The sequence below is a fragment of the Triticum aestivum genome, chromosome 7B (genome assembly GCF_018294505.1).
Source record: "Triticum aestivum cultivar Chinese Spring chromosome 7B, IWGSC CS RefSeq v2.1, whole genome shotgun sequence".
NCBI lineage: Eukaryota > Viridiplantae > Streptophyta > Magnoliopsida > Poales > Poaceae > Triticum > Triticum aestivum.
The window spans coordinates 699032001-699104089 of record NC_057813.1 but is presented as its reverse complement, the minus strand read 5'-3'; the positions used below and the strand labels follow the sequence as shown (position 1 = coordinate 699104089).

The 72089-nt window shown below is 46.4% G+C and overlaps 1 pseudogene; it reads right to left on the bottom strand.

Moving 5' to 3' along the window:
• Positions 1-37718: 37718 nt before the first annotated feature.
• Positions 37719-54470, bottom strand: LOC123158509 (two-component response regulator ORR24-like; annotated as a pseudogene).
• Positions 54471-72089: the final 17619 nt, after the last annotated feature.

Sequence of the window (72089 nt, the reverse complement as noted above, 5' to 3'; positions counted from 1 at the left end):
GAGCCACGAGGACTCAGCAATCCCATTACCATGGGTATCAAGACTAGCAAAGCTTAAAGGGAAAGGAAGGGGTAAAGTGGTGGGGTTGCAGCAGCGACTAAGCATATATGGTGGCTAACATACGCAAATAAGTGCGAGCACTACTACAAAAAGGGCTATAGATGGAATGGCCACTAACGGCGCACCTGTGATGTGGTGCGCCATTACTATATTCTAATGGCGCACCATGTCTCGGTGCGCCATTAGTAATATATTACTAATGGCGCACCTGGTGTGTGGTGCGCCATTAGTAGTTTTGAAAAAAAACATAAAAAAAATTTGTTACTAATGGCGCACCGTTGTATAGTGCGCCATTACTAATTGACATAGTAATGGCGCACCACATCCGTCGTGCGCCATTAGTAGTTTTGAAAAAAAGTAAAAAATAAATAAAAAAATTTGTTACTAATGGCGCACCATGTCTCGGTGCGCCATTACTAGTTTGACTAGTAATGGCGCACCACCCCATGGTGCGCCATTACTAACTTGCCCCAACATCGAATGCACCCCCCTAGTGGATCGCCTTTTCAGTTTTTAAAAAATAAGAGAAAATGATGGAAATGTCAAAAAAATAAAAAAAAAGTTTCTCATGTGATATGTGCTCTAGTTGTTGGGAAAATTTACAAATATGAATTTCGACTTTATTTGCAAAATCTCTCTGGAAATTTGTAAAATGGGCATAACTTTTGCATACGAACTCGGATGAAAAAGTTTTTTATATGAAAAATCATCTACTCGAAAAGTTACATCCAAACTTAACTGGGGGAACCCCGTTAAACATTTTCAAAATCCCCAAAAAAACTAACAGCAAAAAAGTTACGGGGCTTTCAAGATTTAGAGGCAAAAAAATTCAAAAAAATTCAAACTTACTAGTGGCGCACCGTGGATGTGGTGCGCCACTAGTAACAGAAAAAAATTGGTTTTGAATTTTTTTTTTGAATTTTTTTTCAAAAAATGATACCTAATATGACTGGGAAGTTTGAAATATTTTTCAAAATTTCATCATAGTCATGAACATGAACAAAGTCCTAGACATCAACAAGGTATAACAGGATTGATATGCTAGATATATCAACAAGTGCCTGTGAAGTGAGATGTTGCTGGGATTGGATAGAACTCTGAAGTTAAGCGTGCTTGGGCTGGAGTAGTGTGAGGATGGGTGACCTTTCAGGAAGTTTGACCACGGAGTGCAATTTGACCTGATATTAAGCATATTGACCCGAGATTAAGCCATAGTGAACTGAGATTAAGAAAAAAACGAAAAAAAAATTTGAAAAAAAATTAAAAAAATATTGAAAAAATATTGTTACTAATGGCGCACTTCTATGTGGTGCGCCATTAGTATACCAGATACTAATGGCACACCGTGGGCTATTCTAATGGCACACCGCTGGTGCCATTAGTATACCAGATACTAATGGCGCACCGGTAGTGCGCCATTAATAGGCAAAACCGGTGCGCCATTAGTAGGCATTTTCCTAGTAGTGGAGAAGAGAGCAAACGGAACGGTCGTGAAGCACGGAGTGCAATTTGACCTGATATTAAGCATATTGACCCGAGATTAAGCCATAGTGAACTGAGATTAAGAAAAAAACGAAAAAAAAATTTGAAAAAAAATTAAAAAAATATTGAAAAAATATTGTTACTAATGGCGCACTTCTATGTGGTGCGCCATTAGTATACCAGATACTAATGGCACACCGTGGGCTATTCTAATGGCACACCGCTGGTGCCATTAGTATACCAGATACTAATGGCGCACCGGTAGTGCGCCATTAATAGGCAAAACCGGTGCGCCATTAGTAGGCATTTTCCTAGTAGTGGAGAAGAGAGCAAACGGAACGGTCGTGAAGCTATCAATGATCAAGAAGTGATCCTGAACTCCTACTTACGTCAAACATAACCCAAAACCGTGTTCACTTCCCGGACTCCGCCGAAAAGAGACCATCACGGCTACACACGTGATTCATGCGTTTTAATTCGGATCGGGTGTCAAGTTATCTGGAACCGGACATTAACAAATTCCCATCTGCCGCATAACCGCGGGCACAGCTTTTGAAAGTTTATACCCTGCAGGGGTGTCCCAACTTAGCCCATGATAAGCTCTCGCGATCAACGAAGGATATTCCTTCTCCAGGGAAGACCCAATCAGTCTCGGAATCCCGGTTTACAAGACATTTCGATAATGGTAAAACAAGACCAGCAAGACCACCCGTTGTGCCGACAAATCCCGATAGGAGCTGCACATATCTCGTTCTCAGGGCACACCGGATGAGCAAGACGTCGGGTTGGCATAGACCCTGGTTGCCCAGGGGGCGCCGGACATCGCTCGGTTTGGACCAACACTTAGACAATCATTGGCCCAGGGGGGCTAAAATAAAGATGACCCTCGGGTTAATTACTCCCAAGGGAAAGGTATAGGTGGTAGGCAAATGGTAAAACCAAGGTTGGGCCTTGCTGGAGGAGTTTTATTCAAAGCGAACTGTCAAGGGGGTCCCATAAATCACCCAACCGCGTTAGGGACGCAAAATCCGGGAACATAATACCGATATGATGGAAACTAGGGCGGCAAGAATGGAACAAAACACCAGGCATAAGGCCGAGTCTTCCATCCTTTACCAAGTATATAGATGCATTAATTAAATAAGAGATATTGTGATATCCCAACATAATCCTGTCCATCATGGAGCAATCTTCAACTTCACCTGCAACTAGCAACGCTATAAGAGGGGTTGAGCAAAGTGGTACCATAGCCAAGCAACGGTTTGGTAGGAAGGGAAAAAAAAGGTTAGAGGCTGACATGGAAAATTGGGAGGCTTGAAGAGCAAAAGATAGGTAGCGCAGCAAAGCGATAGAATGAAGCAACTAGCATAGCAATGATAGTAATGAGATCCAAGGTGATGGTCATCTTGCCTGAAATCCCACTAGGAAGAAGAACGAGTCCATGAAGAAGATGAACGGATGAAGCCGAACCAAGCATAGACGAACGAATCCTCACGATCGCAACGAAACGGGAACTATCGAGAAAAAGCACACAACATGGTAAACACACTACACATATACATCACATGATGCTCAACCAAGTATGATGCATGTCAAAGCTAGAAGAGGCTACTCATGGCAAGAGATAATGCAAACAAGAACAACACAACAAGGCAAGTTTAAATGAGGCCGGAAACAACATATAACAAATCCGGTAAGTCCTCATATTCAAATTTAGAAGTTGGTACAGATATGAATAAACCTTATGTTCAAGTTGTTAAACAGAAAGTTAGGATGCACCAAGATGATCTACACGAGATTCTAGTCAAGTAACATATAAAGTTCAATTAATTCGGAGCTACAGCCTAGAAGATATAAGCAAAACAAGTTAAACATGGCATTGATGCAAAATGCATACAAACATCAAGCAAACACTCTCCAGATATGGATGCAACAAGGTAATATGAAACTACATGCAATTCTAAGCAAGTTTCATATAGAGCACACTCAAAACGGAGCAATGGTTCAACACATACACTATACAAGTTTAAAGGACAAGCTGTCCAAAACAGCAACTAGGCATCCAGCAAGCATCAAAACAATATGTTACAGCATCCCAACGTGCAAACAAAAGGCATTTACATGATGTACAGGTAAAGCATAACAAAACATGAACACTGAGATATCTCGAGAAAATACATGAACATGCTCAAAAAGACATGGCAAGATTGCAAATAATAACAGTTTTAGGCTTAACAGAAATAACATCAGGTTGCAATTTTTAGAGCTATCAAACAACATGCTACAAGAACTTATCATAGCAAAATAAGGCATGGCATGAATCTACCAAAAGCATAGAACAAAAGTCCTTGACTGACCATGAGCCAAAAAGGACCAGAAGATATGATGGCACCCATGTAAACATAGAAAGTTTCATTAACAGATTCAGCCATCAGGGCATGGCAGGAACAACGAGAAGTAGGCAAGTTGGTGAGCTTGTACCACTCACTACAGAGCATTTCATGGCATGACAAGGTGACCAACAGTAATATGACATATTTATAAAGCCAAGCATGGCAAGAGCAAGTTCATAGGATGCATGTATCACTAGAAAAACACATGGCAAAACTGAACTTCATGTTAACAGGCTGACAGCAACATTATTTAGCAAATTTGGAGCAAGACTACAACAAGCTGCAGCAGGCTATATATGCAACCGGGGGCATGGATGGATAGAGCATGACATGTATAACAAAACATGCTTAGTGAACATCTCCAGATTATGCATAGAATGACTTGTAGCAGCAGGTTTGCATAGCATCACGAAAAAACAGATTCAGCCTAGCAAAACAGCAATAGCAAGTACCCTACTTAACAAGCTCGATGCACTCACTACAAGAATCACAAAAATACATAGATTACACCTCTGTAAATATGGCATGATGTAGTTCAAAGCACATGTAGAGCTCATGCTCATAGGATGCACACATCAAATGCAACAAAAATGACAAATCACCAAGTTATAACAGTTTCAGCAGGTTAACGTCATATAGCACTCTTGCAACGATGATTAGGGCATCAAGATGAACTCAAACAAGCATGACACAATGGAATGAAATGTAGAGCATCTCATGATGAAAATTTTGATATATAGGACGCAGAAACAGGAGCAGTATGCAAAGAGTTATGATGCGATGAACAGGGGACCAAAATGCAAATATTACGGGGACTTGGGGAAAATCGGGGTCAACCTCAGATCTGCATGTATTTCGAGGCGAGGCGGATCTCGCCGGAGAGCTCGCCGGAGAAGAGGAGGAAGATGGGGCCGACGAGGTCTTGGAGGGGCGGGACGAGGCGGATCCGGTCGGATCTCGCCGGATCCGGCCGAGTTCCGGCGAAGGAAACGCGGGGCCGGGCGCGGGCGGCAGCCGGGGCCGGCGACCGGCGTGGAGAGGCGGAGGCTGGCGGCAGGGGAGGCGCATGGCGGCGGGGACGGCGCACCAGAGTTGGGGACGAGGCGTCCGGGCGGCGACGACGAGCTCCGCGGACGGCGGGGCGGCGCGCCAAGGCGGGAAGGCGAGGCGACGGCGGGGATGCGTGCCGGCGAGGAGGCGGCCGATGGCGGAGTTGATTCGGCGGCGGGGTCGGCGGTTCCGGCGGGGAGCGGGCGGTCAGGCGCGGCGGCGAGCGACGGGCGCGGGCGGCGGCCGGCCGGGCCTGCGCGGGCCCGCAATGAGCTCGGGCGGGCCGCGGTGGCCGTGGCGGGGGACGGCGGCGCGGGACACGTGGCTCGGTGGGATTGGACGGGCAGCGGCGCTGGACATGTCCGGCGCGGGACGGACGTGTCCGGCGGAGCTAGGGTTAGGGTGAAATTCATCCGCGAATTTCGGGGGGAGGGGCTAATTTATAGATAGAGGGAGCTAGGAGACTCCAAATGGAGTGCAGTTTTCAGCCACGCGATCGTGATCGAACAACCGAGAGCATGAGGGGGATTTGTATGGGTTATTGGGCCACTTTGGAGGGGTGTTGGGCTGCAACATAAAGAGGCTTTTGCGGCTACCCGGTTAATCGTTGGAGCAACAAACGGACTCCAAATGGCACGAAACTTGACAGGCGGTCTACCGGTGGTGTACCAAGGCCGCTTCGCAAACATGGGTCCATTCCGAGAATGTTTAACACCCTCTCACGAAAAGAGACAAGAAGGGGAAGCCGGGTGACATAGGAGTGCCGTATTGCAAAACGGACAACGGGGAAAATGCTCAGATGCATGAGACGAACACGTATGCAATGCAATGCAATGCACATGATGACACAATGCAAATGATGACATGGCAAAATGCAACACGCAAGCAAATGACATGGCAACGATGGTGAATAAATGGCAGACATCTGGCGCATCGAATCCGGGGTGTTACAACACTCCTCCACTAACAAGAGATCTCGTCCCGAGATCTTAGGACCGAGACGGGGGGAAAGAGGATGAGGTGAAGTAAGACCAGAAGAGAGAGGGCGAACAAAGTCGAGAACACTCGAGTAGGAAAAGAAACGACGAATATGACGAGAATCAAAGCTCCAAAACAAAAATGAATCTGAAACCACTCCGGTTAGAACAAGATAGAAGTAGAATAAGGATGACAGAATTTAGGCAGAACTCCAGCTGAACAAAGAAAGATTAGAACATGAACTTGAGAAGATGGAACGATACTTTACTTGCGGAACAACACAAAACCCCCGAAGAGTTGAAATAGTGGAATGAAAAGAACTTAGAAGGAAGGATTGAATGGAGTTGTTGAGAAAATCAACAACGAAAAGAATAAGCTTGTTGTGGACTTATCCAAAAACAACTCAAAACTTGAGGTGCAATTATGCCACAACCAAATGCTTGAATATCTGGGAATAATGAAGAAAAGCAAAACCTCACTTCAAAAGAATACAGAGATTTAATTGCACTTTGAAAAACAAGAAGGAAAGATACTTGAGCTCCTTCGATAAGAATCTTGATGAACACTTGAAGAATGAATTAATTCATCAAGAACCACCATGAAGAACTCCGGTGTCGAAAGGATGAAGAGATAGAATAAAGGATGAAAGAGTAAGATTAAAGCTTGTGGTGACTTAGATGGAGGTTCCGACGAGATAAGCGAGATTAGCTTGGAACTCCCAAAAGAAAGATGGAATCACTTGGGATTAGAGTATATTCATCATGAACAACTCTGAAGGAAGGGATTGGATAACTTGATGGGGAAGAATAAGAATTATGTTATGCCTATCCTCCATTAATTAAATTGATGAGATACCATGGATTTGCATACCACTTATTCGCGTTGGAAAAGATTTAGGGGGGATATAGGCAAAACTTGAGAAAGTCTTCATGAACCACCGGTAGGATTCGAAAGAACGAATGGATTAAAATGATAATCAAGGAAAAAGAATCATGAACGAACCACTGTAAGAACTCAAAAATGACTAATGAAAGAGCATGAATCACCGTGAAGGATTGGAAGAACAATATGCTAGAGGGAATTTAGATGCAAAAAAGAACGAAGAGATCACGAGCTGATTAAAGAACACTTGATAGATGCGCTGGGGTAATTTGATAACGGTAGCTGAAATGTGAGGACGAAGAATTCTTCTGAAACGATGGCCTTCGGTGAAAATAAATGGAAAAAGAACTCCTGACATACTCCGAATGGGTAAGAAAGAATATCTGACAAACGGAATAATTCGAGAGGATAACAAGAAGCTAGAACCACGAATCTTCGAGAGAACGGGCAAGATTTAGAGGAAAAATTCTTCTTCGGTCTTCAAATGACGACGAGAAACACCACCAAAATTACTGAGATACTCCGGGAGAATGAAAAAGCGAAGAGGTTGAGCCAACAATGAAAGAACTTGAAAACGATGTTGGAGAAGGCATATGACTAATGGGATCCATTCTTATGTCACACTTGAAAAGGATTTGAGAATAGCTCCGGGAAATTAGAAGAGTCAGGTAAGATCCTGGGAAAAGACCTGTGGGTTAGGGCCCACTGAAGATAAAAACACCGTTGGAAAGGGATGTTGAAGAGATAGATGATGCACCGGAACAATTAAAATATTTGAATGAGGTGACAACCTCAAATTAATTCGAACACAGATGAATCTTCTGGGATGTCTTGAACACTCCGGAAGGATAAACTGGCAAGAGGCGAACGAGCAAGGAAAACACTTGAGCCGAGGGAAAGAATATAATCACTACCGAAAATTAGAATTGAATCCATCGGAGAAGAAAAGAGATGGAGAATGACGAACGAGACGAGAATTTGCCGATTGAATTAATTGACAAAGACTGAAGAGGCTCCACACGAATGAAATTGATGGTCGAAACAGACTCGGAGTCCAGGAAGAAGAGGGTGGGAGGGCGGGAAAACAAAGGCAACTTGGAAGGGGGAAGCTACGAATATCTTGAAGAGAAAACACCGGTTGAAATCATTGAGGAAAGAAAGCAAAGATTTCGCACGAGTAGGATGGATACTCGATTACGGACTCCGGCTCCGAGAAGGAAAAGGGGTGGGCGGGTGTGGAAAGAAGACAACTGCAGGCAGAGAAACAACTTCGTTGAGAGCGGACTGTGGATTGAACTTCGCAAAGATGAAGAGTCTCGAGTCAACTTGTCGAGAAATGCACCGGATCAAAAGAGCTGAGAACCAATGATCGGAAAATCAACTGCATGATTCTAAAGAAAAAATTGAAGGGGAAGAGGAGTGATTCAAAACACCTACATCAAGATTCCTTACCAGAGCGACAAAGGGGCTGAGGAGTAAAAAGAATTCCTACTCTCTGATATAACTAGACACACAAGAAGGTTTCTTCTAGACTCGACAGCGGCCAAACTACACGATCAATCAAGGGGGGCTCCTAAGGTCGGTCGAGGCTCTGATACCGACTTGTCACGCCCAATATGCGACCCTATCCAAGAGGATCTCGAAGGTCCCACCAAGGATAGACCCGCATATTGAAACACTTTTGCAAGGTGGATATCATTACATCAACATTACATAATAGATGGGGATACATACAAGGCATACAAATGCCGCACGAATACATCAATACATCATACACAAGAGCAACATCCGACTACGGATGAAACACAAATAGAAACTCAAACGACATCCACCCTGCTAGCCCAGGCTGCCGACCTGGAACCTATCCCATGATCGAAGAAGAAGCGGAAGAAGAACTCTGAAACAAGAAACATCACTCTCGCGTCATGATCATCGCATAACTTGTACCTGCAACTATTGTTGTAGTAATCTGTGAGCCACGAGGACTCAGCAATCCCATTACCATGGGTATCAAGACTAGCAAAGCTTAAAGGGAAAGGAAGTGGTAAAGTGGTGGGGTTGCAGCAGCGACTAAGCATATATGGTGGCTAACATATGCAAATAAGAGCGAGAAGAGGGCAAACGGAATGGTCGTGAAGCTAGCAATGATCAAGAAGTGATCCTGAACTCCTACTTACGTTAAACATAACCCAAAACCGTGTTCATTTCCCGGACTCTGCCGAAAAAAGACCATCACGGTGACACACGCGGTTGATGCATTTTAATTCGGATCGGGTGTCAAGTTATCTACAACCAGACATTAACAAATTCCCATCTGCCGCATAACCGCGGGCACGGCTTTCGAAAGTTTATACCCTGCAGGGGTGTCCCAACTTAGCACATGATAAGCTGTCGCGATCAACGAAGGATATTCCTTCTACCGGGAAGACTCGGTCAGTCTCGGAATCCATGTTTACAAGACATTTCGACAATGGTAAAACAAGACCAGCAAGACCGCCCGTTGTGCCGACAAATCCCGATAGGAGCTGCACATATCTCGTTCTCAGGGCACACCGGATGAGCAAGACGTCGGGTTGGCATAGACCCTGGTTGCCTAGGGAGGCACCGGACATCGCTCGGTTTGTACCAACACTTAGACAAGCATTGGCCCGAGGGGGCTAAAATAAAGATGACCCTCGGGTTAATTACTCCCAAGGGAAATGTATAGGTGGTAGGCAAATGGTAAAACCAAGGTTGGGCCTTGCTGGAGGGGTTTTATTCAAAGCAAATTTTCAAGGGGGTCCCATAAATCACCCAACCGCGTTAGGGACGCAAAATCTAGGAACATAATACCGATATGACGGAAACTAGGGCGGCAAGAGTGGAACAAAACACCAGGCATAAGGCCGAGTCTTCCACCCTTTACCAAGTATATAGATGCATTAATTAAGTAAGAGATATTGTGGTATCCCAACATAATCTTGTCCATCATGGAGCAATCTTCAACTTCACCTGCAACTAGCAACGCTATAAGAGGGGCTGAGCAAAGCGGTAACATAGCCAAGCAACGGTTTGCTAGGAAGGGCGAAAAAAGGTTAGAGGCTGGCATGGCAAATTGGGAGGCTTGAAGAGCAAAAGATAGGTAGCGCAGCAAAGCGATAGAACGAAGCAACTAGCATAGCAATGATAGTAATGAGATCCAAGGTGACGGTCATCTTGCCTGAAATCCTGCTAGGAAGAAGAACGAGTCCATGAAGAAGATGAACGGATGAAGTCGAACCAAGCGTAGACGAACGAATCCTCACGATCACAACGAAACGGGAACTATCAAGAAGAAGCACACAACATGGTAAACACACCACACATATACATGACATGATGCTCAACAAGGTATGATGCATGTCAAAGCTAGAAGAGGCTACTCATGGCAAGAGATGATGCAAACAAGAACAACACAACAAGGCAAGTTTAAATGAGGCCGGAAACAACATATAACAAATCCGGTAAGTCCTCATATTCAAATTTAGAAGTTGGTCCAGATCTGAATAAACCTTATGTTCAAGTTGTTAAACAGCAATTTAGGATGCACCAAGACGATCTACACGAGATTCTAGTGAAGTTACATATAAAGTTCATTTAATTCGGAGCTACGGCCTAGAAGATATGAGCAAAACAAGTTAAACATGGCGTTGATGCAAAATGCATACAAACATCAAGCAAACACTCTCCAAACATGGATGCAACAAGGTAATATGAAACTACATGCAATTATAAGCAAGTTTCATATAGAGCACACTCAAAACGGAGCAACGGTTCAACACATACATTATACAAGTTTAAAGGACAAGCGGTCCAAAACAGCAACTAGGCATCTAGCAAGCATCAAAACAATATGCTGCAGCAACCCAACATGCAAACAAAAGGCATGAACATGATGTACAGGTAAAGCATAACAAAACATGAACACTGAGGTATCTCCATAAAATACTAGAACATGCTCAAAAAGACATGGCAAGATTGCAAATAATAATAGTTTCAGGCTTAACAGAAATAACATCAAGTTGCAATGTTTAGAGCTATCAAAAAACATGCTACAGGAACTTATCATAGAAAACTAAGGCATGGCATGAATCTACCAAAATCATAGAACAAAAGTCCTTTACTGACCATGAGCCAGAAAGGACCAGAAGATAAGATGACACCCATGTAAACATAGAAAGTTCCGTTAACAGATTCAGCAAACAGGGCATGGCAGGAACAACGATAAGTAGGCAAGTTGGTGAGCTTGTACCACTCACTACAGAGCATTTCATGGCATCACAAGGTGACCAATAGTAAGACGACATACTTATGACGCTAAGAATGGAAAGAGCAAGTTCATAGGATGCATGGATCACTAGCAAAACACATGGCAAAACTAAACTTCATGTTAACAGGCTGACAACAACATTATTTAGCAACTTTGGAGCAAGACTAAAATAAGCTAAAGCTGGCTATAAACTCAACCAGGGGCATGGATGTATAGAGAATGACATGTATAACAAAACATCCTTAGTGAACATCTCCAGATTATGCATAGAATGACTTGTAGCAGCAGGTTTGCATAGCATCACGAAAAAACAGATTCAGCCTAGCAAAACAGCAACAGCAAGTACCCTACTTAACAAGCTCGATGCACTCACTAAAATAATCACAAAAATACATGGATTGCACCTCTGTAAATATGGCATGATGTAGTTCAAAACACATGTAGAGCTCATGCTCATAGGATGCACACATCAAATGCAACAAAAATGACAAATCACCAAGTTATAACAGTTTCAGCAGGTTAACATCATATAGCACCCTTGCAACGATGATTAGGGCATCAAGATGAACTCAAACAAGCATGACACAATGGAATGAAATGTAGAGCATCTCATGATTGACATTTTGATATATAGCACGCACAAAAAGGAGCAGTATGCAAAGAGTTATGATGCGATGAACAGGGGACTAAAATGCAAATATTACGGGGACTTAGGGAAAATCGGGGTCAACCTCAGATCTGCATGGATTTCGAGGCGAGGTGGATGAGCTCGCCGGAGAAGAGGAGGAAGATGGGGCCGGCGAGGTCTTGCAGGGGCGGGACGAGGTGGATCCGGCTGGATCTCGCCGGATCCGGCCGAGTTCCAGCGAAGGCAACGCGGGGCCGGGCGCGGGCAGCTGCCGAGGGCGGCGACCGGCGTGGCGAGGCGGAGGAGGCGCATGGCGGCGGGGACGGCGCACCAGAGTTGGGGACGAGGCGTCCGGGCGGCGGCGACGAGCTCCGCGGCCAGCAGGGCGGCGCGCGAAGGCGGGAAGGCGAGGCGGCGGCGGGGTTGCGCGCCGGCGAGGAGGCAGCCGGTGGCGGAGGAGATCCGGCGGCGGGGTCGGCGGTTCCGGCGGGGAGCGGGCGGTCCGGCGCGGCGGCGGGCGGCGGCCGGCCGGGCCTGCGCGGGCTCGCGATGGGCTCGGGCGGGCCACGGTGGCCGCGGGCGGGGGACGGCGGTGCGGGACACGTGGCGCAGTGGGATTCGATGGGCGGCGGCGCTGGACATGTCCGGCGTGGGACGGACGTGTCTGGCGGCGCAGAGGAGGGTGGAGCTAGGGTTAGGGTGAAATTCATCCATGAATTTCGGGGTGAGGGGCTAATTTATAGATAGAGGGAGCTAGGAGACTCCAAATGGAGTGTGGTTTTCGGCCACGCGATCGTGATCAAACGACCGAGAGCATGGGGGGATTTGGATGGTTTATAGGGCCACTTTGGAGGGGTGTTGGGCTGCAACATAAAGAGGCTTTTGCGGGTACCCGGTTAACCGTTGGAGCAACAAACGGACTCCAAATGGCACGCAACTTGGCAGGCGGTCTACCGGTGGTGTACCAAGGCTGCTTGGCAAACCTCTTGGCAAACACCCACTCACGAAAAGAGACAAGAAGGGGATGTCGGGTGACATAGGAGTGCTGGATTGCAAAACGGACAACGGGGATAATGCTCGGATGCATGAGACTAACACGTGTGCAATGCAATGCAATGCACATGATGACACAATGCAAATGATGACATGGAAAAATGCAACACACAAGCAAATGACATGGCAACGACGGCGAATAAATAGCAGACACCTGCGCATCGAATCCGGGGCGTTACATTAGTCCTCACTAAGGATATTCTTGACCGTTGTCCAGTGATCTACTCTTAGATCAAAATTGTATTCTTTTGCCAAACTCAGAGCAAGGTATACAATAGGTCTGGTACACAGCATAGCATACTTTATAGAACCTATGAGTGAGGCATAGGGAATGACTTTTCATTCTCTTTCTATTTTCTGCCATGGTCGGGTTTTGAGTCTTACTCAACTTCACACCTTTGCATCACATGCAAGAACTCTTTCTTTGACCGTTCCATTTTGAACTACTTCAAAATCTTGTCAAGGTATGTACTCATTGGAAAATCTTATCAAGCGTCTTGATCTATCTCTATAGATCTTTATGCTCAATGTGTAAGCAGCTTCACCGAGGTCTTTCTTTGAAAAACTCCTTTCAAACACTTCTTTATGCTTTCCTGAAAATTCTACATCATTTCCAATCAACAATATGGCATTCACATATACTTATCAAAAAGGTTGTAGTGCTCCCACTCACTTTCTTGCAAATACAGGCCTTTCCAAAAGTCTGTATAAAACCATATGCTTTGATCAACTCATCAAAGCATATATTCCAACTCTGAGATGCTTGCACCAGTCCATTGATGGATCGCTGGAGCTTGGACATTTTGTTAGCACCTTTCGGATCGACAAAACCTTCGGGTTGCATCATATACAACTCTTCTTCCAGAAATCCATTCAGGAACACAGTTTTGATATTCATTTGCCAGATTTCATAAAATGTGGCTATTGCTAACATGATTCGGACAGACTTAAGCATCGTTACGAGTGAGAAAATCTCATCATATTCAACACCTTGAACTTGTCGCAAACCTTTCGCAACAAGTCGAGCTTTGTAGATAGTAACACTACTATCAGTGTCCGTCTTCCTCTTGAAGATCCATTTATTTAACATGGCTTTCTGATCATCGAGCAAGTCAACCAAAGTCCATACTTTGTTCTCATACATGGATCCTATCTCAGATTTTATGGCCTCAAGCCATTTCGCGGAATCTGGGCTCATCATCGCTTCCTCATAGTTCGTAGGTTCATCATGGTCTAGTAACATGACTTCCAGAACAGGATTTCCGTACCACTCTGGTGCGGATCTTTCTCTGGAAGACCTGCGAGGTTCGGTAGTAACTTGATCTGAAGTTTCATGATCATCATCATTAGCTTCCTCACTAATTGGTGTAGGAATCACTCGAACCGATTGCTGTGATTAACTACTTTCCAATTCCGGAGAAGGTACAATTACCTTATCAAGCTCTACTTTCCTCCCACTCACTTCTTTCGAGAGAAACTCCTTATCTAGAAAGGATCCATTTTAGCAACAAATATCTTGCCTCTGGATCTATGATAGAAGGTGTACCCAACAGTTTCCTTTGGGTATTCTATGAAGACGCAGTTCTCCGATTTAGGTTCGAGCTTATCAGGTTGAAACTTTTTCACATCAGCATCGCAGCCCCAAACTTTAACAAACGACAACTTTGGTTTCTTGCCAAACCATAGTTCATAAGCCGTTGTCTCAACGGATTTCGATGGTGCCCTATTTAAAGTGAATGCAACTGTCTCTAATGCATAACCCCAAAACGATAGTGGTAAACCGATAAGAGACATCATAGGTCGCACAATATCCAATAAAGTGCGGTTATGATGTTCGGACATACTGTTACGCTGTGGTGTTCCAGGTGGCATGAGTTTGTGAAACTATTCCACATTATTTTAAGTGAAGGCCAAACTCTTAACTCAAATATTCATCTCCACGATCAGATCGCAGAAACTTTATTTTCTTGTTACGATGATTTTCCACTTCACTCTGAAATCGTTTGAACCTTTCAACTATTTTAGAGTTATGTTTCATCAAGTAGATATACCCATATCTGCTCAAATCATCTGTGAAGGTTAGAAAATAACGATACCCGCCACGAGAACAACACTCATTGGACCGCATGCATCGGTATGTATTATTTCCAATAAGTCAGTAGCTCGTTTCATTGTTCCGAAGAACAGAGTTTTAGTTATCTTGCCCAAAAGGCACGGTTCGCAAGCATCAAATGTTTCATAACCAAGTGATTCCGAAAATCCATCTTTATGGAGTTTCTTCATGCTCTTTACACCGATATGACCCAAACGGCAGTGCCACAAATAAGTTGCACTATCATTATTAACTTTGCATCTTTTGGCATCAATATTATGCATACGTGTATCACTACGATCGAGATCCAACAAACTATTTTCATTGGGTGTATGACCATTGAAGGTTTTATTCATGTAAACAGAACAACAATTATTCTCTGACTTTTAAATGAATAACCTTATTGCAATAAACATGATCAAATCATATTCATGCTCAACGCAAACGCCAAATAACATTTATTTAGGTTCAACACTAATCTCGAAAATATAGGGAGTGTACGATGATGATCGTATCAATCTTGGAACCACTTCCAACATACATCGTTACTTCACTCTCAACTAGTCTCTGTTTATTCTGTAACTCCTATTTCGAGTTACTAATCTTAGCAACCAAACAAGTATCAAATACTCATGGGCTACTATAAACACTAGTAAGGTACACATCAATAACTTGTATATCAAATATACCCTTGTTCACTTTTCCATCCTTCTTATCCACCAAATATTCAGGGAATTTCCGCCTCCAGTGACCATTTCCTTTGCAATATAAGCACTTAGTTTCAGGCTTTGGTCCAGCTTTGGGTTTCTTCACGGGAGTGACAACTTGCTTGCCATTCTACTCGAAGTTTCCTTTCTTTTCTTTTGCCCTTTTCTTGAAACTAGTGGTCTTATCAATCATCAACACTTGATGCTCTTTTCTTGATTTCTACCTTCGTCGATTTCAGTATCACGAAGAGCTCGGGAATCATTTTTGTCATCCCTTGCATTATAGTTCATCACGAAGTTCCAGTAACTTGGTGATGGTGACTAGAGAACTCTGCCAATCACTATCTTATCTGGAAGATTAACTCCCACTTGATTCAAGCGATTGTAGTACTTAGACAATCTAAGCACTTGCTCACTAGTTGAGAAATTCTCCTCCATCTTTTAGCTATAGAACTTGTTGGAGACTTCATATCTCTCAACTCAGGTATTTTCTTGAAATATTAACTTCAACTCCTGGAACATCTCATATGGTCCATGACGTTCAAAACGTCTTTGAAGTCCCGATTCTAAGCCGTAAAGCATGGTGCACTAAACTATCAAGTAGTCATCATATTGAGCTAGCCAAATGTTCATAACGTATGTATCTGCTCCTGCAATAGGTCTGTCACCTAGCGGTGCATCAAGGACATAATTCTTCTGTGCAACAATGAGAATAAACCTCAGATCACGGACCAAGTCCCCATCATTGAAACTAACATCTTTCAACTTAGTTTTCTTCAGGAACACATATAAAACATAGGGAAACAACAACGCGAGCTATTGATCTACAACATAATTTGCAAAATACTACCAGGATTAAGTTCATGATAAATTAAAGTTCAATTAATCATATTACTTAAGAACTCCCACTTAGATAGACATCTCTCTAATCATCTAAGTGATCACGTGATCCAAATCAACTAAACCATAACCGATCATCACGTGAAATGGAGTAGTTTTCAATGGTGAACATCACTATGTTGATCATATCTACTATATGATTCACGCTCGACCTTCTGGTCTCAGTGTTCCGAGGCCATATCTGCACATGCTAGCCTCGTCAAGTTTAACCTGGGTATTCCGCGTGTGCAAAACTGGCTTGCACCCGTTGTAGATGGACGTAGAGCTTATCACACCCGATCATCACATGGTGTCTGGGCACGACGAACTTTGGCAACGGTGCATACTCAGGGAGAACACTTTTATCTTGAAATTTAGTGAGAGATCATCTTATAATGCTACCGTCAATCAAAACAAAATAAGATGTATAAAAGATAAACATCATATGCAATCAAAAATATGTGACATGATATGGCCATCATCATCTTGTGCCTTTGATCTCCATCTCCAAAGCATCGTCATGATCTCCATCATCACCGGCATGACACCATGATATCCATCATCTTGATCTATATAAATGTGTCGTCACATGGTCGTCTCGCCAACTATTGCTCTTGCAACTATTTCTATCGCATAGCAATAAAGTAAAGCAATTATTTGGCACTTGCATCTTATGCAATAAAGAGACAACCATAAGGCTTCTGCTAGTTGCCGATAACTTCAACAAAACATGATCATCTCATACAACAACTTATATCTCATCAGGTCTTGACCATATCACATCACAACATGCCCTGCAAAAACAAGTTAGACGTCCTCTACTTTGTTGTTGCAAGTTTTTACGTGGCTGCTACGGGCTGAGCAAGAACCATTCTTACCTACGCATCAAAACCACAACAATAGTTCGTCAAGTTAGTGCTGTTTTAACCTTCTCAAGGACCGGGCGTAGCCACACTCGGTTCAACTAAAGTTGGAGAAACCGACACCCGCCAGCCACCTGTGTGCAAAGCACGTCGGTAGAACCAGTCTCGCGTAAGCGTACGCGTAATGTCGGTCCGGGACGCTTCATCCAACAATACCGCTGAACCAAAGTATGACATGCTGGTAAGCAGTATGACTTGTATCGCCCACAACTCACTTGTGTTCTACTCGTGCATATAACATCAACGCATAAAACCTGGCTCGGATGCCACTGTTGGGGAACGTAGTAATTTCAAAAAAGTTCCTACACACACGCAAGATCAAGGTGATGCATAGCAACGAGAGGGGAGAGTGTTGTCTACGTACCCTCGTAGACCGGCAACGGAAGCGTTGAGACAACATAGAGGAAGTAGTCGTACGTCTTTCCGATCCGACCGATCCAAGTACCGAACGTACGGCACCTCCGAGTTCTGCACACGTTCAACTCGGTGACGTCCCTCGAGCTCCGATCCAGCTAAGTGTTGAGGGAGAGTTTCGTTAGCACGACGGTGTGCTGACGGTGATGATGTTCTACCGACGCAGGGCTTCACCTAAGAACCGCTACGATATGACCGAGGTGGAATATGGTGGAGGGGGGCACCGCACACGGCTAAGGAATGATCACGAAGATCAACTTGTGTGTTCTGGGGTGCCCCCCTGCCCCCATATATAAAGGAGGGAGGGGGGAGGTGCGGCCGGCCCCTAGGGGTGCGCCTGGAGGAGTCCTACTCCCACCGGGAGTAGGACTCCCCCCTCTTGCCTTGTTGGAGACGGAAAGGGGAAGGGGGAAAGAGGAAAGCGGGCCGCCGCACCCCCCCCTTCCTTGTCCTATTCGGACTAGGGGGGAAGGGGGCATGCGGCCTGCCCTGGCCGGCCCTCCTCTTCTCCCTTAGGGCCCATGTAGGCCCATTAACCCCGGGGGGGGGGGTCCGGTAACCCCCCGGTACTCCAGTAAAATCCCGATTTCACCCGGAACGATTCCGATATCCAAATATAGGCCTCCAATATATCAATTTTTATGTCTCGACCATTTCGAGACTCCTCGTCATGTCCATGATCACATCCGGGACTCCGAACAACCTTCGGTAATTCAAAACACAAAAACCCTAATTACGATCGTCACCGAACTTTAAGCGTGCGGACCCTACGGGTTCGAGAACTATGTAGACATGACCGAGACACATCTCCGGTCAATAACCAATAGCGGAACCTGGATGCTCATATTGGTTCCTACATATTCTACGAAGATCTTTATCAGTCAAACCGCATAACAACATACATTGTTCCCTCCGTCATCGGTATGTTACTTGCCCGAGATTCGATCGTCGGTATCTCCATACCTAGTTCAATATCGTTACCGGCACGTCTCTTTACTCATTCCGTAATACATCATCCCGCAACTAACTCATAAGTTGCAATGCTTGCAAGGCTTAAGTGATGTGCATTACCGAGTGGGCCCAGAGATACCTCTCCGACAATCGGAGTGACAAATCCTAATCTCGAAATACGCCAACCCAACAAGTACCTTCGGAGACACCTGTAGAGCACCTTTATAATCACCCAGTTACATTGTGACGTTTGGTAGCACACAAAGTGTTCCTCTGGTAAACGGGAGTTGCATAATCTCATAGTCATAGGAACATGTATAAGTCATGGAGAAAGCAATAGCAGAATACTAAACGATCAAGTGCTAAGCTAACGAAATGGGTCAAGTCAATCACATCATTCGCCTAATGATGTGATCCCGTTAATCAAATGACAACTCTTTGTCCATGGCTAGGAAACATAACCATCTTTGATTAATGAGCTAGTCAAGTAGAGGCATACTAGTGACACTCTGTTTGTCTATGTATTCACACATGTATTATGTTCCCGGTTAATACAATTCTAGCATGAATAATAAACATTTATCATGATATAAGGAAAAAAATAATAACTTTATTATTGCCTCTAGGGCATATTTCCTTCACGTGATACGGTAAGTAAACAGACTCCGAAAAATCCGCAAAAATATTTTTTGTCAATTTTGTAATATTTAGAAAATTAGGAAAATAAGAAACTTCCAGGAAAGTGACCCTGGTGGGCACGATACACCAGGGTGCGCTAGGCTTGCCTGGCGCGCCTAGGTGGGTTGTGCCCACCTCAGGTACTTTCCAATCTCCGTTTTTCTTCCGGTATGCTTGTTCCCCAAGATAATATATATACCTCCCGAACCTGTTAACCTTCGTATCGCGGAGAAATCTCATGTTTTCTTTTCTTGTTGTTTTCTGTCAGATCTGTTGAGCCAGGCATCATGTCTTCTCCCTCCTCCAACACCGAAGAAGGCAAAGCTTGGTTTCTTCAGGTAGAATCCAGGGAAGAGGAATCTGAAGAGATCGTTATGGAGGAAGATGAGGGGGACTCGTTTGGAATTCACCTTCCGGCCTCTAGGAGAGGGACTCTGGCTGGCATCTCCACTCATCCTAACCCCCATCAAGCCATTAGGCCCCTAAACAATCAACAGGGCCCAAGAGATCATGAAGAACTCCCTACAAGGAGGCCTCTACATAGGTTACATCAAAATATTTTTCACAGTTTGATTCATAATTATGGGTTTGAAAACACTCCTCATGCGCATATACCGTCCAATTGGGACATATCTCGTCCAAGAGAAAGTGATGCAGGGACGAACTCTTGGGGTCTGTAAAATAAACATATCATGGCTGAGGAGGAGAAGAACACTGAGCTGCTCCATCAAGTTCTTCAAGAAATTCACAGCTTAAAAGATGCACTCAGAGATGTATTGAACCGGATTGCTTCTACTTCATCACCATCAAAAGAAAACTGAGTATTGGGTATGGTCACTCCCCTTGGCTTTCCCCAAGCTTGGGGGAGGTGCCCCGGTATCGTATCAATCTCTACTATCTTTTGCCTTTACTTTCTTAGTTTGATCAATGGTTATCTTTTGCTATTAGATGAATAAAAGTTTAGTTCGATCCTTTATTTTTTGTGAGTTTGCTTAGTAATCAATCCTTGTAATCGTGCGCGAGATATAATAAAGTTTAGTTTGAGTTTTGCCTTCTTTACTTTCTTGCTGCAACAAAAAGAAAGGAAATAAAAGAAAAAGATCATATGCTAATCTTATGGTAAGTGATGACATTACACAAGGAAAAGTATAAGTAGAAAATTTTATTGTAGATTGACAAACATAGCATTGGTCAATGGTGCAACACATGAAAGAATTAATAAGGGAAGAGAAGATTCACATATAAATACACTATCATGGAAATCTTTTGTGATTGTGAGCACCCATCAAAATATGATATGCCAAAATTGATGACGTTGACAAGGAAGACAACTTAATGATTTATGTTTATTCATATTCACATAGAAGTCATATTGTCATAGATCCTTCAACATGTGGTGCTTGCCCCTATCTTTGCTAGTCAAAAATTCCACACTAAGTAGAGATACTACTTGTGCATCCAAAACCCTTAAACCCTATCTTGTTTGAGAGTCCACCATACCTACCTATGGATTGTGTAAGATCCTTCAAGTAAGTTGTCATTGGTGCAAAAAGGTCAATAAAAATTGCTTATAAAAATGTGAGATCATTTAGTGTAATGGAAAATTGAGCGTTGTACAAACTTGTGATGGTGAAGAATAAAAGTGACAGACTGCATAATAAAGGTTGCCATTACAAGGGGCAATATAACGTGACATTCTCTTGCACTAAGGGGTTGAGAATACAAAAAAAAAGTGCATGGCAACCCCTGCTTCCCTTTGCGAAGGGCCTATCTTTTACTTTCATGTATTTACTTTTATGCAAGAGACAAAGTTTTGTCTCTATTCCTTTTTTTTTGGCAAGCATCATGTGGTGAGGAAAGATCTTGGCACATATGTCCAGTTGAATATGGGTGGCATAAGTTATTATTATTGACATCACCCTTGAGATGAGTATGTTGGGAGGAGAAACTATAAGCCCCTATCTTTCTTTGTGTCCGGTTGAAATGTTTTGCTCATGTGTACGCGGTGACTGTTAGCAATCATAGAAGACTAAATGATGGTTGAGTATGTGGACTTGCCTAAAGGCTCTGATACGTGACTCTTCCTGAAAAGATGATGAATTGTAGTTGCAAAGTTGACTGAGAACATAGTTTGTTGGTTTATAGAGTTTATGATTTATACTTCAATGTTGTGATCAATTGTCACTTGTTCATGAGAAGTCTATGATAAAATTTTTATATTGAAGTTTGTTGCTGTTATAATAAGTCACATGATGCTGCTATGTCCGTATTTTTGTTTTATCGACACCTCTCTCTCTAAGCATGTGGACATGTTTTCCGATTTCGGTTCTCGCTTGAGGACAAGCGAGGTCTAAGCTTGGGAGAGTTGATACGTCCATTTTGCATCATGTTTTCTTACTGTTATTTATGTTGTTTAATTGTATAACAATGCTTTTTGGAGTAATTCTAATGTATTTTCTCTCATAATATGCAAGGTATGCACCAAGGGGGAGAATTCTGGCAGCTGGAAATCTGGACCTGAAAAAGCTACGTCAAGCTACCTATTCTGCACAACTACAAATAAGATGAAACTCCCTGAGGATTTTTATGGATTATTTAAGGAATATTGGAGCAAATAAGTACCAGAGGAGGGCCACCAGGTGGGCGCAACCCACCTGGGCGCGCCAGGAGGCCCAGGCGCGCCCTGGTGGGTGCTGCCCTCCTCGGCCCACCTCCGGTGCCCATCTTCTGGTATGTAAGTCATTTTGACCTAAAATAATTAAGCAGAGGACATTGAGGATGAAGCGTCGCCGCCTTGAGGCGGAACTTGGGCAGGAGCACTTTTGCCCTCCGGCGGAGCGATTCCGCCGCGGGAACATCCCTCCCGCAGGAGGAAATCTTCGTCACCATCATCATCAACAGCTCTCCCATCTTGGGGAGGGCTATCTTCATCAACATCTTCACAGCACGAACTCCTCCCAAACCCTAGTTCATCTCTTGTGTTCAATCTTGTTACCGAAACTATAGATTGGTGCTTGTGGGTGACTAGTAGTGTTGATTACATCTTGTAGTTGATTACTATATTGTTTATTTGGTGGAAGAATATATGTTCAGATCCATTATGCTATTCAATACCCCTCTGATCTTGAGCATGTTTATCATTTGTGAGTAGTTACTTTCTTTCTTGAGGTCAAGGGAGAAATGATGTTGCAAGTAATCATATGAACTTGATATGCGTTTGATATTTTGATGATACGTATGTTGCCATTCTCTTAGTGGTGCCATGTGAATGTCGACTACATGACACTTCACCATATTTGAGCCTAAGGGAATGCATTGTGGAGTTGTTATTAGATGGTGGGTTGCAAGAGCGACAGAAGCTTAAACCCTAGTTTATGCGCTATTCCGTAAGGGACCGATTGGATCCAAAAGTTTAATGCTATGGTTAGAATTTATTGTTAATAGTTTTCTCGTAGTTGCGGATGCTTGCGGGAGGGTTAATCATAAGTAGGAGGTTTGTTCAAGTAATAACAGCACCTAAGCACTGGTCCACCCACATATCGAATTAAGCCAACATGATGAAAGTGACTAGATGAAATTCCCGTGTACCCTCAAGAACACTTTGCTTATCATAAGAAACCGTTTTGGCCTGTCCTTTCCCTCAAAAGTATTGGGCTACCTTGCTACACTTTTCTTACTACTATTGTTACTTGCTCGTTACAAATTATCTTGCTATCAAACTACTCCACTACTTACAATTTTAGCACTTGCAGACATTACCTTGCTGAAAACCACTTGTCATTTCCTTCTTCTCCTCGTTGGGTTCAACACTCTTACTTATCGAAAAGGCTACAATTGACCCCATATACTTGTGGGTCATCAGTGGCATTGCCTACAACAACAACTCCTTGGCAACAATACCGAGGGAAATGGATCCCCTTGTTGGGATTAACTGAAGAATCTCGTTAGTCACGAATTCTTTCCAAGGCAAGCATCTGTCCAATCGCGTGCACTTCCAGAGGAGGAGATCAAGTCAGTGCATTGGTAGAATAAGTGTGTGCTTCTTACGTCGTTCATCTACGAAGGTATGTCCCTGATGCTCAATGATTTCTTTCATCGACTTAGTTTCTTCTATAATGTCTAGCTTCACCACGTCACACCAAACATGATCATCCACATAGCCCACTACATTTTGATGTGTGAGTGTTTCCCAATGACCCATCCCCACTTAGGGCTTTGGAGGAATTATGTTTGGGATAAAGCCTAGAAGAACGGCGAGGACGTCTACGACTGTGGGGGGGTCGTAATTAAGTTGAGGCCAATGTATGGCTAATTAAAGCTTGGGCTGCCGAACTTCGTGAAGAGGTGGTAGCATGGGTTGTTCTACTACCCTGATGCCCTGGCTCATCATGAATAGATGGGGTTGCATCCATACTCAGATTTGTCCCCCTATCTGATGTCGGTCTTTTGAGTCCGGCTAAAGACGAGTCATAGGAAGTGGATGCACTTCTTCAAAAGAAATGATCTGCCGTAAGCATGCCTGGCCCCCCCGGGAGTGAATCCTGGTGATGTGGTAAGAGAGGCATATCCAACCTGTTTAGGCGTGACTAAAGGGCTCGCACAATGCTACCCAATCTATGGTCGAGCCCTACAACTAGCCTACTCTCAAGGGGTTGGACGCCTTGGTGGCGAACACAAAGACGATTGATGTCTTGACTGCTGTCCAAGTCGAGCCATATTCTGATATGTCTCCAACGTATCTATAGTTTTTGATTGTTTCCCGATGTTATATTATCAACCTTGGATGTTTTATATTCATTTACTAGCAACTTTATATCATTTTTTGGGACTAACCTATTGACATAGTGCCTAGTGCCAGTTGCTGTTTTTGCTTGATTCTTAATTTGCAGAATATCAATACCAAACACACTCTAAATGCAAGGAAACTTTTTGAAGATTTTTTTCTGGACAGAAGACACCCAGAGAGCCAAAGAAGTGCATGGGAGGAGGCCCGTGGGGTCCACTAGGCACCAGGGCACGTGAGAGGACCCAGGCGCACCCTGGTGGGTAGTGGAGCCCACAGTAAGCTTCTTCACCGACCTCTGCCTCCATAAATACTCAAAAAACCCAAAAAAAACCTAGGGAGTCGAGAAAATAAAGTTTCCGCCGCCGAAAGTTCCAGAACCACGAGATCCAATCTAGAGGCCTTTTCCGGCACTCTGTCGGAGGGGGCAATGATCACGAAGGAATTCTTCATCATCCTTGTTGCCCCTCCTATGATGCATGAGTAGTTCTCCACAGACCTATGGGTCCATAGCTAGTAGCTAGATGGCTTCTTCTCTCTTTTTGATCTTCAATACAATGTTCTCCTTAATGTTCTTGGAGATCTTTTTGATGTAATGACTTTTTGCGGTGTGTTTGTTGGGATCTGATGAATTGTGAGTTTATAATAAGTCCTATCCATGAATATTATTTGAGTCTTTGTTGAACTCTTTTAAGCATGATTGTTATAGCCTCGTATTTCTTCTCCTAAATTTTCATTTTGTTTGGCCGACTAGATTGACTTTTCTTGCCATGGGAAGAGGTGCTTTGTGATGGGTTCAATCTTGTGGTGCTCAATCTCAATGATAGAAAGATACATGACACACATTTATCATTGTTATTAAGGATAAAAAGATGTGGTCTATTCCTACATGAATAGATCTTGTCTACATCATGCCATCGTTCTTATTGCATTACTCCATTTTTCCATGAACTTAATACACTAGATGCATGTTGGATAGCGGTCAATGTGTGGAGTAATAGTAGTAGATGCAAAATTGTTTCGGTCTACTAATCTTGGACGTGATGCCTATATACATGATCATTGCCTTGGATATTGTCATGATTATTCGCTTTTCTATCAATTGCCTAATAGTAATTTGTTTACCCACCGTATGCTACTTTCTTGAGAGAAGCCTCTAGTGAAAACTACGCCCCCGAGTCTATTTCCTATCATATTAAATCTAAAAATACCTTGCTACACTTTTTATTTATTTATTTATTTATTTTGTGTTTTAATAGATCTATTTGCCAAAACCTATACAATTTAATCTATCTCAATACCGTGGAGGGATTGACAACCCCTCTTACGCATTGGGTTGCAAGTTCTTGTTATTTGTGTGCAGGTGTTGTTTACATGGTGTTGCTCGGTTCTCCTACTCGATTGATACCTTGTTTCATAACTGAGGGAAATACTTACCTTTGTTGTGATGCATCATCCTCTCCTCTTCGGGGAATTACCAATGTAGATACAAGCAATCATATTCTCACGCACATCCGCCTGTAATCGGATCTAACTCAACTTTTGTTATTTTTCTTCTTGCATTGCCGGCACCATCCTCAGTTCTTTTTTACATCAAGGTTTTAGTATGTTTTTTTCCATGCCGCCCCTTCCAATATATGTGATGTCATCAAAAAGGGAAAAATCATGGTTCTGCTTCCGCGAAAAAAGGGAAAATGGATACCTTTTGCCGATGACAAAGCCCCTGTGCAGGTTGTGCCCGTCGATCTTGAAGACATGCATCCCGTGCACAGTCTCCGGGATGTGATACGTCCATTTTGTGTCATGTTTTCCTACTGTTATTTATAATGTTTTTATGCATAATAATGCTTTATGGAGTAATTCTAATGCCTTTTCTCTCATAATATGCAAGGTTACACAAAGAGGGAGAATGCCGGCAGCTGGAATTTTGGACCTGAAAAAGCTAAGTCAGAGTTACTTATTCTGCACTTCTCCAAATGACCTGAAACTTCACAGAGATTTCTTATGGAATATTTAAGAATTATTGGAGCAAAATAATTACCAAAGGGGGCCCACCAGGTGGACACAACCCACTAGGGCGCGCCAGGGCTCCCAGGCGCGCCCTGGTGGGTTGTGCCCTCCTCGGCCCACCTCCGGTGCCCATCATCTGGTATATAGGTCATTTTGACCTAGAAAAAATCAGGGAAGGACTTTCGGGACGAAGTGTCGGCGTCTCGAGGCAGAACTTGGGCAGGAGCACTTTTGCCCTTCGGTGGAGCAATTCCGCCAGGGGAACTTCCCTACCGGAGGGGGGAATCATCGTCATCATCATCACCAACAACTCTCCTATCTTTGGGAGGGCAATCTCCATCAACATCTTCAACAACACCATCTCCTCTCAAACCCTAGTTCATCTCTTGTGTTCAATCTTTGTACTGGAACATCAGATTGGTGCATGTGGGTGACTAGTAGTGTTGAGTACATCTTGTAGTTGATTAATATATGGTTTATTTGATGGAAGATTATATGTTCAGATCCATTATGCTATTTAGTACCCCTCTGATCTTGAGCATGATTATCATGTGTGAGTAGTTACTTTTGTTCTTGAGGTCACGGGAGAAATCTTGTTGCAAGTAACCATGTGAACTTGATATGTGTTCGATATTTTGATGATATGTATGTTGTGATTCCCTTAGTGGTGTCATGTGATGTTGAATACATGGCACTTCACCTTATTAGGGCCTAAGGGAATTCATTGTGGAGTAGTTATTAGATTATGGGTTGCTAGAGTGATAGAAGCTTAAACCCTAGTTTATACGCTACTTCGTAAGGGACTGATTTGGATCCAAAAGTTTAATGCTATGGTTAGATTTTATCTTAATACTTTTCTCGTAGTTGCGGATGCTTGCGAGGGGGTTAATCATAAGTATGAGGTTTGTTCAAGTAAGAACAGAACCTAAGCACCGGTCCACCCACATATCAAATTATCAACGTAGCGAACTCAAACCAAACCAACATGATGAAAGTGACTAGATGAAATTCCCATGTACTCTCAAGAATGCTTTGCTTATTATAAGAGTCTATTTTGGCCTGTCCTTTGCCACAAAAGGATTGGGATACCTTGCTACACTTTATTTACCGTTAACATCGCTTGCTCATTACAAATTATCTTGCTATCCAACTATTGGTTACCGACAATTTCAGTGCTTGTAGAGAATACCTTGGTGAAAACCACTTGTCATTTCCTTCTGCTGCTCGTTGGGTTCGACACTCTGACTTACCAAAAGGACTACGATTGATCCCCTATACTTGTGGGTCATCAGGGAGCAGGTCAAATCCATCCTCTTCAGTGAGATCTCGGACATAGCCATCACGGGCCTCTAGTGGGGCAGAAACCAGTGTGGCAGCGACGATGATGTGAGCCACCGGGAAGAGGAACGGCAACAGGGCGATTTGGGAGGCGGCAGTAGCATGGCGGGTGGTGGGAACAATCAATGACAACTTGATGAAAAGAATTTACAACCATATATGGAGACTGCCACGCGAGAAGGGATAGAGATATATGTGGTGAAATTGTTTAGACCAACTAGTCCGTGACGGATTCCAATTCCAGTTTATTTTTGCGTTCTAATTTGTAGTTTAGTTAAAACTCCTTTTATTCTCATTTCCTAGCAACTGATAGAATAGAATATTTCAAAATTTTGGTTTGGGTACGAACGTAGCTATGAAGATAACGTAGTTCCGGGGTTGGTAGTGCCTTCCTATTCGCTCATTGTGGGATTCAACACTTACTTAGCATGAAATGCAATAGCCATGTGCCCTTGCAGGTAATCAAAGACATGGGCTCAACCTTGGTTTGTCATGTCACTATGACCTATCCTAACACCAAACCAAAATGAATTCACCATGGTCTATCCCCTCTCATGTCCAGTCAAAGCCCTAGATGGATCGGGCCCCACGGATCAGTGCACTGTCTGAAACCATATGTGGGAGGGTCAGAACTAAGCATGCCACTTAATTCAAGGCTTCATATAAGTTCTCAAGGGCCCGCGGGCATTTTTTTTACGGTTTTGTCAATTGTCGGTATTGGAGCACTTCTGCCTCCCTTAGCATATCCTGCTTCCACTTAAAGCTAAAGGGTTCCTTGGGGGCTGTCTGGGAACATTGCTTACTGGTGATTAGGTGGCTAAGAGACATGGCCCTTCTAATGTCTTGTATGTTCTCTGTGGGGAGGGAGAAAGCGTTAACCATATCTTCTTCTCACCTATCATGGTGAAGATAATGTGGGTTGGCATTTGTAAAATTCATAATTTTACCTAGAAAACCTCTAGCTTCATTGATTTCTTTTCCATTGACCAATGTGCTCCCTCTTTGCATTGAAACACGATTTGGAGATGATTTCGATGCATTGTTGCTCCTTTTGGACGGCACACAATAATATGGCTAGATAGCTATGTTGGGGAACGTAGTAATTTCAAAAAAAAATCCTACGCACACGCAAGATCATGGTGATGGCATAGCAACGAGAGGGGAGAGCGTTGTCCACGTACCCTCATAGACCGTAAGCGGAAGCGTTAGCACAACGCGGTTGATGTAGTCGTACGTCTTCACGATCCGACCGATCCAAGCACCGAACGTACGGCACCTCCGAGTTCAGCACACGTTCAGCTCGATGACGATCCTCGGGCTCCGATCCAGCAAAGCTTCGGGGATGAGTTCCGTCAGCACGACAGTGTGGTGACGATGATGATGTTCTACCGGCGCAGGGCTTCGCCTAATCTCCGCGACAATATGACCGAGGTGGAATATGGTGGAGGGGGGCACCGCACACGGCTAAGGAATGATCAGTAGATCAACTTTTGTGTCATGGGGTGCCCCCCTGCCCCCGTATATAAAGGAGCAAGGGGAGGAGGGCCGGCCAAGTAGGAGGAGGCGCGCCCAAGGGGGAGAATCCTACTCCAAGTAGGATTCCCCTCTTTCCTAGTCCAAGTAGGAGAGGGGAAGGAAGGGAAGGAGAAGGAGAAGGAACGAGAGGGAGGAAAAGGAGGAAAGGGGGGCCGCCCCCCTAGTCCAATTCGGTTTGGGCTAGGGGGGGCGCGCGCCCTGCCTCCTCTCTTCCACCACTTGGCCCATGAGGCCCATTGCTTCTTCCTCGTATTCCCGTAACTCCCCGGTACCCCCGAAAATACCCGAATCACTCGGAACCTTTCCGAACTCCGAATATAGTCGTCCAATATATCGATCTTTATGTCTCGACCATTTCGAGACTCCTCGTCATGTCCCCGATCTCATCCGGGACTCCGAACTCCTTCGGTACATCAAAACTCATAAACTCATAATATAACTGTCATCGAAACCTTAAGCGTGCGGACCCTACGGGTTCGAGAACTATGTAGACATGACCTAGAACTATTCTTGGTCAATAACCAATAGCGGAACCTGGATGCCCATATTGGCTCCTACATATTCTACGAAGATCTTTATCGGTCAAACCGCATAACAACATATGTTATTCCCTTTGTCATCGGTATGTTACTTGCCCAAGATTTGATTGTCGGTATCCAATACCTAGTTCAATCTCGTCATTGGCAAGTCTCTTTACTCGTTACATAATGCATCATCCCGTAACCAACTCATTGGTCACATTGCTTGCAAGGCCTATAGTGATGTGCATTACCGAGAGGGCCCCGAGATACCTCTCCGGCAATCGGAGTGACAAAACCTAATCTCGAAATACGCCAACTCAACATGTACCTTCGGAGACACCTGTAGTACTCCTTTATAATCACCCAGTTACGTTGTGACGTTTGGTAGTACCCAAAGTGTTCCTCCGGTAAACGGGAGTTGCATAATCTCATAGTTACAGGAACATGTATAAGTCATGAAGAAAGCAATAGCAACATACTAAACGATCAAAGTGCTAAGCTAACGGAATGGGTCAAGTCAATCACATCATTCTCCTAATGATGTGATCCCGTTAATCAAATGACAACTCTTTTGTCCATGGCTAGGAAACATAACCATCTTTGATAAACGAGCTAGTCAAGTAGAGGCATACTAGTGACATTATGTTTGTCTATGTATTCACACATGTATTATGTTTCCGGTTAATACAATTCTAGCATGAATAATAAACATTTACCATGAAATAAGGAAATAAATAATAACTTTATTATTGCCTCTAGGGCATATTTCCTTCAGTCTCCCACTTGCACTAGAGTCAATAATCTAGATCACATCACCATGTGATAACATTTCACATCATGTGATTAACACCATAGTTCACATCGTCATGTGACCAACACCCAAAGGGTTTACTAGAGTCAATAATCTAGTTCACATCGCTATGTGATTAACACCAAAGAGTACTAAGGTGTGTTCATGTTTTGCTTGTGAGAGAAGCTTAGTCAACGGGTCTTTCACATTCAGAGCCGTTATGTATTTTGCAATATTCTATGTCTACAATGCTCTGCACGGAGCTACTCTAGCTAATTGCTCTCACTTTCAATATGTATCCAGATCGAGACTTAGAGTCATCCAGATTGGTGTCAAAACTTGCATCGTTGTAACCTTTACGACGGACTCTTTTGTCACTCCATAATCGAGAAACATATCCTTATCCCACTAAATATGCCTTACCTGTCCCATGAATCTACTTAGATCAAAATTGTATTCATGTTGCCAAAAACACATGAGCAGGATACAATAGGTTGGTTCACAGCATAGCGATACTTTATAGAACCTATGCACTGAGGAATAGGGAATGACTTTTCATTACTCTTTCTATTTCTGCAATGGTTCGGGTCTTGAGTCTTACTCAACTTCACACCTTGTTAACACAGGCAAGACTCTTTTTGACTGTTCCATTTGAACTCTTCAATTTTCACGGTATGTAATTCATTGAAAAATCTTATCAAAGCGTCTTGATCTATCTATATAGATCTTGATGCTCAGTGTGTAAGCAGCTTCACTGAGGTCTTTCTTTTGAAAAATTCCTTTCAAACCTCCTTTATGCTTTGCAAGAATAATTCTACATTATTTCCGATCTACAATATGTCATTCACATATACTTATCAGAAATGCTGTAGTGCTCCCACTCACTTTCTAGTAAATACAGGCTTCACCGTAAGTCTGTACAAAACTATATGCTTTGATCAACTTATCAAAGCGTATATTCCAACTCTGAGATGCTTGCACCAGTCCATAGATGGATCGCTGGAGCTTGCACACTTTGTTAACACCTTTAGGATTGACAAAACCTTCTGGTTGCATCATATACAACTCTTCTTTAAGAAAACCATTAAGGAATGAAGTTTTGACATCCATTTGCCAGATTTCATAAATTGTGGCAATTGCTAACATGATTCGGACAGACTTAAGCATCACTACAGTTGAGAAAATCTCATTGTAGTCAACACCTTGAACTTGTCAAAAACCTTTTTGCGACAAGTCGAGCTTTGTAGATAGTAACACTACTATCAGCATCTGTCTTCCTCTTGAAGATCCATTTATACAATATGGCTTGCCGATCGTCGGGAAACTCCACCAAAGTCCACACTTTGTTCTCATACATGGATCCCATCTCAGATTTCATGGCCTCAAGCCATTTCGCGAAATCTGGGCTCATCATCGCTTCCTCATAGTTCGTAGGTTCATCATGGTCTAGTAACATGACTTCCAGAATAGGATTACCGTACCACTCTGGTGCGGATCTTACTCTGGTTGATCTACGAAGTTCAGTAACAACTTGATCTGAAGTTTTATGATCATCATCATTAACTTCCTCACTAATTGGTGTAGGTGTCACAGGAACCAATTTCTGTGATGAACTACTTTCCAATAAGGGAGCTAGTACTGTTACCTCATCAAGTTCTACTTTCCTCCCACTCACTTCTTTCGAGAGAAACTCCTTCTCTAGAAAGGATCCATTCTTAGCAATGAATGTCTTGCCTTCGGATCTGTGATAGAAGGTGTACCCAACTGTCTCCTTTGGGTATCCTATGAAGACACATTTCTCCGATTTGGGTTTGAGCTTATCAGGATGAAACTTTTTCATATAAGCATTACAACCTCAAACTTTAAGAAACGACAACTTGGGTTTCTTGCTAAACCACAGTTCATATTGTGTCGTCTCAACGGACTTTAGATGGTGCCCCTTTTTAACGTGAATGCAGCTGTCTCTAATGCATGACCCCAAAACGATAGCGGTAAATCTATAAGAGACATCATAGATCGTACCATATCAAGTAAAGCACGATTACGACGTACGGACACACCATTACGCTGTGGTGTTCCGGGTGGCGTGAGTTGTGAAACTATTCCACATTGTTTTAAGTGTAGACCAAACTCGTAACTCAAATATTCTCCTCCACGATCAGATCGTAGAAACTTTATTTTCTTGTTACGATGATTTTCAACTTCACTCTGAAATTCTTTGAACTTTTCAAATGTTTCAGACTTATGCTTCATTAAGTAGATATACCCATATCTGCTTAAATCATCTGTGAAGGTGAGAAAATAACGATATCCGCCACGAGCCTCAACATTCATCGGACCACATACATCTGTATGTATGATTTCTAACAAATCTGTTTCTCTCTCCATAGTACTGGAGAACGGTGTTTTAGTCATCTTGCCCAATAGGCACGGTTCGCAAGCATCAAATGATTCATAACCAAGTGATTCCGAAAATCCATCTTTACGGAGTTTCTTCATGCGCTTTACACCGATATGACCCAAACGGCAGTGCCACAAATAAGTTGCACTATCATTATTAACTTTGCATCTTTTGGTTTCAACATTATGAATATGTGTATCACTACGATCGAGATCCAACAAACTATTTTCATTGGGTGTATGACCATTGAAGGTTTTATTCATGTAAACAGAACAACAATTATTCTCTGACTTTAAATGAATAACCGTATTGCAATAAACATGATCAAATCATATTCATGCTCAACGCAAACGCCAAATAACATTTATTTAGGTTTAACAATAATCCCGAAAGTATAGGGAGTGTGCGATGATGATCATATCAATCTTGGAACCACTTCCAACACACATCGTCACTTCACCCTTAACTAGTCTCTGTTTATTCTGTAACTCCTGTTTCGAGTTACTAATCTTAGCAACCGAACAAGTATCAAATACTCAGGGGCTACTATAAACACTAGTAAGGCACACATCAATCACCTGTATATCAAATATACCCTTGTTCACTTTGCCATCCTTCTTATCCACCAAATATTTGGAGTAGTTCCACTTCCAGTGACCATTTCCTTTGCAGTAGAAGCACTCAGTTTCAGGCTTAGGTCCAGCTTTGGGCTTCTTCACGGGAGTGACAACTTGCTTGCCATTCTACTTGAAGTTTCCCTTCTTTCCCTTTGCCCTTTTCTTGAAACTAGTGATCTTGTCAACCATCAACACTTGATGCTCTTTCTTGATTTCTACCTTCGTTGATTTCAACATCACGAAGAGCTCGGGAATCGTTTTCGTCATCCCTTGCATACTATAGTTCATCACGAAGTTCTAGTAACTTAGTGATGGTGACTAGAGAATTCTGTCAATCACTATCTTATCTGGAAGATTAACTCCCACTTGATTCAAGTGATTGAAGTACCCAGACAATCTGAGCACATGCTCACTAGTTGAGCGATTCTCCTCCATCTTTTAGCTATAGAACTTGTTGGAGACTTCATATCTCTCAACTTGAGTATTTGCTTGAAATATTAACTTCAATTCCTGGAACATCTCATATGGTCCATGACGTTCAAAACATCTTTGAAGTCCCGATTCTAAGCCGTTAAGCATGGTGCACTAAACTATCAAGTAGTCATCATATTGAGCTAGCCAAATGTTCATAACGTCTGTGTCTGCTCTTGCAATAGGTCTGTCACCTAGCGGTGCATTAAGGACATAATTCTTCTGTGCAGCAATGAGGATAAACCTCAGATAACGGATCCAATCTGCATCATTGCTACTAACATCTTTCAACACAATTTTCTCTAGGAACATATCAAAATAAACATATGAAAGCAACAACGCAAGCTATTGATCTACAACATAATTTGCAAAATACTACCAGGACTAAGTTCATGATAAATTTAAGTTCAATTAATCATATTACTTAAGAACTCCCACTTAGACAGACATCTCTCTAGTCATCTAAGTGATCACGTGATCCAAATCAACTAAACCATGTCCGATCATCACGTGAGATGGAGTAGTTTCAATGGTGAACATCATTATGTTGATCATATCTACTATATGATTCATGCTCGACCTTTCGGTCTCCGTGTTCCGAGGCCATATCTGTATATGCTAGGCTCGTCAAGTTTAACCTGAGTATTCCGCGTGTGCAAACTGTTTGCACCCGTTGTATTGAACGTAGAGCCTATCACACCCGATCATCACGTGGTGTCTCAGCACGAAGAACTTTCGCAACGGTGCATACTCAGGGAGAACACTTCTTGATAATTTAGTGAGAGATCATCTTAAAATGCTACGTCAATCAAAGCAAGATAAGATGCATAAAGGATAAACATCACATGCAATCAATATAAGTGATATGATATGGCCATCATCATCTTGTGCTTGTGATCTCCATCTTCGAAGCACCGTCGTGATCACCATCGTCACCGGCGCGACACCTTGATCTCCATCGTAGCATCGTTGTTGTTTACGCCATCTATTGCTTCTACGACTATCGCTACCGCTTAGTGATAAAGTAAAGCAATTACAGGGCGTTTGCATTTCATACAATAAAGCGACAACCATATGGCTCCTCCAGTTGCCGATAACTTCGGTTACAAAACATGGTCATCTCATACAATAAAATATAGCATCATGTCTTGGCCATATCACATCACAACATGCCCTGCAAAAACAAGTTAGACGTCCTCTACTTTGTTGTTGCAAGTTTTACGTGGCTGCTACGGGCTTAAGCAAGAACCAATCTCACATACGCATCAAAACCATCACGATAGTTTGTCAAGTTGATGTTGTTTTAACCTTCGCAAGGACCGGGTGTAGCCACACTCGGTTCAACTAAAGTTGGAGAAACTGACACCCGCTAGTCACCTGTGTGCAAAGCACGGCAGTAAAACCAGTCTCGCGTAAGCGTACGTGTAATGTCGGTCCGGGCCGCTTCATCCAACAATACCGCCGAACCAAAGTATGACATGCTGGTAAGCAGTATGACTTATATCGCCCACAACTCACTTGTGTTCTACTCGTGCATATAACATCAAACCATAAAACCTAGGCTCGGATGCCACTGTTGGGTAACGTAGTAATTTTAAAAAAAATTCCTACGCACACGCAAGATCATGGTGATGTATAGCAACGAGAGGGGAGAGTGTTGTCTACGTACCCTCATAGACCGAAGCGGAAGCATTGACGCAACGTAGATGAAGTAGTCGTACGTCCTCCCGGTCCAACCGATCCAAGCACCGTTACTCCGGCACCTCCGAGTTCTTGACACACGTACAGCTCGATGACGCACCCCGATCTCCGATCCAGCAGAGGCGCGGGGAGGAGTTCTGTCAGCACGACGGCGTGGTGACGATCTTGATGTTCTCCTGTCGCAGGGCTTCGCCTAAGCACCGTAACAATATGAACGAGGTGTAATATCGTGGAGGGGGGCACCGCACACGGCTAAGGAACAATCTCAATGATCAACTTGTGTGTCTAGGGTGCCCCCCCGCCCCCGTATATAAAGGAGGGAGGGAGGAGGAGGCCGGCCCAAGGGGGAGGCACGCCCTAGGGGGGCAAACCTACTCCAAGTAGGTTTGGCCCCCCCCCTTTCCTATTCGGAGTAGGAGAAGGAAGGAAGAGGGGGGAGGAGAGAAGGAAAGGGGGGGTCGGCCCCCCTCCCAATTCGGATTGGGCTTGGGGGGGGGGCGCCCCCTCCCTTGCTCCTTCTCCCTTCCTTCCACTAAGGCCCAATAAGGCCCATATACTTACCGGGGGGTTCCGGTAACCTCCCGGAACTCCGGTATATTTCCAATCTCACCCGGAACCTTTCCGGTGTCCAAATATATCCGTCCAATATATCAATCTTTATGTCTCGACCATTTCGAGACTCCTCGTCATGTCCGTGATCACATCCGAGACACCGAACAACCTTCGGTACATCAAAATACATAAACTCATAATGAAATTGTTATCGAAACCTTAAGCGTGCGGACCCTACGGTTCGAGAACAATGTAGACATGACCGAGACACGTCTCCGGTCAATAACCAATAGCGGGACCTGGATGCCCATATTGGTTCCTACATATTCTATGAAGATCTTTATCGGTCAAACCGCACAACAACATACGTTGTTCCCTTTGTCATCGGTATGTTACTTGCCCGAGATTCGATCGTCGGTATCCAATACCTAGTTCAATCTCGTTACCGGCAAGTCTCTTTACTCGTTTCGTAATACATCATCTCACAACTAACTCATTAGTTGAAATGCTTGCAAGGCTTAAGTGATGTGTATTACCGAGAGGGCCCAGAGATACCTCTCCGACATTCGGAGTGACAAATCCTAATCTCGAAATATGCCAACTCAACAAGTACCTTCGGAGACACCTGTAGAGCACCTTTATAATCACCCAATTACGTTGTGACGTTTGGTAGTACCCAAAGTGTTCCTCCGGTAAACGGGAGTTTCATAATCTCATAGTTACAGGAACATGTATAAGTCATGAAGAAAGCAATAGCAACATACTAAATGATCAAGTGCTAAGCTAACGGAATGGGTCAAGTCAATCACATCATTCTCCTAATGATGTGATCCCGTTAATCAAATGACAACTCTTTTGTCCATGGCTAGGAAACATAACCATCTTTGATAAACGAGCTAGTCAAGTAGAGGCATACTAGTGACATTATGTTTGTCTATGTATTCACACATGTATCATGTTTCCGGTTAATACAATTCTAGCATGAATAATAAACATTTACCATGATATAAGGAAATAAATAATAACTTTATTATTGCCTCTAGGGCATATTTCCTTCAAGCTACGTTTGCAAAATGTCTACATGTCTAGTAAAAAATTGAAGAAAAGTTATGGATGAAGAATAAAAGGCTCTAATGAAGAGTAACCCATGGCTCTTAGTACTCCACCTCGCTGTAAAAACATGATGGCCCACAGACAAGTTAATCCCAGGTATAAAGTATGCCTTGTTACTATAGGCTTCAAGAAACATTAATGTTTTGATTATGATGATGCTGACCCTATTATAGAAGCTACCATCATAAGATTTGTATTAGGTACAATAGTCTCTAAAGGGTGGTATTTATGATTGTTGTGCAGAACACGTCAATTCTCAATGTTATACAAGAGGAACTATATCTCAAGGACCACTGGTATATGAAAATGGCTACACATATCACTATGTTTACAAACTTGTCAAAGCACTCTATTGCCTCAAACAGGACGCTCGAGCTTCATACTCTTGATCAAGCATCTCACGCGTTGGACGGGCTAACATACAGAACTACCATGCTTCTTCCAAGATAGCATCATCTCCAGTGAAATCCTACATTGAGAAAAAGTGTTATTAATGTACACATGTCCAATTCAACAATTCATATGCAGCGCATAGATTCACACAAATGAGAAAGTTCTTACTTCAGTGCAGTGTTGGAAATGATCTCCATTGAGATAGGTATTGATTCTTCAGTTGATCATTAATGAGGTATCACAGTGTGCCTTTGCACAATGTAGCCCATCGAAATACCTGCCAGTGAAATCGTCTGATCTGCCATAAGTAGTTCTGTACTTTGACCGATGATACTTAGTCACTCTACTTGCACTGCCAACATTCAACAGAGCTGTGTCTTCAGGAAGTGCCATCTGCTAGGACATGGTGTCATATCAGTCTTCATTGTAGAGTTAGCAGCTGTCACATCCCTAGTCTGGTATGACCTAGGCTAGCTAGCCATTTGTGCATCATATTTAAATTTCATTTAAATTTGAAATGAGGATTGGTGGAACCCTCAGAATCATTTTTGAAAATGACCCAAATAAAAATTTCTCCAAAAGGGTCCAAGAAAATGCTCATGTTGCCCTCTGAAAATATTGGACAGAGATAAAAATCAAAACAATATTTTTAGGAGCTCATGGACATTTATTTTGGCCATTTGGATTAATTCGATAAATATTTGCATTGGAAATATATTTCTATATATATGAAATATGGTCCAAAAATTATGCCAATTATAAAAGAGCTCTGGAATAATATATCCAGCTCCTGCAAAAATTGGCATAATAAAATTAAATGATTTAATATATTTATTAAATCAAACAAATGTCAGAAAAAAATAGAAAACAGAAATAAAAGGAAGGAGGGACTTACCTGGGCCTCCCCTCCCCTGTGCGGCCCAGCTGGCCGGCCCAGCCGACTGGCTAGCGCCAGTCGTCCTCCACCTCCCGCCAGGAGGCCAGAGGCGTGTGGCCGGCGCGTGCGCACCGCCGTGCCGCCACGGCACCTGCCTGCCTGTCCTCCCCCTCGACGCCTGGACGTCCGGAACGTCGCCACGCAGCTGCCCCGCACCGCTCTCACTCTCCCTCGCCCTCCTCCTCTCCCCCTGCTCTCTCTCCCTCTCACCCGAAGCACTGCCGCCGCCGCAGCTCGCCACCGACGCGCTCCCCGCCGTCCCCTCGCCCCTCCGTAGAGCCCCCGAGCTCCGCCGCGACCCCCTCTACCTCCTCGTCGAGCCAAGCAAGACGGGGCATCCCGTGGAGCCATCGCCGTCGCCATCCTCGCCTCCGGCCGCCGTGGGTACTCGCCGTCGATTCGGGAGCTTCCGGGCATCCCCGACCTCGTCCTTCGCGCTCGCTGGATCCGCGGTGAGCTCCTCCACCGTTCCCCTCTCTTCTCCCTCCCGTTCCCGTGCCGTAGCGCCGCTCCCCACCACGGCCGAAGCCTCTCGCCGCCGTCCATGTCGCCGCCGCCGTCTCGGCCCGCCTCCGCCCAAACCAAGCCTCCCTTCGCGCTCCTGGTGCCACGAGGGTGCCGCCGAGCCCCTCAGGTGGCCTCCCCGTGCCCCGCAGCCCGATCCCGCTCGCGCCCGAACTCCGGCCGCCGCCCGAGCTTGCTCCGGCGAGCTCCGGCCGTCCCCGCTCCTTCCCACCTGTCCCACCAGATGCGCGAGAGCCCGGGCTACGCCCCGGTGCTCTCAGACGCCGTCCCCGTGGCCTGTGGCGCGGACTCCGCCGCGTCCAGAGGTCGCCGGCGACGAGCCCCCGTCGCCTGAGCCCTGCCAGGTGGGGCCGGCCCGTCAGGTGATTAGCTTAGTGCTAATCACCGTTGACTAACCCCCCCCCTGACGCTGACCAGTGGGCCCGACCCCCCCTAACCTTTTAATTAAATTAAATTAACCCCTGTTAACCCCCCTGTCACTGACGTGTGGGTCCCACACGTCAGGTTTGACCCTGGACAGCCGCGTTGACCCGCTGACGTCGTGCTGACGTCATGCTGGCGCAGTATATAATTTCTGGATTTAAAATTAATTCAGGAAAATTCCAGAAATTGATTTAAACTTCAAAAATTCATAACAATTCAACCGTAGCTCAGATTGAAATAATTTATATATGAAAAATTATCAGAAAAATGCAATCTTTCCATCTGTACTAGTTTCATGCATGAAAAACCAACTTATACATGCTGAATATGGGAAAACACATTATGGCATATATAAGAGACCTAATTTAGAAATGCATTTGAACCTTTGGTTCAAATGGACTTCAAACCAATTGAACACTAGTTGCATTAGCTCAACAGCATCACATCTACATGCCATGTTCATGCATCATATTGTTGCATATGATTGTGTATTGATTGCCGGCACCGTTCCTTCTCGATAGGTCCTGCTCCGGAGACGTTCCAGAGTACCTGTCTGTGAAGCAGTGCCTCCCTTGTTGTTTTACCAGGCAAGCAAACCCCCTTGTTCATTTCGATAAAACCCTACTCTCTCGCTCCTGCTCTCAGTTATTGCATTAGGACAACAACGATTCATCTGCTACTTTGTGCTGCGGTAGTTGAACCCATTCCTCTGCATGACCTGTCATTGCCACAGTAAATAGTTGAAACCCACTAGCATGTGTAGGAGTTGATTGAAGCCACTGATGTGTTCCTACCATGCTATGCCTGCTATTGCTTAGAGTGTGTCAGGTCTGATTCATTGGGAATGAATTGGAGTGTCACGATATGTTCTGATGCTGAGAGTGAAGTGTGTGAACACGATTTGGTAAAGGTAGCGGTGAGAGGCCATGTAGGAGTACATGGTGGGTTGTCTCACTGGAACCGTCCTTAAGCCCTGAGTTCTGTGTATGTTGTCCAATGACTCGATACTACCACACATTGGGCTCCGGGCGCTCCAAGCCCTCTCGACTTATTAACCAACTTGATCTCTGTCCAGGAGTCGCAACTAGTTTCTGGTGTTTGTAGGTAGTGCTATTTTTCTACCAAGTGGCACCCGGCAGGGTGGGCTTGGGACAGACTAGGCACACGTGGCCCGGTGTACCGAGTGGCACCCGGTTGGTGGGCTCGGGAACCCTGTACACATCGTTTGGGGCCGTAAGCGACACCCCGGCCGGATCTCCTTGCGGATGGAACCCGAATAGGCGATAAACCTGGACTAGAGTCTTGTGTGGTTAGTCAGGTCGTGGCCGACACCCTCGCCAGGCTTCCGCTTGAAGGTTGCCGAGATACATGACGTGTACATGGCGGTAAGTGGCGAGAGCGTGTGTGAAGAAGTACACCCCTGCAGGGTTAACATGATCTATTCGAATAGCCGGGTCCGCGGTTATGGACTTCTTGGATGCTTACATGGTACATAGACAACTTGAAGTGGATACTATAAAATGCTCAAGACAAGTGTGAGTGCTATGGATGGCCTTCTCGTAGGGAGACGGGGATGAATCCATAGTAGTGTATTGTGTGGTGATTAGTGGACTCGTGTACGTTGTTTCACCTCCAGAGTTTCTGGTAGTCGTAGAACAGGATAGCCACAGAGTCAAAGCTGGCTTGCTGCAACTAAACCCCACATTACCCTCTTGATACAATGCATGTATGATAGGATCTGATGTAAGTCTTGCTGAGTACCTTTGTACTCATGTTGCTTTATTTATGTTTTTGCAGCGGAGACTTCGGTCTTACTAGTGTTCTCGTGGACTTCGACTAGTAGCTAGTACCTCAGCTACGATCTTGATCGGATGTTGTAGATAGTCAGGCTTCCAGCCTTTTTCATTTATAGATGTCTGTACCCAGACATGTAATGCTTCCGCTTGTTGCTTGTATGCTCTGTATGACGGGTCTTGTGACCCCTGTTTGCAATAAATGCTATGATGGCTCTTCTGAGCCTTTATCTATATAATTGTTGAGTTATGCTGTGATGCCATGTTGTACAGCACATACTTGCATGTTATGCGTACGTGTAATGTGTAGTGCTATGTGTGGGATCTGACTATCTAGTTGTTTATCTTAGTAGCCTCTCTTACCGGGAAATGTCTCCTAGTGTTACCGCTGAGCCATGGTAGCTTGCTACTGCTCTGGAACACTTAGGCTGGCCGGCATGTGTCCTTCTTCGTTCCTGTGTCTGTCCCTTCGGGGAAATGTCACGCTTTGAGTACCGGAGTCCTGTTAGCCCGCTACAGCCCGGTTTACCGGAGTCCTGCTAGCCCAGTGCTACAGCCCGGACCCACTTGCTGATGACCGACACGTTCGAAGCTGGGTCATGGATGCCTGTCCCTGTAAGTCTGTGCCACTTTGGGTTTACGACTAGTCATGTCAGCCCGGGCTCCTTATCATATGGATGCTAGCGACACTATCATATACGTGAGCCAAAAGGCGCAAACGGTCCCGGGAAAAGGTAAGACGACACCCGTGGGGATACCGTGCGTGAGGCCGCAAAGTGATATGAGGTGTTACCGGCTAGATCGATGTGACATCGAGTCGGGGTCCTGACAGCTTTGGTATCAGAGCCTGACTGCCTGTAGGATTACCAAGCCAAACTGGTCGAAGTTGAGTCTAGAAATTCTTTAGTTATGTAAGGGAATTGATTGTGGGATGGAACGTAAGGCTCTTTTTACTCCTTTACCTCATGGCCTTCTGATCTGAGTCATCCTATCTTTCCTACGGGGTTAAGGAACTAGGCTTTCTCTTCCGTCTATCAGGATCACGTGTTACTACTCCGTAGTCCCATAGGACTGGTTGATCAGAGTCATACCCCAGTTTTGAGTACTTCCGGTGTAGTCTGTTTAGTACTATCCCAGAACCTTGAGTGGTGATGTTGAGTTGTTGTACTACCCCATTTTTAGTAGGATGTCTCATTCTGAGCATTTTACTGCCGTTATGCTGCCGGAATTTTCCCTAGGAGTTCGAGTGATACTAATTCCTTGTCCTACATTCTACAGTCTATAGTTGATGCTGATTCCGTCCTTGGTTCGTTTCTCAGGATGTCATCGGCTAAGCGAAGTTCCGTTGCTCGTAGCCAGAACCATGGAGATGGTAGGGATGAGGATCCTCCTGACCAGCCTTCGTTGACAGAGTTCATGCTAGAGATGGAGAGGAACAAGCGTGAGTCCAACCGCTTGTTGGCACGTATCGAGGAGAACACCGCACATCAGTTCAAAGGTCTGTGACCATTCATGACTTTCATTCGCTTGCACCCACCTACCTTTCATCATTCCATCGAGCCACTCGATGCAGATGACTGGCTCCGTAGCATCACTCATAAGCTGCGTTCCGCGAACGTAGCTGAAGATGACAAGGTCACTTATGCCACATATCACCTGGAAGGTCCTGCTAGTCTTTGGTGGCAGAACTATGAGGCTATGCTTCCAGCTGGCCAGATTCCTACCTGGAAGGATTTCACTGAGGCTTTTCGCGAGCATCACATTCCCCAGGCCCTCTTGATCGCAAGAGAGAAGAGTTCTGTAGTTTCACCCAGAGTAAGATGGCTGTTGATGCTTATAGCAGAGAATTCGAGAACCTTGCCCGCTATGCCACAGAAGAAGTGTCCACGGACGCCAAGAAGCAAGCTAGGTTCCGGAAGGGTCTCAACCCCAAGTTGCGTCGTGATCTCCACCTGCATCATTGTGATACATTCCAAGCCCTTGTGAACAAGGCCATCAATGCAGAGACAGCTCAACTCACTTACGAGGAGTCTCGTAAGCACACCCGTGATTTGGGATCTTCCTCCGGTTCTAGTTCCCAGAAACGCCGGATTTGGGTTCCAAACTCCGCTCTTCCTTCCGGTTATACACCGAGGTCATCCTATGTGGTGCCTTCTCCAGCTCAGTCGTATGTTCCACCCAGGCCTACTGGTAGACCGTTTGTTAGTGCGGGTCCCCGTCCAACCTCAGGGACTTGCTTCACATGCGGGAAGCCAGGACACTATGCACGTGATTGCTCTCAGACTAGTTATGCTCCACCCCAGCCCGAGAAGACTGTTGGCTGTATTAAGCCATCACGCAAGATGATCAGTGTCAAGTCAGCCCCCACTGAACGTGGACGTGTGCATCACGTCTCAGCTAAAGACGCTCATGATGATCCAGATGTCGTTCTTGGTACACTCCTTGTCAATTGTCACCCAGCATCAGTTCTATTCGATACTGGAGCATCTCACTCCTTCATTTCTGAAGGCTATGCTACGTTTGCACGACATGTCATTTTGTGATATGCCAACTCCGCTAGTCATCCAAACTCCTGGATCCAAATGGCAAACCTCTAGTGTAAGCCATGGTAACGAAATCCTTGTTGACAGACTTGTATTCCTTGCATCACTTGTAGCCCTCAAGTCTTCAGATATTAACATCATCTTGGGTATGGACTGGATGACAGCTCATCATGCCAAGATTGATTGTTACACAAGATCTGTTCAGCTTACACACCCATCTGGCAAGATAGTCACCGTCTCCACTAGAGTTGCAAAGCGTCAGCTCTATTCTCTTAATGCCAGCCCTCTTCCAGACCTTGAAGATATCCCGGTAGTCCGTGACTTTCCGGATGTCTTTCCAGAGGAACTGCCAGGTGTTCCACCTGACAGAGATGTAGAGTTCGTCATAGATCTTATCCCAGGAACAGCTCCAATCTCCCGGAGACCTTACAAGATGGCACCCCTAGAACTAGCCGAGCTTAAGAAACAACTCGATGAGTCCTTGCAAAAGGGTTTCATCCGTCCTAGTTCTTCTCCTTGGGCTTGCCCCGTCCTCTTTGTCAAGAAGAAAGACGGTACGGACCGGATGGTTGTAGATTATCGTCCCGTTAATTTGGTCACGATAAAGAACAAGTATCCGCTTCCCAGGATCAACGACCTGTATGATCAGCTCGCTGGATCCTCAGTCTTCTCCAAGATGGATTTAAGGTTAGGCTACCATCAAATCAAGATCAGAAATGGGGACATTCCCAAGACAGCTTTTGTTACTCGTTATGGTCAGTACGAGTACACCGTCATGTCCTTTGGCCTAACCAACGCCCCAGCCACATTCTCCCGCTTGATGAACTCGATCTTCATGGAGTACTTAGATAAGTTCGTCGTGGTTTACCTCGATGATATTCTTATTTACTCGAAGAACGAGGAAGAGCATGCCGAACATCTTAGACTTGTGTTAGAAAAACTCAGAGAGCACCGCCTTTATGCCAAGTTCTCCAAGTGTGAATTTTGGTTGCCAGAAGTGACCTACCTAGGCCACGTAATCTCTGGTAAGGGCATTGCTGTCAATCCCGAGAGAGTTCAAGCCGTTCTCGATTGGACTCCACCTGAGACCGTCAAACAAGTTAGGAGTTTCCTTGGTCTAGCCAGCTATTGTCGCCGCTTTGTTGAAAACTTCTCCAAAGTAGCCAAACCCCTCACGGAACTTCTCAAGAAAGATAAAAAGTTCGAGTGGTCCCCACAGTGTGAGTACAGTTTTCAGGAACTGAAAAGACGCCTGACTTCTGCTCCCATACTTGTGCCACCGGATTTCACTAAAGACTTTATTATCTACTGCGACGCCTCACGACAGGGACTAGGTTGCATTCTTATGCAGGATCGTCATGTGATTGCCTATGCATCTCGACAGTTGCATCCACATGAGGAGAATTATCCTACACATGATCTAGAGCTTGCAGCCGTAGTCTATGCACTCAAGACCTGGCGACATTACCTCCTTGGTAAACGTTGCGAGATCTACACCGATCACCAGAGTCTCAAGTATATCTTCACCCAACCGGATCTGAACCTTAGGCAAAGACGTTGGTTGGAGTTGATCACAGATTATGATCTAGGGATTACCTACACCCCAGGCAAAGCCAATGTCATGGCTGATGCTCTAAGCCGTAAATCCTATTGCAACAATCTCATGTTGCAGCAAGGCCAACCACTTCTCCATGAGGAATTCTGTAAGCTTAACCTTCACATAGCTCCTCGCGGATTCCTTTCTACCCTGGTGGCGAAACCTGATCTTGAAGATCGGATTATCGCTGCTCAAAAGCAAGACACAGGAATTTCTCGGATCAAGAGAAACATTAAGAAGGGAGTTGGTGGATGTTTCTCTATGGATGATCGTGGTGTTGTTTTCTTTGAGAATCGCTTGGTGGTTCCCAAGAATCAACATCTGCGACAATTGATCCTTAAGGAGGCGCATGAATCTCCTCTCACGATTCATCCCGGTAGTACTAAGATGTATCAGGACCTACGCCAGAGGTTCTGGTGGACTAGGATGAAGAGAGAAATCGCTGAGTTCATTGCTAAATGTGACGTTTGTCGTCGCGTTAAGGCAGAGCATCAAAGACCTGCTGGCACCCTTCAGCCTTTAGCTATTCCTGAATGGAAATGGGATAAAGTTGGTATGGACTTCATCACCGGCTTTCCCAGGACCAAGAGAGGGAATAATGCTATCTTCGTAGTCATTGATCGTCTCTCCAAAGTGGCTCACTTCCTTCCTGTTCGAGAGAGTATCACTGCTAGTCAGCTTGCTGACTTATATATTTCTCGAATAGTGTCACTTCATGGTGTTCCACTAGAGATCAATTCAGACCGTGGCAGTCTTTTCACTTCTCATTTCTGGGAGAGTTTCCAAACTGCCATGGGAACCCATCTTTCCTTCAGTACCGCTTTCCACCCTCAGTCGAGTGGTCAGGTGGAACGGGTCAATCAAATTCTCGAAGACATGCTCAGAGCTTGCGTTATCTCATTCGGTATGGATTGGGAGAAATGTCTTCCTTTCGCCGAGTTTGCTTATAACAATAGCTACCAATCCAGCCTCAAGAAAGCTCCTTTTGAGGTTCTCTATGGACGAAGATGTCGAACACCTTTGAACTGGTCAGAAACCGGTGAAAGACAATTCTTTGGACCGGATATGATCCAGGAGGCAGAAGAGCAAGTTCGCATCATTCGTGAGAATTTGAAAACAGCCCAGTCTCGTCAGAAAAGTCAGTACGATCGTCATCATAAGGATATGACTTATGAAATTGGCGACCAAGCTTACCTTCGGGTTACTCCTTTGAAGGGTACCCATCGTTTCGGTATCAAGGGCAAGTTGGCTCCTCGTTACATTGGTCCTTTTCGCATTCTCGCTAAACGAGGAGAGGTTGCCTACCAATTGGAACTACCCCCACATCTTTCTCGAGTTCATGATGTCTTCCACGTCTCTCAACTCAGGCGTTGCTTCTCGGATCCTATCCGCGGAGTGGACCACGAAACGCTTGATCTCCAAGATAACCTCACATACCGAGAGTACCCGGTTCGCATTCTTGATCAAGCAGAGCGTGTTACTCGACGTCAGAACATCAAGTTTCTCAAAGTTCAGTGGTCTCATCATTCCGAGAGAGAGGCTACTTGGGAGCGAGAAGATCGTCTTCGACTGGAGTACCCCGCTTTCTTTCCGTCGACCCCTGAATCTCGAGACGAGATTCTTTCAAGTGGGGGCGAGTTGTCACATCCCTAGTCTGGTATGACCTAGACTAGCTAGCCATTTGTGCATCATATTTAAATTTCATTTAAATTTGAAATGAGGATTGGTGGAACCCTCAGAATCATTTTTGAAAATGACCCAAATAAAAATTTCTCCAAAAGGGTCCAAGAAAATGCTCATGATGCCCTCTAAAAATATTGGACAGAGATAAAAATCAAAACAATATTTTTAGGAGCTCATGGACATTTATTTTGGCCATTTGGATTAATTCGATAAATATTTGCATTGGAAATATATTTCTATATATATGAAATATGGTCCAAAAATTATGCCAATTATAAAAGAGCTCTGGAATAATATATCAGCTCCTGCAAAAATTGGCATAATAAAATTAAATGATTTGATATATTTATTAAATCAAACAAATGTCAGAAAAAAATAGAAAACAGAAATAAAAGGAAGGAGGACTTACCTGGGCCTCCCCTCCCCTGTGCGGCCCAGCTGGCCGGCCCAGCCGACTGGCTAGCGCCAGTCGTCCTCCACCTCCCGCCAGGAGGCCAGAGGCGTGTGGCCGGCGCGTGCGCACCGCCGTGCCGCCACGGCACCTGCCTGCCTGTCCTCCCCTCGACGCCTGGACGTCCGGAACGTCGCCACGCGCTGCCCCGCACCGTTCTCACTCTCCCTCGCCCTCCTCCTCTTCCCCTGCTCTCTCTCCCTCTCACCCGAAGCACCGCCGCCGCCGCAGCTCGCCACCGACGCGCTCCCCGCCGTCCCCTCGCCCCTCTGTAGAGCCCCCGAGCTCCGCCGCGACCCCCTCTACTTCCTCGCCGAGCCACGCAAGCCGGAGAGCCCCGTGGAGCCGTCGCCGTCGCCATCCTCGCCTCCGGCCGCCGTGGGTACTCGCCGTCAATTCGGGAGCTTCCGGGCATCCCCGACCTCGCCTTCGCGCTCGCTGGATCCGCGGTGAGCTCCTCCACCGTTCCCCTCTCTTCTCCCTCCCGTTCCCGTGCCGTAGCGCCGCTCCCCACCACGGCCGAAGCCCCTCGCCGCCGTCCATGTCGCCGCCGCCGTCTCGGCCCGCCTCCGCCCAAACCAAGCCTCCCTCCGCGTTCCTGGTGCCACGAGGGTGCCGCCGGGCCCCTCAGGTGGCCTCCCCGTGCCCCGCAGCCCGATCCCGCTCGCGCCCGAACCCCGGCCGCCGCCGCGAGCCTTGCTCCGGCGAGCTCCGGCCGTCCCCGCTCCTCCCCTCTGTTCCACCAGATGCGCGAGAGCCCGGGCTACGCCCCGGTGCTCTCAGACGCCGTCCCAGTGGCCTGTGGCGCGGACTCCGCCGCGTCCAGAGGTCGCCGGCGACGAGCCCCCGTCGCCTGAGCCCTGCCAGGTGGGGCCGGCCCGTCAGGTGATTAGCTTAGTGCTAATCACCGTTGACTAACCCCCCCCCTGACGCTGACCAGTGGGCCCGACCCCCCCTTAACCTTTTATTAAATTAAATTAACCCTGTTAACCCCCCTGTCACTGACGTGTGGGTCCCACACGTCAGGTTTGACCTGGACAGCCGCGTTGACCCGCTGACGTCGTGCTGACGTCATGCTGGCGCAGTATATAATTTCTGGATTTAATTAAATCAGGAAAATTCCAGAAATTGATTTAAACTTCAAAAATTCATAGAAATTCAACCGTAGCTCAGATTGAAATAATTTATATATGAAAAATTATCAGAAAAATGCAATCTTTCCATCTGTACTAGTTTCATGCATGAAAAACCAACTTATACATGCTGAATATGGGAAAACACATTATGGCATATATAAGAGACCTAATTTAGAAATGCATTTGAACCTTTGGTTCAAATGGACTTCAAACCAATTGAACACTAGTTGCATTAGCTCAACAGCATCACATCTACATGCCATGTTCATGCATCATATTGTTGCATATGATTGTGTTTTGATTGCCGGCACCGTTCCTTCTCGATAGGTCCTGCTCCGGAGACGTTCCAGAGTACCTGTCTGTGAAGCAGTGCCTCCCTTGTTGTTTTACCAGGCAAGCAAACCCCCTTGTTCATTTCGATAAAACCCTACTCTCTCGCTCCTGCTCTCAGTTATTGCATTAGGACAACAACGATTCATCTGCTACTTTGTGCTGCGGTAGTTGAACCCATTCCTCTGCATGACCTGTCATTGCCACAGTAAATAGTTGAAACCCACTAGCATGTGTAGGAGTTGATTGAAGCCACTGATGTGTTCCTACCATGCTATGCCTGCTATTGCTTAGAGTGTGTCAGGTCTGATTCATTGGGAATGAATTGGAGTGTCACGATATGTTCTGATGCTGAGAGTGAAGTGTGTGAACACGATTTGGTAAAGGTAGCGGTGAGAGGCCATGTAGGAGTACATGGTGGGTTGTCTCACTGGAACCGTCCTTAAGCCCTGAGTTCTGTGTATGTTGTCCAATGACTCGATACTACCACACATTGGGCTCCGGGCGCTCCAAGCCCTCTCGACTTATTAACCAACTTGATCTCTGTCCAGGAGTCGCAACTAGTTTCTGGTGTTTGTAGGTAGTGCTATTTTTCTACCAAGTGGCACCCGGCAGGGTGGGCTTGGGACAGACTAGGCACACGTGGCCCGGTGTACCGAGTGGCACCCGGTTGGTGGGCTCGGGAACCCTGTACACATCGTTTGGGGCCGTAAGCGACACCCCGGCCGGATCTCCTTGCGGATGGAACCCGAATAGGCGATAAACCTGGACTAGAGTCTTGTGTGGTTAGTCAGGTCGTGGCCGACACCCTCGCCAGGCTTCCGCTTGAAGGTTGCCGAGATACATGACGTGTACATGGCGGTAAGTGGCGAGAGCGTGTGTGAAGAAGTACACCCCTGCAGGGTTAACATGATCTATTCGAATAGCCGGGTCCGCGGTTATGGACTTCTTGGATGCTTACATGGTACATAGACAACTTGAAGTGGATACTATAAAATGCTCAAGACAAGTGTGAGTGCTATGGATGGCCTTCTCGTAGGGAGACGGGGATGAATCCATAGTAGTGTATTGTGTGGTGATTAGTGGACTCGTGTACGTTGTTTCACCTCAGAGTTTCTGGTAGTCGTAGAACAGGATAGCCACAGAGTCAAAGCTGGCTTGCTGCAACTAAACCCCACATTACCCTCTTGATACAATGCATGTATGATAGGATCTGATGTAAGTCTTGCTGAGTACCTTTGTACTCATGTTGCTTTATTTATGTTTTTGCAGCGGAGACTTCGGTCTTACTAGTGTTCTCGTGGACTTCGACTAGTAGCTAGTACCTCAGCTACGATCTTGATCGGATGTTGTAGATAGTCAGGCTCTTCAGCCTTTTTCATTTATAGATGTCTGTACCCAGACATGTAATGCTTCCGCTTGTTGCTTGTATGCTCTGTATGACGGGTCTTGTGACCCCTGTTTGCAATAATGCTATGATGGCTCTTCTGAGCCTTTATCTATATAATTGTTGAGTTATGCTGTGATGCCATGTTGTACAGCACATACTTGCATGTTATGCGTACGTGTAATGTGTAGTGCTATGTGTGGGATCTGACTATCTAGTTGTTTATCTTTAGTAGCCTCTCTTACCGGGAAATGTCTCCTAGTGTTACCGCTGAGCCATGGTAGCTTGCTACTGCTCTGGAACACTTAGGCTGGCCGGCATGTGTCCTTCTTCGTTCCTGTGTCTGTCCCTTCGGGGAAATGTCACGCTTTGAGTACCGGAGTCCTGTTAGCCCGCTACAGCCCGGTTTACCGGAGTCCTGCTAGCCCAGTGCTACAGCCCGGACCCACTTGCTGATGACCGACACGTTCGAAGCTGGGTCATGGATGCCTGTCCCTGTAAGTCTGTGCCACTTTGGGTTTACGACTAGTCATGTCAGCCCGGGCTCCTTATCATATGGATGCTAGCGACACTATCATATACGTGAGCCAAAAGGCGCAAACGGTCCCGGGAAAAGGTAAGACGACACCCGTGGGGATACCGTGCGTGAGGCCGCAAAGTGATATGAGGTGTTACCGGCTAGATCGATGTGACATCGAGTCGGGGTCCTGACACCAGCCAGATGACATTGCATAGTTCTCTAGCTGGTTGATCCGTGGGAAGTTCACCTGTGATGCGATAAGAGAGCTCCCGCCACCAACTGTTGTGTTTGCAAATGAACTTTGAAGATTGGAAGATCCTTTGCCTTTGCTTATCTCCATTAGCTTGCCACACATGAAGCCAGCATAGGAATTACTATAATTGAATGAAGGAAATTCATCTAACATTATCTCATTGGGTATGTTGTTGTATAGGCTGACGTGAGGGTCACGAAAACCTGTGAATATTCTCGCATCTGACGGTTGTTTCCCAACATACCTCGGAATTCTACTATCATGGAGGTATGACCCCATGTTGAAGTTGCTTTGGATGTTCATCGGCGGAGCCAAGTGACCCGTTGCACCATAATTGTTTGTACTCCAAGAGGCAGTGTTGCCAGAGGACACACTCCATCTTCCATGTTCATGATTATGCATGAAATTAACCTTGTTGTTCATGTTGTACGATGAGTTCCTTCTTTCATATGCATCACGAGAGGGATTTGACTTGACTCTTTTTAAGTGCAATCTATACTTCTGAATTAAAAAGATAGAGAAAATAACAAGGTATGAGATGGATGCTCATCAGAACGAAATAATGGTAAACATGTGAGTACAAAAAGAACTGAAGATGTCGCATGGGTAAAAGTAACTCCTAAAAATATGGGCATGCATTATGTGAGATAAGCCTCGCATTTTAAGGGACACAATTAATGAAAATTACACTTCATGATAGTTGCATTACTAGAGCTTTGACAAATATGTTCCCCAAAAAGTAAAATCTTGCACTTATATATAACAAAATGTTAGACTACAAATAATAGTAACAGAAACATAGAAATTAAGCATAAAGGTCAAAAATAAACTCATAGATGACTCGCCATATTCTCTCTACTGAGGTAATCCACATTCATCAGCTCCAATACCTTTTTTGGAACAGCCCCTACAATTATGTAATATAAAATTATAATGAAAATATTGAGGAGCCACCAGTATTGTCGATGAATGAGGCACAAGATGTGAATTCTTACTATCAAGGCTGATCTGGTTGATAGCTTCTAGAAACTTGTTATGCAGCTGAATTGTCCATGTCACCCTGGGCTTTCTGTGGGTGGCAGATATATATGTGCTCTCATTGTTCTCGCTAGAATCATCTCCAACATTTGTCTTATTCCGCGAGTACTTACTCTTGTCAGCAGTCGCTGGTTGAACTCTTTGCACATCACTGTCATGATCGCTGATGTGGCTTATTGCTTTGGGATTTCTCCACCTTTGAACATATTGCCATATGTTTTTGAGCTCATGTGTACGCACTGGCTTCACCATAAAGTCGGACGCGCCATGATATATCCCCTTCATCGCAACCTTCTTGTCGCAATCGACGGATAGCACTGCATGCCATATGACCAATGACTTAGATTTCGAATTCAGAAATTCACAAAATCTATGGAGATATGTCTTGGTCAAAGTGCCTATAGACAGAAAAAGCATGTTGATGTTCAGTTTTATAATTCTGCTTCAATGCAAACTAAATGGGATTTTTTTACACATTCAATAGGAAGATATGAAAACAATGGCTAAAACAATAACAGTAACACAATGCCTAAGCCATATCACAACATGTTCCATGTAGGGAAATCACATCATCGTGTCTAACTATTGATGAACTTGAAGATCAAGTACTATTATTGGCAGTCAACCATGTTTCTCTACCATACTAGGTAACATCTATCGGCCCATGTAACGCTCTAAGCACTTTAAGTGATCACACTCATATTAGATTTTAAACATTAAGCACCATTGTCAATAGCTTTTTTTATTATGGCTAGCTAATTGTCCGTGCTTGCCATGGGGCATACATATTCTACATGATAATTTCCATAATTAATGTGGTCCACCCGTCTAGTGCTTGATAATACTTTTCATAATTAACGAGATACTCCCGTCCAGCGAATGATACTTTCCATAATTAACGTGGTCCTCTCGCCCAATGCTCGATGATACTTTCCGTAAATTAATGTCTGGATAATTGACATGTGTAATTAACTATATAGCTGATTAATTGCATGCAGCTGTGGGTGAGGCAAAGAATGGTCAAGAATTTTCTGGGATGATTTTTGGGCATTAATAGTAGAGATTCAGGAAAATAAGTATGCGTGGTTGCACTTTCTGTGAAAGTAATTTGACTAAAAATTAGTGTGCGCGTTCAAAGTCAACAAATATGTAGTATTGTAGGTATTACCCATGGTTAACCTACTCGATGTATGTACTTAAAAGTGGCACTTGTACTTCATATGCTATTCTCGAAAGTAAATAGTCATAAGGAGTAACAACTTTAAGGAGAATGAAGATGAGTAGTAATCTTTAATAGTATCAATACAACATAGGTATTTCTTAATTGTAGTATTCATGCCATTGGTTTTGGCAAGAAACCGATAATGTGTCCCCTACTAACTCATGTGTCGCTCCACCTCCACTCTCCTACCCCACTATCCATCCGATCGGGCGGATGGTTAGATAGGATCCCATTGGTTTGGGCCAGAAACGGACACTACATCCCCTACTAACTCATGTGTCGCTCCACCTCCGCTCTCCTACCCCACTCGCCGGCCGATCGGATGGATGAACGGTTAGATGAGACCCCGTTGGTTCGGACTCAGTGGGGATACCGTTCTTTCGAACTTTTTCAGGTTAGAAATAGAATGCAGATTGTGTGCATGTGTATGTGGTTTCATAAAATCATCCTAAATATATAGGATTTCACACGCTGCGCAAAGAAATTAATATCCTCTCAGGGTATCAATAAGATTGAGGAGGTTCTTAAAAACAATTGTCAGTGCTGCTCATGGATGCAAAACTCAAAAATTGGACTTTGGATTGAGAGCAGTGAGAGTACTGATGACCGGTAGATCCATCTCGAGGCGGATGAGCTCGAGAAGCTTGAAGCCGTCCATGTCTGGCATGCACACGTCGGTGATGACAGGTCAAACTGCTGCTTCCCCGCCATGAGCATCCTCAGCGCCGTCTTTCCATCCATCACCGTCGTTGCTGCATAGCGGCAAGCATTATTCGCAGAGAAACAAATAGATCACAAGGCCCCGATTCTAGTGGACTATGGCGAAGTGGAGAGATCAAGAGACTCACGTTGGAAGACGCGGGCGTCGTCAACGACGAGGATGCGTAAACCCTCGGGAAACTTGCGCTCCGCCGCATCCTCCATCATCTGCCTTCGGTCCCCACCCATCGTGGCCATGTTCTCCGAACTTCTTCCCACCTAGAAAAGCAAACGACATCAAGAAAAATACTGATTAAAAAATAAATCAGCACAAACCTCACAGCCATCTAAGAACACAACCCAAAACCTCTATTAGCTTCCTCGTCTTAGGACACAACTGAAGTTACTGAACAATCCGGATTCAGAGGAGTGGTGAGAAGGACTGGAGGAAGGGCGTCTATTTATAGGGGTAGAGGGGTCAAGGGAAGGAGTGGAAGTCTTGCGGTCCAGAGGTCAAAGGCGCTCTCCCCGTGCGTGTGTGCATGCGCTACTTCTACTCCTTAATTTCTGCAGCTACGCCATTTGATCTGGCGATGTCAATGTGCGTGTCTGCTGGTGCCGCGGCCCAAGGTACCTTCCATGAGAGGTGAGCAAAACCGCGGGTGGTGTTGCTGTTTTTTGCTTTTGTTCTTTTCTCACCAAATGTTGCAACACAAATGTTATGATCTTGAATTACAGAAAGGAGAGGCTGAATGGAGAGAGTGTCTTGTCATGGAGAGAGTGTCTCGGTGCTTCCTTTTTCCGGGAACTGAGAGATCGTTCATCGTCTCAATGGTCAGATCCCTGCCTACCTTTGCATGGCAACGTGAAAATGTGGAGGCCTAAACTCAAGATTGGAAGTCTTTTTCCACTTACGACTTTCTGGAATCATAATATGACAAGGGCATTTATCTGAAGATTGAAGAAAAACAATTCACGAAAATAAGTTGATGGGTATTTCGAAACGGGGAGTGTGTTAGACAAATAAGCCACGGCCGTGCCAGAGCGCATCTGTGCGCGAGATGGTCGCGTCGGGCGCCGGTCGGTAACCGCGTCGGGCCCGTGGCAGGGTGTGTCAGCACATGTATGTGCGCGTGTCTGGGTTAGTTGGCGAGACGCGCGGGTGTGTAGCCACGCCGGGCGTTGGACCTGGTCGCATCCGTGTGGGTGCGTGCGCGGCAGGTGGGTGAACCGTGGAGCGCGGGGCGTGGCGAGTGGGGCTGTGTCAGAAGCACGACGTGGGCATTGGTGCAACCACGTACACCCCCCCCCCCCCCTCCCCCCTGACCCGTGTGTGTTGCTGGTGGGGTGTAGCTCGAGTTTTGCGGCGGGACGTTCGTGCGCCGGGAGCACCACCTTGTCCGATGTTCTTCTTCGTTTTTCATCTTCTTCCGTTTGGTTCGTCCAGCACGGCGCAGGCGGGAGCATGGTGTCGATGGTGATGGCGATGCTCACACCGGACAACTACATGGTGTGGGCGATGAAGGCCGAGGCCATCCTCGACACCCATAGTCTCTGGGAGGCGGTGTCGCCAGCAGGCGACGTTGCGATCGAAGCGGGGACAAAGAAGCCGGTGTTGTTCGGTGCGCTCTTCGAGGACCTGTTGATGTAGGTATCAACGAAGAAGACGGCGGCGGATGTGTGGAGCAGCATCAAGGAGCGGTTCGTCGGAGTGGATCGGGTCAGGGGGCTCGGCTGTCGACGCTCCGCGGCCATTTCGATCGGCTGCGCATGGCGGATGGTGAGGCACTGGACGCCTACGCCGGCAAGATCGGGAGCATGGGTGCGCGGTACGTAGGTCTCGGGACGACGCTTGATGACGCGCCAACGGTGAAAAAGCTACTGGACACCGTGTCGGATCGTTTGTACGAGGCGGTGGCCGGCATCAAGCAACTTTGCGATGTCGACACCACACTATCGGAACAGGGTGCTACCCCGACGGCCAAAACAATGCCGACGGCCCATGCCGGCTTCTTCGGAGCTATGCCGACAGCCTGGTCCTGGCCGTCGGCGTATTCTGGCCGTCGGGTTACACAGAGCTAAGCCAACGGCACCCGTCGGCATAGAATGGCCGTCGGCCTAGCTGCAAGTATGCCGACAGCTGCTGTCGGCTTATAACGGCCGTCGGCATACTCGTGGGCCCGGCGAACCCGCTGGTAACAGGCGGCTAACGTCGTCAGAGCTATGCCGACAGCCGCGACGGGGGGCCGTCGGCACAGGTCCGCATGCCACATCATCGATCCGGGCCGCACCATCCAGAACATATGCCGACGGCTGCCGTTGGCATATCTGCCACGTCAGCGATCCGCGGCACGCCGCCCGCCTCCTAAACCCTTGCCGTCTCTATGCCGACGGCATAGCCGTGGGCATAGTTAGATTTTTTTTCATATATATTTTTTTATGCTTTTTTATGTATTATTATATCAACTAACATGTAGCATGTTAAATATAAACATACATATGAATATATATGTAGTTTGTATTTTTTTCAAATATTATGAATATATATATATATATAGTTTGTATTTTTTCGAGCACGTTAATAATGTGCGGTCATGTTCTTTTCAATATAGCTCCTTATATTTTATTAAAATCAAAAACAGCTATGCCGACAGAAGTTTTGTGGCGGTTGCAAACGACCGACACCCGTCTCCAGAGTGTGACCCCCCTCACGTCCGCGGTGTGCCCGCCTCATGGAAGGCGCCGCCGCCGGCAACTGGAGGGGGGAAACGGACGCGTCGGGTCTACACGGAGTGGATGTAGCTGTGGCTTTGGCCCGGAAGTTGCTCCCGGGTGTCCCTACGGGCCGACCTGACACAACCGGGTGGAGAGGTCCACTGGTCAAAGCCCGTCCGTGGGAAGTCAAAAGGCTAGATCTCGTGGTCAAGCGCTCCAGGGTGAGGCGGGACGGGGGCCCTGGGGGGGAGGGGGGTAGCAATGCCACCAGAGCATCGTACCGGACCCTCATACATGCCAGGTGGTGTTGTGGCATGTCTGAAGAGGCGACATGCGTCTCCGGTGCGTGGACCCACTCACGGACGGCGCCGCCGCCGGCACCGGGAGGGGGGAAACGGACGCGTCGGGTCTACACGGAGTGGATGTAGCTGTGGGTTTGGCCCGGATTTTGCTCCCGGGTGTCCCTCTGGGCTGACCTGACACAACCGGGTGGAGAGGTCCACTGGTCAAAGCCCGTCCGTGGGAAGTCAAAGGGCTAGATCTCGTGGTCAACCGCTCCAGTGTTAGGGGGGACGGGGGCCTTGGGGGGTAGCAATGCCACCGGAGCGTCGTACCAGGCCCTCATACATGCGGGGTGGTGTTGTGGCATGTCCGAAGAGGCGACATGCGTCTCCGAGGTGTGCCCCCCCTCACGGACGGCGCCGCCGCCGGCACCTGGAGGGGGGAAACGGACGCGTCGGGTCTACCCAGAGGGGATCTTTCTGTGGGTCTGACCCGGATGTTGCTCCAAATTGTTCCTATGGGCTGACCTAACACAACCGGGTGGGGAGGTCAACTGGTCAAATCCCGTCCGTGCAAAGTCAAAGGGCTAGATCCCGTGGTCAAATGCTACAGGGTTAGGCGGGATGGGGGCCCTGGGGGTAGCAATGCCACCGGAGCGTCGTACCGAGCCCTCATACATGCGGGGTGGTGTTGTGGCATGTCCGAAGAGGCGGCACGCGTCTCTGGTGCGTGGCCCCCCTCACGAACGGCACTGCCGTCGGCACCGGGAGGGGGGAAACGGACGCGTCGGGTCTATACAGAGTGGATGTAGCTGTGGGTTTGGCCCGTATGTTGCTCCCAGGTGTCCCTCTAGGCTGACCTGACACAACCGGGTAGAGAGGTCCACTGGTCAAAGCCCGTCTGTGGGAAGTCAAAGGGCTAGATCTCGTGGTCAACCACTCCAGGTTAAGCGGGACGGGGGCCGTGGGGGTAGCAATGCCAACGGAATGTCGTGCCGGGCCCTCATACATGTGGGATGGTGTTGTGGCATATCCGAAGAGGTGGCACGCGTCTCCGAGGTGTGGCCCCCGTCACGGACGGCGCCGCCGCCGGCACCTGGAGGGGGGAAACGAACGCGCCGGGTCTACACGGAGTGGATGTAGCTGTGGGTTTGGCCCGGATGTTGCTCCCGGGTGTCCCTATGGGCCGAACTGACACAACCGGGTGGAGAGGTCCACTGGTCAAAGCCCGTCCGCGGGAAGTCAAAGGGCTAGATCTCGTGGTCAACAGCTCCAGGGTTAGGCGGGACGGGGGCCCTGGGGGTAGCAATGCCACCGGAGTGTCGTACCGGGCCCTCATACATGCGGGGTGGTGTTGTGGCATGTCTGAAGAGGCGGCACGCGTCTCCGGTGCATGGCCCCCCTCACGGACGGCGCCGCCGCCGGCTCCTGGAGGGGGGAAACGGACACGTCGGGTCTACACGGAGTTGATGTAGCTGTGGGTTTGGCCCGGATGTTGCTCCTGGGAGTCCCTCTGGGCTGACCTGACACAACCGGGTGGAGAGGTCCACTAGTCAAAGCCCGTTCGTGGGAAGTCAAAGGGCTAGATCTCGTGGTCAACTGCTCCAGGGTTGGGGGGCGGGGCCCCTAGGGGGTAGCAATGCCACCGGAGCGTCGTACCGGGTCCTCATACATGCGGGGTGGTGTTGTGGCATGTACGAGGAGGCGACACGCATCTTCGGGGTGTGCCCCCCCCCTCACGGACGGCGCCACCGCCGGCACCTAGAGGGGGGAAACGGACGCGTCGGGTCTACACGGAGGGGATCTTGCTGTGGGTCTGGCCCGGATGTTGCTCCAAAGTGTTCCTATGGGCTGACCTAACACAACCGGGTGGGGAGGTCCACTGGTCAAAGCTCGTCCAAGCAAAGTCAAAGGGCTAGATCCCGTGGTCAAATGCTACAGGGTTAGGCGGGACGGGGGGCCTGGGGGTGTAGCAATGCCACCAGAGCGTCGTACCGGGCCCTCATACATGCGGGGTGGTGTTGTGGCATGTCCGAAGAGGCAACACGCGTCTTCGGTGCGTGGCCCCCCTCACGAACGGCGCCGCCGCCGGCACCGGGAGGGGGGAAACGGACGCATCGGGTCTACAAGGAGTGGATTTAGGTGTGGGTTTGGCCCGCATGTTGCTCTCGGGTGTCCCTATGGGCGGACCCGACACAACCGGGTGGAGAGGTCCACTAGTCAAAGCCCGTCCGTGGGAAGTCAAAGGGCGAGATCTCGTGGTCAACCGCTCCTGGGTTAGTCGGGACGAGGGCCATGGGGGGTAGCAATGCCACCGGAGCGTCGTACCCGGCCCTCATACATGCGGGTGGTGTTGTGGCATGTCCGAAGAGGCGGCACGCGTCTCCGGGGTGTGCCCCCCCTCACGGACGGCGCCGCCGCCGGAACCTGGAGGGGGGAAACAGTAGTATACGGATCAGGAACTCGCATAGTTACCGGATCACGCACTCGGTAACGGTACCCCTCAGTCAGTTGCTCTCCTATGTATCACCTTTCGCGAGACGATAGAAAATATTTATATCATAAAGAAATGTTGTCCCCCGTAATTTATTTCGAAATATTTTAACACAATGTACATTTTTTGTTAGTACAATTTAGCAAATATTTATATCATAAAGAAATGTTGCTGGCCATAGAAAAAATTTGGTTCAGAAAAAAATATACGTGATATTTTAGAAAATTGTTCTACAATATAAAAAAAGATCATGTAATTAAAAATAATGTTGCAAACCAGTAAAGAAAATGTATGGTACATTTTAAATAATGTTCATGCATGTCAAAAATATGTATACCATGTATCATTTTTAATATAATTATATACCATGTATCATTGAAAATAAAAGAAAAAAAGAAAAAAAAAGAAAAAAATATATATATGCGTACGGCTAAGCCGTCGGCATAGGTGCCACGTGGCGACCTCGGTTATGCCGACGGCTTATCTGTCGGCATAGATACTCCTTATCCACTCGCGTCGACCTAGGCCACTCATTCTATCTCCCTCGGCCCGACCCCGACCAGCTGCGCGCCGCCGCTGGACCCCCCGACCCCGACCTGCGCCGCCGCCGCACCACCCACCTCGACCTGCCGCCGCCGCCGCCGCACGCCCCTCCCCTGCCGCCGCACCTCCCACTCCAGCACGCCCCCTGCCGCCGCCGCACCTCCCGGCCACTCCCCTGCACACCCCTCCCCCTACCGCTGCCGCACCTCCCACTCCAGCTGCGTCGCCGCCCCCGCCTCCACACCCGTCGTCGCTGTCCCGGCCTTCTCCCGACCCCGCCGCTACCCCGACCTCCCCCGACTGCGTGCTTCCCCGGCCTCCCCCGACCCCGCCGCTGCTCCTGCAGCCGGCCGCGACTGCTGCAGCCGGTCGCGGCTCCGGCCGGCCCCGTCCCTCCCGTTCTCGACCGCCCCTGCCTCACCACCCCCTCCACCGCCGCGCCCCCTGCCATGCCCCTCTTGGTGAGCTACTTTTTTTTCATTTTTTTTCATTTTTTTTGCTACTGTTGGATGGATGAATGAATGCATGGATGTTAGATTGTTAGGTTAGATGATGATCTTGTCATTTTGGATGTTAGATGGATGTTGGATGTTAGATGTTGGATGTTGGATGTTAGATTTTTATCATGATGATCTTGTCGGAAAAATTGAACCGGACAAAATTTGACACTTGACAAAATATGATTTTTTTTTATAGTTTTAAGTGTCAATGCTTAATGTTAAGTAGCTATGTGAGATGTGCTGCAAAATTATGATGTGTGCGTTTTTTGGCTATTTTATGAGTTTTTTTGGGGAGGGGGCCGGGTCTTTTTCGGTTTTTGATTTGCTTTCCTAGGTTTTCGAGGAAAAAATGATTTTGTTTTTGTTGTTTGGAAGCAGTGTTTTCCGGCAAAGAGGCCCAACACGTGCTTCAGCGAGAAGCATGGTTGTGCCTTCTAAAAAAGGGTAAAACACAACCTATTCTTGCATGAGAAGCATACATGTGTTTGTCGTGGAGGCACAAATTTACATCCACGAGAAGCACAATAAGTACTTTCACAAGAAGCGCATATTTGCTTCTTGTGGAAGCATAGATTTGGTTAGCTTCCACATGAAGCACAACTGTGCTTCTCAAAAAGGAAAACACATAGTTATGCTTCCGCGATAAAAGGGAGAAGAACACTTTGTGCTTTCGCGAGCAGTACATATTTTCTTCCATGAGAAGCACAACCTTTGCTTCCCAGAAAAATGTGAAAACCATAACCGTACTTCCAAGCTCCTGGTTTTCTTGGTATTCTTTTTCTTGGTTGCCGGTTTTCTTGGTTTTTGTTTTTCTTCTTCAGATTGTTTTTGTTTTATTCAGTTTCCGTTTTTTTGTTTTTTTCGGGTTTTTCTTGAAATAAAAGTTCAATGAAATCTATTACCATGGAATCTAGTTTCAAAGATCTCGACCAAGAAATCCAATAATGAAAATGGTTCATTATTCAGTTCAGGAGATAAAATGTTTTGAGTAAGCGAATCTATGGGGAAAAAAGATCTCCAAGTTTGCAACAGGTGGTGCACGTAAGCATTAGCGGGTGGTTTCGCTATATCTTGCCTGTACCAAGAGAACCATTTGCCTCACCTCTGGTGTGAGGCTAGCAGGCCAGCCCAATACAGTTGCTCGCGGAAATGGTTTCGGGAAGGTTCAAATGAAAAAAAATCAAATATGAGATGAAAACTTTTTTAATATACTTTTAGAACTTTTTTTAATAATTTTCCTTCAAAGAAATATTGAAACATATTTTTCAATGGTACAAAATGATTTTCTAAATTATGCTAACATTTTTACAATGTATAAAAAATGCGTGTGTAAAATGTTTCACATGTTAAAGTTGTTTTCAAATACACGTTGCGTATTTTGTTGAATGATAGGAAACATTTATTGAACTACAGGAACGTTTTTTTTTACAATGATGAATTGGTTTTTAATATTTCACGAACATAATTTTTGAAACAGGTGAACATTTTTTAATAGAACTACGGAACTTCTTTTTTAATGCCACAATATTTTATTTAAGTTACACGAGCATCTTTAAAAATTGTATAAAAACTTTTGCTAAATCGCGAACATTGTTTTGTAAACGATTGAACATTTTTTAACTGTCACAAACATCTTTGTGAGTGCTATCAACATTTTTAAACAGTTACGGTGTTTTTTTACAGTGTGTGAACATATTTTAAATTTGGGATGAAATTTTTTGGGTAATTAATTAAATAATTTTTAGAATGTTTTAAAATATAAACAGAATAAAAGGGTAAAAAACTGAAGGAAACTATAAGTATTCGAACGTGTCGCTTGTGCGCTCGAAGTACGCAGGTATCACGCTGTATTGGCCGGGCCCAATACCCAAGTGCTGCGAGCAACGCGTTTTTTTTTTTTTGAGTGAAAGCCTTCATGGCGCATTTTATTGATGCCTCACAATAGTTACATCGTTTATTACATCCAAAATAATAAGCTAGGAGGATTGTCATCCCAAAATACAGAAGAGTTTGATGTAACAGCATGTCTAGCTAAATTATGCGCCACATGATTTGCTTCCCGGTTGCAATGTTGTATTGAAATTGCACCAATCCTACGAGCTATCTGAAAGCAGTCTGCAAGAATCGCTAAGTAGGGGCTCCAAACTTGGATGGTTCCAGTAAAAGCCTGAACAATCTCCAATGAATCCGATTCTACAATGACAGGAATGCACCCCAAACCGTCAACAAGATTCAGGCCATACTGTAATGCTTTTGCTTCAGCCGTTGTCGCATCAAGCAAGTTTTGTAAAGGCATGCATGCTCCAGCTATAGCTTCTCCGTTGCAGTTTCGCACCACCGCTCCTACTCCACCCGAACCATCACCCATGTATGCAGCATCAGTATCCAATTTATAAGTGTCTGTTGTAGGTTTGCACCATTTGATTTCCTTTGAAACAGTACGTGAACATGCTGCCCCAAAATTACTCGTCAAGGCCTGAAATGCAAAAGCTGTGCATGGTGGCTTAGCCACTTGATTTCCTTTTACAAACTCCCTCCTCTACCACCAAATATACCAAGCTCTGACGATAACTAATTCTTTCAGACCAATGTGACCAAGGACAGGGGATTTATTACCTGGTCGTCGCAAAAGCTCCTCCAACACAATAGATCCTGATCTATCAATGTTTGCAGCATCTTAAATTACATCCAAAAGGTCCAATGAACTCCATACTTGTTTCGCTCGAGCACATTAAAACCATTAAGCTACGCGTGAAAGGCGGCCAACCAGCTATGCCACGTGGCGCAAGCTGGTTGGAGAAATCTTTTGCAAAAAACGCGTGAAGGACGGCCAACCAGCTATGCCACGTGACGCAAGCTGGTTGGAGAAATCTTTTGCAAAAAATTTAGATAACGTGTGGATTATTTTTAAATATATATTTTTAGATGGAGATGATGACCTCTGGTAGTTTTTTAAATGGAGGGCTATGCAAAGTGGTACTCGCTGGTAGGCTGGTGTGGTAATTTTTTGTTTTTCTTTTTTACCTCTTTCTTAGATGAAGATGAGGATTTTTTTAGATGTTTTTTAGACAGAGGCGAGGACTTTACTTTTTTAAAATGAAAACATGTGTATGGCTTCCTCTCAAGCGGCGCCACAGGGTGGCGCTCCAATCACTAGTTTGACATCTTCAGGACCCACAGAGCAACGCGTTGTTAGTACTTGCTAGAAGCTAAGACATATCTGCTCCCGTCAGAGTGCCACTAAAATAACTTCCCCACAAAATTGTCTCAAAAATAAAATTTCCACTTAAAAAATAAAATGAGACTGTCTTCTGCTCGTTCACTTTGGGGAAAAGGAAAACTTAGACCTTTTTGTCGCCGCTTTGTCAGTACCACAACACCAAGCTCTAATTGTCCTTAAAAAGGAGAAAGGTACCTCTAGCAATATTCACATGCCAAAAGATGTAGTCTATGCAGGCAACTTTTCGATGACTGCTTGTACAAAGTCCTCGGCTTTTTAAAAAAAAAACTCTACACTGAGACGGAGGCCTAGAGACATTATCGATTATCGAGCTATGCTCATGGCACCGTTAATGAATACAGGAGAAAAAAGACTCCGGCACTCCCATGTATTTGAATGTAGTTTTAGTATATTTTTTGTATGGGTGTATTTGTAAGAACCTATGATACGCAATATTGGGCGTTTCACAAAAAATAATGTCCAAGGATGTTTTGCAATTCCTGGAACAACTGTTGTTTCTAATTCCGACTCCCCGAATTGTTTTTGTGAAGAAGTATGAAAAAGAAAAGAATAGAAGACCGATAGCTATTTAAATAACTCCACCCCAAGAAAAGCTTAGGGTTCTAGTGTCTCCCGCCGGCGCCGCCGCTAGTCCGGTTCGTCTTCGGTGGCCTTAGGGCCATGGCGGCGCGGTGGATCCCGACCCTTGCCGGCTGGAGGGCTTTGTTTTTAGATGTTCCTTCGAGTCTTTTAGGGTTTGTGTCCTTCTCAGGAAAATGAGACGAGGCGGCTTCCTCAAGATAGAATAAGGTTCTCCCCGCCTAGTCCCATCCCGGTGGTGTGTTTAACATCGTAGATGGGCGTGTGGAGGTGTTTCTGGCGGATCCGTCCTTGATGGATTTGCTCGGATCTGATCGTAGTTTCGTCTATGTTTGTGTTTCTTCAAATTGGATCCTTCCGATCCACACTACTCTTAATCGGCAGTGGTTGTTGTTCTCATGCGCTAGTCCTATGAGGTCTTAGCACGACAACCTTCCGACTGTCTACTATAACAAGTTTTGCCTGACTCCGGCAAGGGAGGGACGTTGACGGTGGCGTGCCTTCATTCGCTTCCATGCTTGAAGTAGTCGCTAGGTGATCTATGGATCTGAATGTAATTTTTATTATTTCTAGTGTTCATTGTACTGATGTCAACTTGGGCAGAATGGCATAGGGAAAATCACTCAATTCCAAATCCCAGTAGGGAAATAGCTGCACATGTATCACATCTCACGTTCTGAAACTGGACGGAACTGCCCAGCCGCGCACCACATCGAGCATCGATTCCCCAATCCCTATTAATGGCCAAAATCTCAAAACTGAACCTAAGGTTCTGACGAGCGGCTTAGAACTGCGACACCAAAGCGCATTCGTCAGGCAATGCCACCGTTGAGGTAACTCATACATAAAATTGTCTTCGTCAGAGAAATAACCTTACAAATATTTCGCAAATTTGGCAAATTCAGTCTTACTCCAACTTCTGCGTTAAATTTGCTATGCTAATACATAATATTTGAACAGCGAATTTAAGCTAGGACACCTTACAGTTCTGGCAAATGTGATTTTCACAAAGTATAAAGTAGATATAGGGCCCTATAGTATGCCCTCATGGATCGCATTCCTCTTCGCAGTCCAGATCTCGCACAATATTACTAAAATGGTGACAAAATTGTCAAGCGACACCGTTTCAGTAAGATAATCAGATGAAACCTGAGGAGGCAGACAGGCCCAAATGCTTCCAACACAGATAACAGGGTCCAAACGAGATCATTGCACCTACCGTAACTGAAGAAGACAAATTAAAGTAGCACACACCAGAATAGACGTACAATCTCACAGCCTCCCGGTAACTGCCCTCTGCATATGAATCCTCTCTTTGGCTGTCACATACGCGGTTCTGCATATACAGTGATCCTTACCATACCAACTAAAAAATCCTGACCAAAAGTGGGGCGTAAAAGTGAAATGACTCTCAGTCAGTGTTACAAACCCCAAGACAACTAGGGTAGATTAAACTAAATTTGCTCTGTATAGAAATCCTGACCATAAGTGGAGCGACTTATCTTGCTCTGTCACCAGAACCTAGGAATAGAGCAACACAAATGTGGAGTGGAGGGTCCGTTGCAAGGCCCAAAAAAACAGAACGCCCAGATTCGCATAGATCGACAAGAAATGTAACCAAAACCGAAGTGTAAATCCTCTTAGAAAGAACTAAGCATCTTATAACTTAGCATGCAGGCTCAAGGCATGTGCATTTACAGAAAATTTCTCCAATAAGAACACAACTAGTCTAGCTTTCTTTCTCGTCATGAAGCTTCAAGGTAGGCTGCAAAAAAGATCAGAAGAGGGGCAACTAATCTGCTACTTATTCCACAGCTTATCAAGTCAAAATAGTGTCTATATAAGTTGTTTGATTTAACAATGCCGAATTGTAGTACTTGGTCAGGAACGGCAGAGAACAGTAAAGCTGGAGAACAGTAAAGCTGGCTGGAGAAGCTGCTTTTTCACATGTTTTGTTCAAAGGTCGCAAAGTGGAGACAAATGTCTCAAGGTTTTACCAGCCTCCAAATAAAGAGAAAACATATGGTAACAAAAATGAAACTAAATGTTCAGGTTGGAAAAACGATGCAAACAATTAAGATATTTGTATATTAACAGATATATTAGGAATACAATGTACGATTATCATCTCCATAATATAAAAATTCGGCACCGATCAATCATTATCATAAATAACTTGCAATAATGCTGCTATTTGCTGAAGTTTTATGTCATTTCACTATAGATGTGGTCATGGAAGATTGTTACTCACTGCTTTGGGAAATGATATGAGCACATAAAAGCAAAAATATAAACAGGATGTCCGCCAACAAGCTTTTCCATAGATCACCCGGAGTTTGACTCGAAATCTAATTGCTCCTCCTGAGTGCCCCCCCCCCCTCCCCCCCAACCGCGAGGCGGCCGGGAGGCCCTTAGATCTCGCCGTCCATACTCCCCCTTTCTTCCTCCTCCAACCTCGCCGCCGCCGCCGCCGCGGGACTCGGGGTCCTCCCACTCGTGTGGGGCTGGCGCGGGCCGGCGCCCCCGGGCTGGACGTCACGGCGGGTGGTAGCGGCGCTCCGGCGATTCCGTTCCTCTGCGGCGGGCAGCTTGGCAGTCTGGTGCATCGCGATCACCAGGGACGGCAACGGCGTGACCAGATCGGTTGGCGGCAGCGCTGACGGATCTAGGCCCATGTGTGGGCCTTGGCCAATGGATTATGATCAGCGCGGTGGCGGGTGCAACACGTCGGCAGCTGGGCATATCCTTCGGGATTCTACCCTTGTCGGGTACACGACAGCGCGGGCAACTCCGGGGAAAACCCTAGATCTCCTTGGGATCGAGCGATGGCGGTGCTTTTGCATCGTAGTCCCTCTTCAGTGCATCGTTTCCGAGTTTGCTCTGGCTGAGGGGACCAATGACGCCGGAGGCGCACACCAGGTGGCACAACCGCCGATGAAAATCGTGTCGGCTACCGTCATGGCGGACGATGGCGGAGTCTGTGACGTCGTTCCCTACTCGAGGCATCGTCGTTGCAGTTTGCGTCATCAGGCTCGGGATGCTCCGGGGGAAACCCTAGATCTGAGTCTACCGGTTTGGACGATGATGGCCTCATGCTTCACATCGAAAGATACATCAGCTCCCTCTCTGTAGCCTCCAACAGTTCGGACGGTGGCACTTGGACCACAGCGTTCATCTTGGCATCCTCTACGTGCGCCTCCTTGAAGTTGATCACTGTAAGATTGCACTGGATCTTGAAGAATGTCGTCAATAATATGTTCTCGAAGTTCACTATTTCTCTATAATGGTTGTGGCTACATTCTTATGTGTGTCAAACATCGATGGCGGCAACGGGTCTATCTGCCTAGGATTTGATCGGCATAAGGCTGTGACGGTCGAGGCCCTACCGCATGGGCGACTACCCATATACCAATATTATGTTCATGTTCTTATTACCTCCTTTTGTGTGTTCTCACTTTTGGTATCGAACTTCATGTCGAATGGCTATATTTTGTTGTCGTATGACCACGCCGAGATAGATCCTGCCTTATAAATGTTTGTTTACTTTATTATTATCCTATGTAAGTGCAAATGCTATACCTAGGTTTCTACTAACATAGTGTTACGTGCTTCGGAAAAATGCTTGGAGCGGCACCCCCGCGCCAGGGCGCGATCCCGATCTAGTATACCATAGAGCGCCCTCACCTCAGTGTTTTCGGTCTTCAGCACGAGGTCGATAGCCAAACTGTCTTTGTTGACCTTCGTGTGACCGCAGGGTAGGAGTCGACGCACCAGTCCTAGCCGCCGATAGCAAAGGTAGCAGACTTGATTGACTTGCCAACGCCAAAGCCCCTGTACTGGTGGTACCCGTCGATCTTGAAGACGTGCGTCTCGTGCGTAGTCTCGGGGGCGCGCGTCATTGCTGTCCTATGTTCGTGAGCTGTCGGACGCGGCCATTGTGGCCTCTAGGTGGGGCAGAAACTAAGCACGGTGGCGCCTGCAGCGGTGACGGGAGCCGTGGGGAAGGGGGACGGAGAGAGGGTGATTCGGAAGGCGGTAGTAGCAACGCGGGTGGTGAGAACAATCGACGGCAAGTTAGTGATTTTTGTTGCGGTCATTAGGAGATTGTCGCGCGAGACTATATGGTGAAATTGTTTCTCGTGCAAAGCTGGACTGGAGGCAGAGAATTGATATCGAGGCTTCTGTCGCTCGCATCCTCCAGGGGCGGCTCGGGCGATCCAGATCTCAGGCGTCACCGCCCCCACCGCTCCACCACGTCCCCTGCCGCTGTCGGAGAAAGTCATCGGGCTAAGCCTGCGCTGCTGACGGCGGCGGCGGGCGTTCATCTCCTCGCGCGGCGGGTGGCGGTGCCAGCCTTTCATCCCCATGTCGCGGGATCTCCGACTACTGCAGTTCGGTGGCCCTTGACTTGAGGTGCACGCGGCGGAGACGAGCGCCGGGGTGGCGGCACTGGTCTTCTTCGACGACCTTGGCGACCGCTGTGGCCGTGAGGGCGGCACGACATCTTGTTCGGACTGGTCATGGCTAAGGGCAGCTACAACGCAAGACCCCACCCGGACGTCCGTTTTGTCCGGAAATCATCTATTTGGGGTGGGAATGCGGTGGCCGATGTCCGTGTCGGGCCAGCCTGGCGTCGGGGCGCCCAGCGTGTGGCGCCAACCGCCAACTTGTTTGTGGTGGACAAAGGAAAAAACACATGCAAAAGCAAAAAAAACACTTGCAAAGGCATTTAAACTTAGCTAAATAACTTAAAACATCATTAAAAGTCCGCCGTCCTCACCGCCCAACCACAACACTTGGTTTAATTAAACATAAAATGATAAAAAAAACAAGCAAAAGATAAATGCGGTCGTCCCGCCGCCCCAGAAGACCTCGCCATAGCCTGATGCCATCGTAGCCGCCGTCTTCAGGCGCCACCATCCTCATCGTTGCTCGTGAGGTCGATGTAGGTTGGGGGCATCCACAGGTGTGGCGACGGCCCCAGATTGGGCCAGGGGCGTACTGAGCTGTCGTCCAAGGAGGCTGGGGCGTTGGCGTTGGGGGTGGCGACCATGGCGCCAGTCCACGCTCCTGATCGACCTCCTCCTTCACCTCCTGCTTGACCTCCAGCTCCGGGACGTAGACGTCCCCAGGGCGGAGAGCTCGAGCATGAACTACAGCCCCTGCCACTGCTCCTCCTCCTGGTGCGTGTACTCCGTCTCGGGGTCCTCCATGACGGCCTACAGGAGCCGTTCCTCCTCCTCGGCCGTCACGGCAGGAGGTTGCAGTGGTGGCGGTGATGGGGACGGTGACGGTGTCGGTGTCAGGCTACGGATCCTCGTGCGGCCGCGTACGCTTGGCAGGCTCGGCGTGTGAGCATGAGGCACACTGCGCGCACTGTGGGACATGTGGAGCAGGCTCCCATGACAAGCAGAGAAGGTGGTGCGGTGCATGTCGTGCTCATCTTGGAACCAGGTATCCCACACTGGTGAGTCCACGACGTACCTGCGATCAGCGAGGAGCTCGCGCGGGATCTTGGCGCGGCAACGGGAAATCTCCTGCAGGTGGGTGCGGCCTATGGCCGGCACAGGGGAATGGACCCCCGATCCGGGTGAGGAAGTCCTGGACTATGGGGTCCTCGGGGAGCTGGCCTATGTGACGTGGGCCGGACTGATGGACCGTGAAGATACGAGATAGAAGGTCTTCTCCCGTGTCCGGATGGGACTCTCCTTTGCTTGGACGGCAAGCTTGGCATCCGGATGTGTAGTTTCCTTCCTCCACAAACCGACTTTGTATAACCCTAGTCACCTCTGGTGCTTATATAAACCGGAGGGTTTAGTCCTTAGGGACAATCACAATCGTACAGGCTAGGCATCTAGGGTTTTGCCATTACGATCTCGAGGTAGATCAACACTTGTAAAGCCTATACTCATCAAAGTCAATCGAGCAGGAAGTAGGGTATTGCCTCCATTAAGAGGGCCCGAACCTGGGTAAACATCGTGTCCCCTGCCTCCTGTTACCTTCGATCCTTAGACGCACAGTTCGGGATCCCTACCCGAGATCTGCCAGTTTTGACACCGACATTGGTGCTTTCATTGAGAGTTCCACTGTGTCGTCACCAGAAGGCTTGATGGCTCCATCAATCATCCACAACAATACAACCCTAAGGGAGACCTTTTTCCCCGGCCAAATCTTTGTATTTGGCGGCTTTGCACTGCATGCCGATTCGATTGGCCATCTGGAGCAGATCGACAGCTACGCCCCTGGTCATCAGATCAGTTTTGGAAACCTAAACTATGTCGTCGACATCCGAGGATACTTGATCTTCCAAGGGTTAATGGCCTCAACCGCACCTCCAGCCTTAAATCCGGAACACCTCACCGAGTCCGAAGACGAGAATTTACAGCCCGCTGGACTCTCCGCAGCCATAGAGCTCAACACCGGAGATACGGAGGGGATCGTTTCACCGGTAGGTCCGGAGTCACACCATGCTCCCTTCATCAACATGAAGCTGGACTCACCCCCGAACACCGGCTCCGAACTCTCGAGGCCCGTGTTATACGAGCTCAGCAGGGAACTCCTGTCCCGCCCTGCTCCACGGATTCTCGCTTCCCGGTCCAAACCTCACTCTTAAACGAGGCCCTGGACTTAATGCGATCTCTTGCCATTACAGAAGGATCGCTGCCGAACTAAGCCCGGCCTACACTAGGGGCTGAGAGCAGGGAATTTTACGTCCCACCCGCGACCCACTTCATAGCCACTGTCGAGGACTTAACCGACATGCTCAATTACGCTTCCGAATACATTGACGGCATGGACGATGATGCCGGAGAAAAACAAAGCCAGAACCCACCGTTTACCGGATGCTGGATGGCTACTTCCACATATGACGTATACATGGTGGACACACCCAAACAGGATGACAGCGAAGGTGGGAAGGATCCAGTCAAGGAACTGTGGCACCAACAAAGTTTCGATGTCAGCAGGGCCGCTCTAAAACGCATCGCGCAAAAGAAAGCAATACCGGCACCGGCGACAACAATACTCCGGATAATGCCGAAGACCAAGAAGCCACTATCGAACCAACATCCGAGCATGATGATTGGGAGGATGGGCAAGTCAACCCCGACGATCCCATCAGGAACAAGGGCTCGTAGGATAGTAACTACTTACCAACCTCCGAAGAGGACGAGAGCCTCGGCGACGACGAATTCATCATGCCAGAGGAACCCCTCGAACAAGAGCGCTTTAAGCACTGGCTAATAGACACTGCAAGAAGCCTGAAAAAGAAGCAGCGGCGGCTTCAAGCTAATCAGGATCTGCTCAATGACAAATGGACTGATGTCCTGGCAGTCGAGGAATACGGCCTCGAACACCCAACCAAGAGTTACCCGAAGCACAAGCTGCTACCCCAATTCGAGGACAAGGCCCCAGAGCCTATATCGCCCACGCATAACCATGCTGACGGACCTGACCGACCACCACGTGGCTGGGACAGAGCGGCAACTCAAGTCGAAAACCAGCCTGCGCCACCCC